The sequence below is a fragment of the Simochromis diagramma genome, unplaced genomic scaffold (assembly GCF_900408965.1).
Source record: "Simochromis diagramma unplaced genomic scaffold, fSimDia1.1 OVJJ01000355.1, whole genome shotgun sequence".
Lineage (NCBI taxonomy): Eukaryota > Metazoa > Chordata > Actinopteri > Cichliformes > Cichlidae > Simochromis > Simochromis diagramma.
The window spans coordinates 2458706-2525941 of record NW_024387174.1 but is presented as its reverse complement, the minus strand read 5'-3'; the positions used below and the strand labels follow the sequence as shown (position 1 = coordinate 2525941).

The following is a 67236-nucleotide window of genomic DNA, read 5'->3' as shown; positions in this document are numbered from 1 at the left end:
CGTCCACCCGGTCTGTTGTGGACCCCACCATCACAGTGGACAGAAGCTCATCGCCCTGTGCCCACCATACTGCATCCTGAAGCTTTGCCTGCTCCAGCTGGCAAGTACTATGTTCCTTATCCCTCAGGAAGTAACTATTCATCATCTTCCTCTGCTGAACACCATAATCCACAGGTTGCCACAACTCACCCAGCAGGAACGCCTCTACCAAACCTGATGGAGATGATGGTGGCATCTTCATACGGCATCCCAAAGCCTAAGCTGGTGATCTTCCGGTCGGGGAGAGAGAGTGACTTTGCCTTATTGAAGAAAGGGCTGGACAGCACCTTAGGGCCACATTCTCATCTGGGAGAAGATTACAAGTATCAGGTCCTACTAGATCATCTAGAGCATCCCAGCGCCTTACAGGTAGCCAAGCGCTACATTCACGACCGCACTCCCTACACTAGTGCAATGAGGGCGCTAGAGCAGAGGTATGGACAGCCAAGGCAGTTAGTCCAAAGTGAGCTTAGCACTATATTAAACTGCCCCCCTATTAGAGCCGGAGACTCTCAAGCTATTGAAGACCTCTCCCTGTCGGTGTCCAGCCTGGTCGGGCTTCTCAGTACCATGGATGAAGTAGCAGCCAGTGAGCTTCATTGTGGTTCACATGTGGACAGACTGCTTACCAAGCTCCCTCTGAACTACAGGGACAACTTCATCGAGTACTGTATCACCCGGGGGATCATCCGCAGTGGCAGCAGCCGAACATACAATATGTACGACTTCTCAGAATGGCTCGAACGGAAATCCCAAGTCCTTCAGCTATCCCGACAAGCCTCTCAAATGCCCCCGGACAAGCCACGTCCAGAGAAGAACCTACTCAAAGCCTCAGCAGGGCTCAAGCCACATAACAGATCTGCTTCCATCTACTACGGCCCAAATCCAGCCCAAGCCAAGCTAAACCAGGAGGGAGAATCTACAGCTCCAGATCCGACAGTCCAACCTAAGAAGAAACAGAAGTTCAAACCTTATTGTCCATAATGCGAAGGGACAGAGCATTATCTGAATGGCTGTGATGGATTCAAAAGGCTAGACCTCAAAGCTATGGCTACCTGGATTACCGAGAAGGCCAAATGCTGGCGCTGTGGCCGTAAACATTCTCCAGAGCAGTGTACTCTGAAGAAGCCGTGCAGCACCTGTGGTGACCAGCATTTGTCGGTGCTCCATGACCTGGTTGAGGCCAAGAAGCGGGACCCTAACATACTAACTGTGAGTACTAGTATGGTCTACCTAGACTATTCAAGTCACTCAGGTCGTGTTATGCTTAAGGTAGTACCAATCCAACTACATCATGGGAGCAAATCACTGGATACATTTGCTGTGCTCGATGATGGCTCAGAGAACACTGTTGTGCTTCCAGCGGCAGTTACAGCTCTAGGTTTGGAACAGGAGGAAGCAACACTCTCACTGAGAACTATCCGTCGAGATGTAATCCAGATAAAGGGAGGCTTTGTCTCATTTCAGGTGTCACCAAGGGCTAAGCCCAAAGTGAGGTACAAAGTAACACATGCCTTCACAGCCCAACAACTGAGCCTAGCTACTCAGTCATGTCCAGCTGAACAGCTAAAGAAGAAGTATCTTCACTTACAGAAAGTCCAGATTGAGGGATTTAACCAGATCCAACCTTTGGTGCTGATTGGCTCAGATAACGCTCATCTCATCACCCCTGTCCGCCCCGTCCTTCGGGGGTCGTCCAAAGGGCCAGTAGCTATCTGCACCAAGCTCGGATGGGCCATCCAGGGGCCGGCCAGTAGTATGCCTACATCTGAGGGGGACCTGCAGTGCCTGAACATGTGCCTTTCTCCTGCAGAGGCCCTGCATCAAGATGTGAAGCGTTTGTGGCAACTAGATGCTCCCCCCTACAGGACAGAGATGGAGGTCACACGGTCAAAGGAGGACAGAGAGGCGGTAGCTATGTTGGAGACAAAGACCATCAGAGTCCCAGTAGACGGTGTCGAGAGATACGCCACTCCGCTGCTGAGAAGAAGGGACTTTCCACGGATGTGTGTCTCTCCTGAAGCAGTAAAAGGCCTCCTCAGATCCACCGAACGTAAGCTGGCCAAGAATCCTGATCTGACCCTCACATACAGCCAGGAGATCCACAGGTTAGTAGATTCTGGTTATGTTGTTAAGCTGAGCCCAGATGAGACACATAGCCCTTCCGAGTCATGGTATGTACCCCACCACATGGTACATCACAATAATAAGGCTAGGGTGGTCTTCAACTGTTCGTTTGAGTTTCAGGGGGCCGTCCTGAACCACTACCTCTTACCAGGACCTCCCTTGGGGCCCACTCTGCTGGGGGTATTACTCCGCGTCCGCCAACACCCTGTAGCTGTGAGTGGAGATATCAGAGCCATGTTTCACCAGATTCGGCTGCTCCCAGAGGATTGTCCTCTGCTACGGTTTCTGTGGAGGGATTGTGAAACTGACCGGCCCCCAGACGTATATGAGTGGAGAGTTTTGCCCTTCGGAACGACATGTAGCCCCTGTTGTGCTATTTTCGCCTTACAGAGACATGCAAGGGAGCACGAAGACACCCACAAGGACATCTGTGACTCTGTCCACACAGCCTTCTATGTGGATAACTGTTTACAGTCCCTGTCCAACCCAGAAGAGGCAAAGCAGCTCATCGACCGAATGAGGGATTTACTCATTCAAGGAGGATTCGAGATACGTCAGTGGGCGAGCAACGTGCCCGAAGTAGTTGCTCACCTGCCCGCTTCAGCTAGATCAGAGAGCTGCGAGCTTTGGCTGAACTTCAAAAGTCTCGACCCACAAGAGTCAACATTAGGACTCAGCTGGCACTGCCCGACAGATGTCCTGGGATATAAGCACCGCCCTATAACCTACTCCACGGTCACGCTGCGCAACGTGTACAAGGTACTAGCTACCCAGTATGACCCCCTAGGTTATATTTGTCCCTACACTACAAGGGCCAAGCTGATTGTACAGGCCCTGTGGAGCACGGAGAGAGGATGGGATGAGCCCATCGAAGGGAATCTACTTCAGTCCTGGCTTGAGTGGGAAGGCGAACTGTCACACCTTCAGCATGTCACCATTCCCCGCTGCTACGCTCCTTCTCACAACTCCAACGATGTGACATACGAGGCTCACATATTCTGTGACGCATCAGAAAAGGCGTATGGGGCTGTGGCTTATCTCCGAGTAATCGAGCAACAACTGCCCATCACCACATCATTCCTGATGGCTCGCTCCAGAGTGGCCCCACGCAAACAGGTGTCAATGCCCCGGCTGGAGCTTTGCGCAGCACTCACAGGAGCCCAATTGGCCAAATTACTCCAGACAGAGCTCACCATTCTCCTGCAATCGATCTACCTGTGGACAGACTCTACAACGGTGCTGCAGTGGATCCAGTCTAGTTCCTGTCGCTATAAGGTATTCGTGGGGACTAGAATCTGTGAAATACAGGAGCTGACATCTCCTGAACAGTGGCGGTATGTGACCTCTGACCTCAGTCCCGCTGATGACATCACCAGAGGGAAACATCTCGCTGACCTAACTGTCCGCAATCGTTGGTCACATGGTCCACCCTTTCTGTCACAAACTGCTGACACTTGGCCTAAGTTTCCAACAGAGTTCCCGGCATGCAGTGAGGCAGAGCTCAGGAAGACTGCATTCTGTGGGCACGCTTCTGCATCCCCGACCTTACCGGATCCAGCACAGTATGCCACGCTAGATGAGCTGATTGCTGCTACATACCAGACCCAACACGGGGCGGCTGACGCTCCTATTACAGCAGTGGAGCAACTAGAAACCAAGACCATGCTGCTTCGCTTGGCTCAGACTGACAGCTTCCCAGAGGAGGCCCGAGCCCTCCAGATCGGGCACCCAGTCCGCTCAGACAGCCATCTTAGCGTGCTGTCCCCTGAATATGACAGTCTTACCGGTCTCCTCAGAGTCGGAGGCCGCCTCCGTCGAGCTGCCGACTTAGATCCAGACAGTATTCATCCCATCGTATTAGCAGCTGAACATCCCCTGACCAAGCTCATCATAAAAACTTATGATGACCAGCTCCTTCATCCAGGTGCAGAGAGGCTGTTTGCGGAAATACGGCGCACCTATTGGATTCTCAGAGGACGTCAAGCCATTAAGAAGCATCAGCACCAGTGTGTGGACTGTAGGAGATGGCGCGCCTCACCTTCTACACCCAAAATGGCTGACTTACCTTCATCACGGCTGAGACTCTATAAGCCGCCGTTCTGGTCAACGGGCGTAGACTGTTTTGGGCCATAAACGATAAAGATAGGTCGTAGAAGAGAGAAACGCTGGGGAATTATCTACAAGTGTCTTACAACCAGATGCGTGCACCTTGATCTCCTCCCTAGTCTTGACACCGATTCCTTCCTTATGTCATTACGCAGATTTATTGCACGCCGAGGAAAGCCATACGAGATGTGGTCTGATCGAGGGACCAATTTCAGAGGTGGGCACAGAGAACTCCAAACGGCGTTTGAAAACATGGAGCCGGACCTCAAGCAGCAACTGGCCAAGCAGACTATCAACTTCTGCTTCAATCCCCCACACTCTCCTCATTTCGGAGGAGCATGGGAAAGGGAAATCAGAGCAGTGAAGTCAGCTCTGCAAGTAGTCCTGAAGGACCAAGTTGTGGCGGAAGAAGTCCTACTCACTGCTCTCATAGAGGTTGAGGGCATTTTGAACTCAAAGCCGCTCGGCTATGCATCGGCTGACATAGCTGACCCAGATCCCATCACACCAAATCTTCTCTTGATGGGGCGGCATGATTCAGCACTACCCCAGGCAGTTTACGGCCCCTCAGGCACTCTTTCGAACAGAAGATGGAGGCACAGTCAGGTCATCAGCGACCACTTCTGGAAGCGGTTCATACAGAACTACCTCCCAGGACTGCAACTCCGACAGAAATGGAGGAAGTCCACTGACAACATGGCTGTGGGACGAGCTGTTATGATTGTGGACTGTAACTTGCCTAGAGGCCTTTGGCCTGTGGGCACCATTGTCAAAGTTTTCCCAGGGATTGATGGCGTTGTTCGAGCCGCCGCGGTCAAAGTTAAAGACAGTACCTATGTTCGCCCGGTAACTAAGCTGGTGGAACTTCCCAAAGTTCCTGAGGACTCACATGACACTGTTTCAAAATAGAAGGACGCTAGCGGGAGTGTATTTGCCTACAAATACAGGGGCGGCTGTTAAAAGTCCGCTTGTTCATTGTAACTGTTTATACTACGTTACCCATGATGCACCTCGGTATCTGTACTTCCGGTTGGGAACGTGTTCAGCGCAGTTCTGCACAGATGAGAGGTGTGTCGGAGGATAACGTATTTACTTGCATTCCTGTGTGAGTTAATACTGTGTGCGTGTTTACCATGTGAGTATTGTAAGATGAGAGTGATGCTTGTTTGACTTTATCTGTGTAATTTGCTACGTAAGAAGCTAGTCCCGTTGCTATCGCTAAGATACGTTTTTTGACCTACTACAGGCAGGCTTGTGTTCAGCCCATATTTCATTCCATATATGACTTACTGTCAAGCATTGTGGTTGTAGGTGGATGTAACTATTTACTATGTTTATTCTCTGAAGCGTTGTAATCTGCAGAGGTCTGGTTTGCCAATGTATATACGAGCCAGAAATTCATTTATGGTCTTAGGGTGCCATCTAGTGGCCATGAGGTTATGGCAGATTGTATAACGTTACGCTGGAAACCCACAGTACTGTAGAAGGGGTACACTGCTATCCATAGTGGTTAATACAAATGTTTGTTTTTCTGTTTACAGATGACCACACACACCCATATACACACTCACACCCCCTTTACCTGCATGTGAATACTGTAATGCCTCCCTACCAACGCTGTACATCCTGTTGATGTCATCTGCCACCTCCTTAGTAAAGTTATTTGAACTACCTCACTGTGGAGTACCATTCCTTCTGACCGAGGACGACTCAGTTGAAGCGTGATCGGCAATCAGTGCAAACATACATTACACTAATACTGAACCATTCATTAAAATCTTTTACATACAAAACATTTTTACGGAGCAGGTCGCTATGATCGGCCAGCAAGACGCTAAGCTGACCGTGGAGACGAAGGCTGTCGTGAGGTGACCAAGGATCCATCCCCAGAGCTGATTGGCCGCCCCACACTTTCCACAGAGGTGGAGGCCAACCCAACCTAATATCCAGAGCTGTGAATGCCCTATCCACCTCAAAAAGTATGAGCTGGTTTAGGTAGCAGCCTGCGGAGTAGAGGATGGACTCAGCCTCAAAGTCCTCCTGATAGCTGTCCTCCAGTAGCCCCTGGCTGGCGAGAGAGGGAGCTGACTACACAGCATATTGAGGACACTCTGCCGTTGCCTGTGAGGCATCCACCTTCCCTACATTAGCCTTAGGCATGTCGGAAAGTGGTTGGCTGGTACGCTTAGAGTAAAAAAAGCGAGCACGAGCCTCTCTGGTATGTGCTGGCAATATGAAACAGTCCATGCAGGACTGTGGAGCTTCCCTGGTCTGCATGGCATGTTCCCAGCAGCGAGCATGGAGAGGGCACCGAGCACGAACTCGTGAGACTGTGAGAAAAGCTCCATGTCCACCAGAGAACTCCCACACACTGGGCAGGTGATCCACAGCGGATCCACTGGATACGTGAACCTGCGAGGCCACGAGCAATATTCCAGGGGAACGCTGGCTGCAGGACCCTCGGCAAGCACCGAGTGTGCGACCTGCGAGACATGGCGCCAGCAGCTAGTGACCGCAGGAGCTTTTCCATTGTGGATCGGGGCAACAGAAACCTGGGAGGCTGCTGACAAATCACCAGTTTCACATCTGCACAGCTGATTATAGTTAAGCTGGTCTGTAGAGTTCACATGGAGCCGGTGTGGGTGAGGGGACTCGCCCAGCTCTAATGACCACAGTCCAGGTGTTGTCCCTCTGTCCACTGACAAGAAACAAAGAGCTGAGTAGCCTTGCAGGTCAAATCCTACCAGTCCCCTCAGTATGACAGCTCCCCCCTAGATCGTGGAACTTGTTAGTAACAGGGTTGATGTCAGAGGCCTGAACAGTCAGTCCCAAGGGAGAGTTATATTTAAAGGCCCGGAGTAACCTCTAAGAACTGTTTACAATAAAATGATTAATATTCTTATATTTACCTTTACTGTTTCACAAAGGTTTAAAAAGGGTATGTCCACAATTTAGACTGTAATTACAGGATATTTTACTTTATTTGGCAGGAGAGAAGCAGAGGCAGAATTAAATGATAATAACAGTCACAGAATAATAAGCAAATCACATCAATCATAATTATCTCATGAACCTGCTCTGAGCTAATGCTGATTTTAAAGGATGAGAGAGGTTGGAGGAGAGAATGAGCAGATCTTGTGCTGAATTTTGTTTCATCTCAGTGTTTTGTGCTAATGGAAACAATCCAACAGGAAAGCAGGAATCCTTGAATATTCAATACTTCAGGAAAACAGCGAGACCCCAGATCTTCTCAGTGTTGGGAGAAGCTGCAATCCTCCAGGAAAATGATGGGAGTCCAAACCTTTAGAATTATAATCCAACACAGCAAAGATGATGATGATGATGATGAGAAGAGATGGAGGCAAATCCATGTTAAATTTGTAAGTCCACTGTCTGGGCAGCTGGTTGATGTCTCTGGTGTCTCTGCCAGAATTTCCAAAGGTGAATTTCTGGTATCCGATCATCTGAACTGCTCACAGGACTGCTGGAAACAGAACCTGAACATCTCTGAGGCTCCAATTTATGCTCTGACAAGTGCTCACTCACCCCACCTCTCCTCCCTCTGGTAGGTCGTCACCAATCACTGTGTTTACAGAAGATCAGCAGTTATTTTACTTACTACATTTATTATTTAACATATTGATCAGGATCATACTTTGATTATAACTTTGAATAGAAATAAAGATGATTTACTACGAGCACATAGGGAACATAACTTTTTTACAACCAGAAATCTGGGTCTAACACATGAGGCTGGATGTTAAATCCTTTTACCCGCTCAAAGATGTGATTACAGGGGAAAGTGAAGGAGACTTCAGCCTCTCTGTCACACTTTTCTTCCATCAGAAACTTTTTGTTTTTTTATTGAGCTGAGATCAGATTTGTGACGGTCACTCTGATAACTTGATGTTGTTGCCCTTAAACCATTTTGCCACAGTTTCTGAAGTACAACTGTGTGTTTAACCCAAGTGTGTTTATAACCTCAAGTTCAGCTCTTGAAGGTCTTCAGCTGCTCATGTTGCAGATCCACTGTGAGCTGAACTTCCAATGACGCCGTTAGAAAAATCAAAGTGATGTTTCAGATTAGTCAATGAGCTCATTAGTTAATAACTGTGTAAGATGGTGTTATGGTCCCCTGATCCTCTGCTGCCTACCCACCATCTATCTTTCCTTTCTTGTCATTGTGGTGCTGCATGGCCCACTTTCTCCTGAGATTCAGTTCACAGACACATGTTCTGATAGTTTTCTTTACAATTTGCTGCTAGAATTCAAAATTGATTGTGTGATTAATGATGGTGAGCCAGATGGGCCAAGCCATGATACTATCAGCAGCATGTTTCATTGTAGTGGTGCATCATTGATGGGATAAATGGACTGGTGCTTATATAGTGATTTTCTATTTTCATGTGGACTAAAGTAGTGGACTGACCAACAGACTGACATTAAGATCAGAGCCGTGCTGCTAGTGTGGCTAAAAGAAAAGAGAAGAAGAGACAGTCATGTTGATATGAACATTAGAGAAACACATCATGGAGCTGAAATATGATCCTGCTTCCTCATTTGGACTCATTCACCTCAGCTGACACGTTCAACAGCAGGTTTTTGTAGCAGTCTGTCTCACTGTGGGAGGAACAGGCTACCTCTACCCCATCTTTGGCTCTGGAACTAAACTGTCTGTAACAGGTAAGAACAAACATTTATTTTCCTTCAGTTGTTTTATTGTAGAAGCTGAAAATGTGTTTAAAGTCAGTTTCTGCTGCTTCAGGCTTTACATGTTAGTTTTTCATCATTAGTAGAGAATTCATCTGCAGCCATTGTTACATAAGAAAAGCTCAATAATCTCTGAAAACATGTTGAAATCTCACTGAACAACTAAAGTTATTCTTTATTTCTGCAAATATTAGTGATGTTACAAATATTTAGGATTTGATCCTCTCAGTGATTCTGCTGGTTTTTAACACAAGATCATATTTGATGATAAAATAATACATTAGTACATTTGTAAATATGAATGAAAATGTAAACATGTTTTTAATATTCAAAGATAGATTCTATTGGTGATTTTTTATTTAAATATATTAATATATACATTGACATGGATACTGATTAGGGACACAAAAAATGTTTAAACAGTGAAGAAAAAATATAAATAATAAATAATATAGATCAAACAACAACATTTGAAATTGTTAAAGTCATGTTTGTGTTTCTTGCTTGTTTGATTTTTCAGTCTAAATTAGAAATGTAGAAAAAATTCTGCAATGATCATATTTCAGTAAATATTTCTTCAGAAAAATAATTTTCATGATGTTTCAGATTCTTTAGATTTTATATTATAAATAATAATGAATTAATTTATACTGTTGAAAAAAGGTTTTTAATTCTCATTCAAATTGCAGCTTAATTACATTTAATTTGTGCATTAATTCAAACATACACCGTATATAATCAAAACAAAATAAAAACAATAATCAAACTAAATAATAGATGTAGTGCCCTTCAAATTATTCCAGTAACATTTTTAAGGATTGTGAAGTCTGTGAAAGAAGTACAGTATTGATTAAAACATGAATAAAACAGCTGTTTAAAAACTGATACAAAAGTGGAAATTTCATTACTGGAATTAAATCATGTTGAATTATTAATATCTCTGGTAAAACTTGTGTCTAAGATGGAAAATATAATTTAAATAGTTTGAAGACAAATCTATATATGTGTACATTTGTGATAAATAATATATTAAAATATCAGCAAACAAATATTTTATTTCATGATGTAAAACCATGCTGAGTGTTCCTCATGTGAGCCATGATGACATGAGGTGATGACTGTGTTTGATATGAAGCTGAATCCAGTGTATGTAGTGAACTTTGTGCTGTATTGATGAGTAGTTTAGTGATCAGAGTCCATGTAGTTTCCAGGATCAGACTGAATGCAGTGCAGTGCTGGAAGCTGCTGCTGACTGTGTGAATGTGTGTCTGTGCTGCTTGTTGCTGCTGTCAAACTTCAGATGAGCAGGTAGTGAAGCCCGTGGTGAGCGTGTACCCAGCAGCATCCAGAGCCCACCTGGAGGGGAACAGCTCCCTGCTGTGTGTGGCCTCAGCCATGTTTCCTCCTCTGGTCCAGTTCTCCTGGAAAAGACAGAAGAAGAACGGCGGAGAAGCGGAGGAGCTGCCCCCTGCTGAGGGAGAGCAGCTGGAGCTCAGAGAGGCGGGACGCACCATTGCCATCAGGATGCTTGATGGGAGCCATTCTGACACATATAAATACAGCTGCTGGGTGAAGCACGAGGGGGGCACAGTGGAGGCCCAAACACAACAAGGTAATGAAGGCTTGGTGACTGTGTTCAGCAGTGATTCAGCTTCATGTGGAGATGCTGTCAAAGAGAGCAGAGCAGCAGAGGACTGACATTTCTCACTGCAGCTCCAAACATTTGACTCCTTTTCTGTTTCAGAGCTTCCAGCTCCAGCAGCCTCCTGTCCTCCAGAGAGAGAGCCAGCAGACCTGCCAGCTCTGCAGCCAGCTGACTGTAAGATCACCTGCTGCCTCTCTGCATGGACAGCTCCAATGTCCAATGAGGGAGCTGGAACAAGTTTAGGCTCTTAAAGTTGCACTAATTGATCAAATCTTCATCCAACAAGCTCTGATAAAGCCACTGTACACTAGCTGCTCAGCACCAAACAGCAGACAGACCATAATATGTCAGAGATCAGTTTGTTAGCTGCTTGTGGAGTTCTTCTGCCCCCAAGTGGACACAAACACTACATCAATTCATCCACTTGAAGAAGAAGCTGTGACTGTTTCTATTTGGACTTTTTCTCCTTGATCTGAGAGGAATAACCCGACTGTCTGTCTGTCTCTTTGTGTCTGTCTGTCCTTCAGTGTCCTTCCAGTCTCAGTGCAGGGTGAAGCTGCTCTGCCTGCTGTACACAGTGCTGATAGTGAAGAGTCTGGTGTACTGCTGTGGACTCTCTCTGCTGATGATGCTCACAAACAAGGGAGCGTCCACCAACTGCACACATGCTGACTGACTGTTTCCTGCTCGCCTTTTCTCACCATCACATCTCATCAATTCATCTCATTCATCACTTTGATCACAAATGTTAGTTATGATGTGTTGTGCTTATTTTGCCTTTTTCTTCAACAGTTAGAAGATCATCTGAAATAAATACATCTTTACATGTATTGTTGCTCTGAGTTAGAATTCTTTTTGTACTTATTGTGACTTTTATTGTAGTAACAAAAACCATCAGGAATATTTTTATCACAAGTTTTTGTTTGATTTTCAAATGTCAAACAGTGTAGTTGTGTTTGTGTGAATAATAAAGATCTGAAGATGAAGACTTTGATTCTACTTTCATTGTGTGATCAACAACAACCCGTGTGAGTGAAGCACAAACTGACTGTATCCAAACTTGCTCTCCTGCAGCAGACGGGCTGTGTGGGTTTCTGCTCTGCAGCCTCCACACCGTTAGCTGTGGCTTTTCACTTTAATAACACAATGACAGTTACAAGCATGAACTCTGCTTCAAGAATGATTCCAGGAAGGATCTGTGTTCTTCACCTGTGAGAGAAACAGCTCAAATCCTCAACTCAGAGCTGACAAATGAACTTTAATGGAATCAAAGGAGAGACCATGAAGCCCCTGCAGTCTGCTCAGCTCCCATTTTATTACAGTTGGAAATGAAACACAATATGAAGAAGAAATATGACATCATAGAGAATATGGAGCATTTAATTTTTATTAGTTTATTTAATATTTAAAATGTCTTGAACATGGTGAACACCATTCTTATCATTTTTAACAATCACATATTTAGAGAAAAAGACGTTCATGATGAATAATACCAAACCAAAATGTATATAACTGCTACCTACTGTATAAATAATTGTAATAGGTTATGATTGTTGTATATGTTAGAGCCAATAAAAGAACAATGTAGTGTGTTTATTGTTCTTAACACTGGCATTTAGTTGCAATTAACCATTAACTGAGTGGTGAATGATTTTTATAATGTCAATGACAATACTACAATACACACATTTTGTTATTTTAGATTTTCATTACTTATTACTTATAGTTAGTGGAATGCATTTGGATTGTTATTTTTTTCAGGTGAGAGAAAATATTAAAATATTATTAAATGGCCTGCATGGTAAATGACCTGTATTTGTATAGCACTTTACTTAGTCCCTAAGGACTCCAAAGCGCATTACACTACATCCACCCATTCGCACACACATTCACACACTGGTGATGGCAGCTACATTGTAGCCACAGCTGCCCTGGGGCGCACTGACACAGGCGAGGCTGCTGGACACTGGTGCCACTGGGCCTTCTGACCACCACCAGCAGGCAAACATGGAGTTAGTATCTTGCCATGCAGCCAGGAGGAAGCCTGGGATTGAACCACCTTCTGATTAGTGGCTGACCTGCTCTGCCACCTGAGCTACAGCCACCCTATTAGAAAAACATAAGACTGTCAGATATACTCATGAATAAAATTTCCTTTGAAAGAAATCTTATTGAGAAACTTTTTACTAAAACTAACCCTAACGCAAATAAGTTGTGACACCAAGAGAGCAACACAAAGTCACTGAATGTCTGGCCAAAAGAGCACAAAACACACAGCGACAGAAACACAAACAGAACAAACACCAGCACATCATTATTTTAGTAGTTCAGTCAAAAAGTTCTCAGACATGTCAGAGGAGTCTGTGCACACAAGTTTGATTCTTTCAAACTGTGGCCAATAAGTTCAAACACTAGTAAACTATGAACAATCAAATATCTTTGAGACATTTCCAAGCTGAAAAAAACAACAGAAGTAGACTGATTCTTACTTAGTACAGTTCTACTCTCCCAGAGCACTCAAAGTGCTCATACAACATGATACATTCACATAAGCACTTTCATCTGTGTTTTAAGTGCTTACTAGCTAACATTTGCATTCCAATGGATGTATTGGAGAGCAACGTAGGGTTAGTGTCTTCCCCAGAGATGTGAGAGATGTGCAAAATAAAGACATTTCAAAATAATAATACAATTAACCGGTCACAAGAAAAAAAGGAAATACAATAATAAAAACAGAAAAAATCTGAAGCTTTAACACTTTCAAGCCCAGCATATCATATTTCATACATCTGTCTTTGTGAGTTTCCGAGACTTCCACATCATCAGCGTGGCTTTTTTTTTACCCTCAAAAGATGATAAATAGCATGACACATTTTTAAGGACTAAATTGCCAAAATATGGTTAATGTAGCAAATTTGATACAAATTAAAACTCATATATATGCAGATTAAAATTTGTTATATTTTATATATATATATTGTCTAAAGGTTCAACAAACACTCCATTACAGATTTCAGGCAGTTATTTCATTGTTCAGGTTTTAAAGGGTTGAAAAAAAAGAAAAGTGACTCTCTTACTGAGTTTAAAACCACCGCATAGCAAAACGTGTCCATATTAGGGCAGACTGCATGTAGTTTAACTGTAGAAGCAGGCAAAGGCACAAAGGCGCAATAGCTTCCTTTAAACGTGTCTAATGTGCCCACTGCAGGGGCTGATGGGAGCTTTGAGGACCTGTTAGAAACCACGTGGCCCTCGTCTGATCTCACAGCTCGTCCTTGTTTGGCCTCAGCTGCATCAGAGCGCCACTTCTCCCCAGGTTCACCAGAGGAAACACCACTGCACAAAATGCTTTTCCTCCCAGCTGCTGCTCTGTGCTGTCTGTGTTCAGGTGAGTGTTTCCAGCCAATCAGGAGCCAACAAAGTCAACCTGTAACAAACACTGTCACACTAACCTTCATCTATCTGTCTGTGTCTCTACAGCACTGGTTACCATGGCAGCAGAACAGCTGATTCAGGAGGATTTAACATTGACCAGGAGAGTTGAAGAAAATGTTTTCTTCAGCTGTGGAGGGACTGAACAGTGTAGCAGCTATGTGTTCTGGTACCAGAAGAAAGAAAGTGAAACATTCAAAGCAATTCTGCGTATTAATAGGAGAGATGGTGCAGTTTCTTCAGATTTCGGTCATCCTCAGAAAGATGATTTCTCAGCAGTGAATAAACAGAATGGCTTTGTACGCTTGAAGATAGACAATGTTAAACTCGCTCATTCAGCCACCTACTACTGTTCCTGTTACAAAGCAGGTTCCCACAGTGAGAAATGATCCCTGCAGCCTGAACAAAAACCAACAGATGAACAGATGTCAGACAGTGTTTGTGACAGGAAGAGAGCAGTAAACCACAGCCCAGCTTCACATGTTTCACCTCCATCTCAGAGTCACTTTTTTCTTTTTTACATTTAAAAGTTTAAAAGAAATCACAGAGAAAATTCGAGATATCACAAAGGTTTAGAAATTAATGAATTTAGGTTTGTAAGTTTTTGGACAATGCAGGATTGATTCTTTCTGGCTTCTATCCCATCGAAATCCATGGCATGTTTTTATTGAAAGGGAACAAAGTAATTAAGCAATAAACAATTAACCAATGTCCCTGGTACCAGAGACAAAGGGGAGAACATCTGGTTTAACGGCATGTAATACCAGATCTCTTATTTAAATATAGACACGTGTGGTTCCACACAATGTCAGAATCTCAGCTAAGAGCTCACAAAACTATTTCAACAACAGCTGAAACAGCTGTTTGTTGTTGTAGCTGATTAAAGAGCAGGTAAACTGATTCCGTAAAAACATATAAAAACAAAGTGCGGATTCCCCCATTAACCAGGCAGAAAACACACAGACATGCCGACAGGTGCCTAAAGCCGACGTCGCACAGATCCCAAAACTTTAGGTTTCGTTATTCTCCCACCAAAATTCACTGAACCAGCAGCAGAACATTATAGAACTGTGCTTCACATTTGAAAAACATTGTAAAGACTTCCCACTTACTTTTGTTATCTTGCTTCCATCACAATAAAATTCCACTTCCTGCACAGCTCTATTTCTGTGTGCTTGTCTCGTGTTTTTTTTCCCTGGAACACTCTCTCACAGTCTGTTCTCTAAAACCTAAAAGAGGAAGTATGGATTTGATCAACTGGTCTCTGAATGCAATTGACACCCCTTCTCAACGAGAAGTCTTGGCTTGGGTGAGCCTGACTGCTGAAGATATCTACCTATTCGGAACCATGATAACAGGGTTCTTGCTGATCGGAGCTGGCTTGGCCCTGACTTATCGAAGAATTAAGGAAGCGGAACTGGCTGTTCAAACCCCCACAAGGCTGCCCGCTGGGATTGGAACGATGGGATGAGGCGTGAGTTTCTAAAAATGGGCTCATTGAGTGCAGCACGGAGAAGATCTTGGAGAACTCACGGCTGCCGTGAACACTCAGAACAAGACCTCTGAGTGAAAAACTGGATTACATCTGGAGGGGCTAGCTCGAACAACACCTTTGAGCGCAAATTCGATCACATCTTGGAGCAGCTCACTGCGGTCGTGAGTTCTCAGAATCGTCTCTTTGAGCAAAAAGAATGACATCAACATTACAGAACGTAAGTTTGGATAACATCATAGAAAGCTCACGGCTCTCCAACGGGAGATTGAGAGACCAGTGTTGGACTGTTAGAACAGCTTTGAAATTCATATGAGTTGTTCGCACTAAAGTAAAAACCATCATCACTTCATGCGGAGACCCCTTCGGCGCCAGCTGTGGTCTCAAGGCTGGAGCTGAACAAAACACCCTGATAACGACTGTGTTTAGTCTGTTCCTTCCCATACCATGCAAGGCCACCTGGGTTGGCTGGAAGACTGTTTACTTAGCCTGGCGGGGCGAAGGACACTGCCTCAGCTGAACTCTGGACACACACACACACACACACACACACACACACACACACACACACACACACACACTGATATGCACACACTGATCCCCCCTCCCTTTCCAAACGCCTTGTGCCCTACCGGGGAAGATGGCAGTCGACTGGACCAGCGCAGACATGCTGCAGGACCGGATGCGCTGTCTACACCGGCTCTCTCTCACCCTTTACCCACCCCTGTTGCTTGTCTTGTGTTTCTATGGTGTATTGATAGTCATGTGCTTTTGTGCTGAGGTGTTTTTTCTGTTATCAAACTGTTCTCCCAGTAGGAGCTCAGTCTGAGTGGAGTTTTTTTTCTCCTCCTCTCACCTCATGTTATGTATTTTCGTTGTTTTTTTCCTATCAGCCTACCTTTCTGACATGTCTCCCCAATGTGATGTTTGTGTAAAGTTGGTCAGAAGGTTCCTTTGTAAGTGCGCATGCGCCATTAGCGTGCTGCCTGCTGTAACCCTAATTTCCTTTGGGATTAATAAAGTATTCTGATCCTGATTCTGATTCTGATTTAGGCTGGGAGAGTAAATTGGCCAGGGGAAATCTGGTTGCAGCAGGAAGTAATCCAAGCAGAGTGTCATGGTCCTGAGTCTGACAACTCAGTGTTTTGTGTTTCCTTGTATTATTCTATGTTCTTGTTCATTCTGGTTATGTGTTTTGTTAAGTTCTTCTGTGTTCCCTCTGTCTGTCCATGGTGTCACACTGTCTGCTTGTGAATCTTAGTGAGTTTCCTGTTTTATTCTCAAGGTTTCTGTCTCATGTGAGTGTTCTCAGCTTTATGCCGGCGTCAGCCTTGATTTCCCCTCCTGTCTCCCGTCCCATGATTACTCCTGTGAGTATTTAAGACCGGTGTGTTCTCCTGCCTGTTGCTGGTTCGTCTGCGTTATCTCTGTTTTGGTAGTTCTTGGGTTTATAATAGCAGCAACATTTTTTGCACTCTTTTGCTACAGATCTCACACTCTGATAGCTTTCGGCTGCTGTACATGACTGGACGGTCAATCCCTCTTACCAGCTGAGAGAAAATTCTCCCCAGCCCTCTGCTCAAAGCACCAATCTACAGAACCAAAGGGAGGGGAAAGTTGGGAGCGTGGAGGAGGGTTTCCCCACAGAGAGCCTGTTTCACATGGTCAAATGCGACCCAACACTGAACTGGGGAACCCTTTCTGGTGAGGTTGGTTAAGGTACTGGTCAGATGAGAGATGATGAGATGAGATAGCCTTTATTTGTCAGTTGCAGGTCTTTTGCCCACAACTGAGATGACAGACCTTGCCGACCGTACATACAATACACAAACATCACATTGGGGAGACAGGTCAGGCTAGGTAGCGAGGAAAAAAAACATCGAAATGTGTAACACAGAAGGATAATACAGGAATGCACAGATATCAACACACCATAGCACAATAAACACAGACAGCAACATGGGAAAGAGTTCCAGTGTGGACATCTGGAACTGTGTGTAGTTTAACTGTCAGGTCCAGAACGTATTGAATGTGTGTGTGTGTCCAGAGTTCAGCTGAGACAGTGTCCTTCGCCCTGCCAGGCTAAGTAAACAGTCTTCCAGCCAACCCAGGTGGCCTTGCACGGAATGGGAAGGAACAGATTCAACACAGTCGTTATCAGGGAGTTTTTGTTCAGCTCCAGCCTTGCAGCTGGCGCCAAAGGGGTATCCGCATAAGTGATGGTATTTTTTACTTTAGTGCGAACAGCTCATATGAATTTCAAAGCAGTTCTAACAGTCCAACACTGGTCTCTCAAAGTTCAGAATGAACCTACAATAATAAGCATCCAGCCCCAAGAACCACCTCATCTCTTTTTTGCTCTTGGGACAATGGACAGGACGATGACCATTTCTGCAGCTGTCTTCTCCATTTGAGGGCCCACCTGCCCACCTCCCAATCGGTGCCCCAGATATTGCACCTTCCTCTGTCTGACCGCAAACTTCTTTGGGTTGGCCATGAGCACCGCCTGCCTCAGAGATTCCAGCACTGTAGGTTCTGCACACGGTCTGCCCAGGTGTCACTGTGGATCATCGTGGCTCAAGAGTTGGGAGTTCGCCTTGTAATCGGAAGGTTGACGGTTCGAGCCCCGGCTCGGACAGTCTTGAAGACACTTCACCTACCGCCTACTGGTGTTGGTCAGAAGGGCCAATGGCGCGATATGGCAGCCTCACTTCTGTCAGTCTGCCCCAGGGCAGCTGTGGCTACAACTGTAGCCTCCACCAGTGTGTGGATGACTGGGTGTGTAAAGTGCTTTGGGGTCCCTGGGGCTATACAAATACAGGCCATTTACCATGATGACATCAGGTAGGTGGCAGTATATGCATTGTGCGGATGCAGCACCGGTGCATGAGGTGCTGGATATAGGCAGCTGCTGTTGTACAGCTGCTGGTGATGTCACTGGACCTGGAGAAAATTCTTCTGTGATGCCCTATATAGTGTGTGTAGTTTAACTGTCAGGTCCAGAACGTATTGAATCTAATTTTTACTCAGGCTTAGACATTCCTTCCAGTTTTTCTTTAAGTAGGTCCAACACGTACCGCAGTTTCTTGCTAAACAGCAGCTCAAAGGGAGAGACCACAGGCACCTCTTTGGTTAGACCCAGCCCCGGCCTGGTTTATCCTTGTGAAAGAATTTAAAAATTATAGACTTATTCAGGAGCTCGACCAGCCTGTTACTCTGGGGGTGGTACACGCTAGTCCTACATACTTATTGCCCAGTAGTTTCTACAGTTCTTTTAGTGTGCAAGACATGAATTAGGTAACCTTGTCAGTCAATATCTCTCTCTCGGGATGCCAACCACACCTCTTGATGCATGCTAAGAAAACCAAAGAGGTCATTGTAGACTTCAGGAGGCACAGAACTGTCTTAGCCCCCCTAAACATCAGTGGGAAGTGTGTGGAGAGGGTCCACACCTTCTGGTTCCTTGGTGTCCTCATCTCCGCTGACATCTCCTGGACAGACAATGTCTCAGCGGTCATCAAGAAGGCCCAGAACAGTGACAACATTTTCTCATGATAAGTCTTTCTGATTTAGCAAAACCGGATAATTTCCTGCTCTATAAAATCAAAATTAACATGCTTAGTTCAGATGGCAATGAAAAATCAATGATTTGCTAAACTAATAAACGCATACTTTATTCATAACAGAACATCCAAAACATATCTAAGATGTTTTATTCAGTTGTGTTGTTGACCTTTTGCCAGTTAATTTCATTAATTGCAAAATATTCCTCTACATTTTTTAACCACTTTCTTTTCCCTCTTTTGTGCCTTTTCCCAGTTTTTTTTAACACATGTTGCTGCCATCAAATTCAAAGTAGGTCAGTATTTGTCATGAAATGGTACATTTTCTCAATGTAACTAGTGATGTGCGATACCACTGATTTCCTTTCCGATCCAATACCAAGTAATATTCAGGGTGGTATCGACGATACTGATCCGATACCAATTCTTTGTACAAAACCTTATTTTATTTATTGTATCTCAAATTATAGCATCATTATGATTACAGGACATCAGATTACTTGTTCTTATCACTTAATAATGCGAAGTTCATCATATAGAAATAAAAAAAAACTGAAGCTGTGCGCTATTTGAACACGTTGCCTGCCTGCAGCACTAAAGGACTCCGTGAGGGACGTCTGTCTCGCCCTAGCAGCACCTGTCCCTGTCCTTCTCTTCAGTTCGCCTCAACATACGCTCGTCATATTCTGTGATATGATTTACTCTGAGGTGTTTGACGAGGTTAATGATGTTGCCACAACCATACATGCCAACCCTGCTGATTTTTCCGGGAGAATCCCGAAAATCTCCCGGAGCCACCATTCTCCCGAATTTCTTCCGATTTTCCACCCGGGCAACAAAATTGAAAAACCATATCACAGAATTCATAGCGCGGCCCAGCCAATAGTTGGGTTGCGGTCACGTGGTTCTGATGACGTGCGGAGGCAGCGCGATTTTTGAGTGGAGGGCGGAAGTAAACATGGAGGACACTGTGGAGAGTCAGGAGAGCAGCTATTGTGCAACTTTAGACCCCGTTTCTCGGGAGAGATATAAACAGATAGTTAAAAAATATATCGGACGTGATCCGTATTCTTTGAAAATGTCCGAATACACCACAGAAGTAAAGGATTTGCCTACTATCGAGGCTGTGGATATCACCAACTACTTGGTCCTCCAGACTTCTTACTACACTAGGCAGCAAATGAAAGCTTTCAAGAGTCTGGAGGCGTACAATTTTTTTGTCAGCGGGTGGGTCCACAACCTTGGAACAAAACGTCTCCGTGATGGATACAGTTTGGTGTTTGCAAGGGTGAGTGTTTGTTCTTATATTGCTTTATCTTAAACACGCTAACAGTTAGCGGTAGCGGCTTTAACGTCAACAAACATGCCAAATCCTTAGGACTTCGTTAGAGTGACAGTTGTTTGTTTCAAGGTAAACCATTCTCAGAGGTCTAACGAGACACCTCTGAAGACTTGGGTAATTGCAAAGGAGGATGGAGAAGTGATTGCAGCTCATTGCAATTGTATGGCAGGGTTAGTAGCCTAATTAAGTAGGATGTTATTGCAATGAGAACACACACATACACACACACACACACACACACACACACACACACACATACGCATAGGGCACTGCTAGCATTTTGCAGGTGTACTTCAGTAGTAGTGGGTTCGGGGTTCTCCACTGTCACTAGGCTCAAATCCGGGCTCTCAGCCGTCTGTTGCATATCCAAAATCGCCTCTGCACATCGATGCTGTTCTGCCTTAAGCTTCATTCTTTTCTCTCGTTTGAGAACTGATTCCGATCTGGGTTTTCGTTCGTAGCCGAGATTGACCGTCGGAGCCCAGTCCTCCGACTCTTCGTCATCCAAAGCACTTGGGCAGCCTATAGTCCCAATCAAGTCAATATTAGACTACTAACTTAAAAGCACTAAGTAAACGAGAATTTAACGACAACCTAATGCTAATAAGTTCGTTTGCAAACATAACATTACCTCTGATGAAGTGGTCGCTGCAGACACGGGCATTGGCAGACTCTGCTCCTCCCGACTGTAAACGTAAATTTAAAATCCATTTTTTCCTACGTTTTTCGGTTAGAATTTTCCATTTTTCTCCTCTTCGTTGGGCTATTTTTGGTACCCTAAAATACCGTTTATCAGTTTCTCGGGTCGACCTACTGGAGCATCCGTAAACACAACAGGACATAGGCATTTTGCGTACTGTCTGTCTGTGATTTTGCGCTTATCTTTTTCACTTCCGACCGCCAGTCAAATTTCGCGCTTTACGTCGACGTCACGTCTACGTCAAATGAAACCTAGCTATTCCAGTTTCCAACAATGGCGGCAGCGACTTAGTTTTAATATTACTCTTATTTCTCTTTCTGGGTCACAAAAAAACCTTTAACATATTTTCAGGTGAGAACGTAGCTGTGTAAACTTCAAATATCTGAGCCGACCGACGCATCGTCTTCAAACCCCCGCGGTCTTTCACTACTCGGGTTAAACATGATGTATAAGTCACTTTGATAACTTAAAAATGTTATTGTTTGGCTTTTTTAGTGTTTTATTTGTTTGTGAGTAAATCGGTTTGGCTGAGATTAAAGTTATTAGATTAGATTAAATAAAATCTAACTTTATTAATCCCTCGGGAGGGTTCCTCCGGGGTTTCACACAGCTGAATGAACGTCAAACAGAGAACTAATTAAACAAAGTGTGAGACGGTCGAGAGTTTACGTCAGCGCCCGGTTATATTTTAGATAGCAAGGAGCAGACGGCAGAGTTTCACTCCACCGAGGGAGCTCGTGAGGTACTACCCGTCTTTCTTTAGACCGCAAAGGCCGGGTCCTCAGGTGGATGCAGCCTCTGAATTTGGACACCCCCGCTGTTTCCGGGTCGGCCAATAATAACGGTGACATTTAACGTATTGGATGACTGACAGCAAAAGTAAATTATGCCTCTGTGTTTATCAATCATAACCTACTTATTATGATTTCCCTTTTTCAAAAATTGTGCATGGTGATGGGCCGGAGACTTCCACACTCTTATTTTCCACATTCCTGCAGCCAGTCTCACACACAGAGACTAATCTCCTAAGGTCAAAGGTGAATCATACCAACACACACAAATCCAGACATTACAATCATTTTCATTACTCAAACTACCTTTATCATTGATATTATCGATTAGAATTATACTTTACTATATTTTGTCATTCTGACATATTTTGGCATTTGGACAAAACCAAACACAGCACATCAGCACAAACACCTCATACCAGTTTGAAAGGATGGTGGTGGATGGGTGATGATTTGAGGTTGTTTTGCAGGTATAGGACCTGAGCACCTTGCTGTCACTGAGTTAACAATGAACTCCTCAGTATAAAAGTATCCTAGAGACAGATGTGAGACCATCAGTCCAACAGCTAAAGCTTGGCCCAAACTGGGTCATGCAACGTTACAATCTTCCTTCAATCATCTACATTATGTTAGTTCAGTACATCACCCCTTGTTGATTGTTTGTCCTGTCTCTTCCTGTGGGTCAGTCCTCCTGCTCCTGTAGTACAAGTTGAGTTTGATATAAGACTTTTATTAGAATAGTCAATTTCAATCTAAGATTTTAAAGCATAAAGGCTCCAACAGCAATGCAGATGTTAGTATAACTGAAATTTTTATGTAGTTATTTGCTTTCATTATTATTTTGCCGCTAGCGTTGCTTAACAAAAGGAGTCGTGTTTTTAAATATATATATATTTCAGTCATGTTGATATGAATGTTAAGCAGCTGAAATCATGGAGCTGAAATATGATCCTGTTTAATCTTTTGAACACATTCACCTCAGATGACACTTTCAGCAGCAGACAGGTTTTTGTATTAGTCTGTCTCACTGTGGGAAGACATGGCTACTACATCTTTGGCTCTGGAACTAAACTGTCTGTAACAGGTAAGAACAAACATTTATTTTCCTTCAGTTGTTTTATTGTAGAAGCTGAAAATGTGTTTAAAGTCAGTTTCTGCTGCTTCAGGCTTTACATGTTAGTTTTTCATCATTAGTAGAGAATTCATCTGCAGCCATTGTTACATAAGAAAAGCTCAATAATCTCTGAAAACATGTTGAAATCTCACTGAACAACTAAAGTTATTCTTTATTTCTGCAAATATTAGTGATGTTACAAATATTTAGGATTTGATCCTCTCAGTGTATTTCTGCACCATAAAGATTTTTTAAGAATTTATTGAAGCAATTTTAATAAATATGAAAACTGAAAGTAAAATTATATTAAACACAACTTTTACATAATTGTTTTTAACTTAAGACATATCATTACAAATTCTAACACGCAAATCTTAATGCTCATTTTCATTTTAAACATATATGGCATAGGTGTTTGTTAGAATAACTGTTGCTTACAAGTTTATAAAACATGTAAAACAAAATCCAGACACAAAAAAGTTTATTTACACTGCTGAGTTTTGTTTTTTTGTTTTTGTTCTTTACAATCATCTGTTCTCCTAACAGCATGACTTCATAAAGTATATCGTAAATGGACTGATTCGTATATAGCACTTTTCTACTCCCTCGGAGTACTCAAAGCTCTCTATACAACATGCCACATTCACTTTATCTATACTTAGTGCTTTCTAACTACAATCACACACATTCACACTCCGATGGATGCATCGGAGAGCAACTCGGGGTTAGTATCTTGCCCAAGGATACTCTGCATGCAAACTGGAGGATCGAACCACCAACCTTCCAATCAGTAGGTGACCTGCTCTACCTCCTGAGCCACAGCCACCCCACCATATATTAAAAGGATGAATCTCCAGGCTGGTAATGGACAAGGAGAAGTGTGGTGTATGTTATGAAAAGGCTGTGAGCCCACACCTACAGCCAGTTGAGAAGTCAGTCTAACATACTTGTCTTTTGAATGTAGAAGGAAACCTGAGTGGACAGAAAAGAACGACACAAGCACCAAGTATACATGTGACCACACAGCGACCACCATCAGGTTTGAACCCAGAGCTTTCTTACTTCATGTGCTAACCACCACACCAAAATATCACCCTTCGTCTTTTCAGTTATTTTATTCAAATTTAATAACAGGAAAAAAAATGGTCCAAACTGACATTTTATTTAACATTTCAAAAGTATTTTGTTTTCCACATGTGAGCCATGATGACATGAGGTGATGACTGTGTTTGATATGAAGCTGAATCCAGTGTATGTAGTGAACTTTGTGCTGTATTGATGAGTAGTTTAGTGATCAGAGTCCATGTAGTTTCCAGGATCAGACTGAATGCAGTGCAGTGCTGGAAGCTGCTGCTGACTGTGTGAATGTGTGTCTGTGCTGCTTGTTGCTGCTTCAAACTTCTATTTCTACCCAACAGGACCCAGAGTCCACGTGGACGGGAACAGCTCCCTGCTGTGTGTGCCCCCAGGCATCTTTCCTTTTCTGGTCCAGCTGTCATGTAGAAACCAGACAAGGAACGGCCGACTGAAGCAGCTGCCCCCTGCTGACGGAGAGCAGTCAGAGCTCAGAGAGTCGAGGCCCTACTCTCCCATCTTAATGACCCATGAAAGCAGCACCTATGAATGTGACTGCTACATAAAGCACAAGGGGAAGCTCCAAACACAACAAGGTAATGAAGGCTTGGTGACTGTGTTCAGCAGTGATTCAGCTTCATGTGGAGATGCTGTCAAAGAGAGCAGAGCAGCAGAGGACTGACATTTCTCACTGCAGCTCCAAACATTCATGTTTTTGTTCTTTTCATTGCAGATTATGTGCCATCTATGTTCGAGGTGAAGTCGATCTACCTGCTGTACACAGTGCTGATAGTGAAGAGTCTGGTGTACTGCTGTGGACTCTCTCTGCTGATGATGCTCACAAACAAGGGAGCGTCCACCAACTGCACACATGCTGACTGACTGTTTCCTGCTCGCCTTTTCTCACCATCACATCTCATCAATTCATCTCATTCATCACTTTGATCAGTGTTGTGTTTATGATGTAGTTCATTCCGCTTCTATTCTGCTTTTATATTGCATTTTTATGCACACTCTATTCTAAAGTAATGTATATATGGACAGTTATGGATCAAATGGAAATTCCTATAATAAACTGATCACTGATCAAAATAAATGTGATTGTTATTGTCTAGTTTATTTTGATTTTTAATTTGGTCATGTATTCTAAAATAAAAAAATAAAGCTTCATATTTTATCATTGTTATAGTTACATTATTGTCCAGAGTGAGTTTTTTCATGCATTCAAAAAACTTCAAAGAGTCTGTGATTTATGAAACCATGTTAACACTTGTTTGTCACATTTACATCTTTAGTTTTAAATTATATCCATTTCCAAACAGAACTCCTGCATCAGAAGAAGACAAAAGTCAAATGAATGATCCAAATGTACTAAAACATGTAAAAGATTTAAACACAAATTTTAACCTCAATCATCTGAACTGTGACTGAATAGGTTTTTACATTCTGTGGATGAAAAGTTGGTCAACAGCGACACCTGGAGTTGTTTTGTATGTCAGAGAACACCAGACCTGTGCTTCATTAATACTTAGTGATACTTTCTTCAGTGATACTTTTTTCAAAATACAATTTTGAAAATATTTTAAAACAATGATTAAATAATTATGATCACAACACCTCACACTCAACATTTACTTTTGTTTTTTGTTTGGTATATATTAAAATGCTTGACATAACTGGCAGATGTGAAGTGTAAACATGAGGTCAGAGGTCAAATGTGACATGACATTTGGATGCAGGCCACATGTGAGGTCCAGAATCCTCGTATTACTTGCTAAATGTTGCCAATACACACAAAGGCAGCAGCATTTTAAGCATTAATTCTAGAGCTGAAAGACATTTTATGAAAGTTTGACATTATTTGACCTTGAAGAAGAGCTCAGAGGAATAAAATAATGTGAAATTCAGGATCTCCATATATATATATATATATGTATGTATATATTCTCTATATGCTGTCAGTGCAAAAAATGACGTTAAGAGACATAGTTTTAAATAACTTTACATACCATTATCATAACTTTGACCTTCAGATCAATCTATTGACTTTGAAGGTCAGAGGTCAAATATGACACGATATTTTAAACCTTTATACTTTACTTTCTCTAAGCTGACACGGCACTTGTGTTTCTTGTAGGTTATGAGGCTTTATGTAAATATTTTTATTTTTTTATTTATGTTTTTTATAAATCATTAAGCTGACCTTGAACATGACTTTACTCTACAAAGCTGAAAAATAAGTTTTAATTGTTAATTAATTGTTAAGCTTTTTTGTTTAGGGACAGAATGACACACACACACACACACACACACACACACACAAACACACACACACACTAGTGCTACCAAAAACACACTGTCCTTATTACATAATAACACTAATGATAATAATAATAACAATAATAATAATAATAACAATAATAATTATAATAATAACAATAATAATAACAATAATAATAATAACAATAATAAGTAACAATAATAAATAATATAATAATGATAATAATAATAACAAGAATTAATAATAATATAATATAATAATAATAATAACAATAATAATAATAATAATAATAATAATAATAATAATATGAAAGATTTCCTGTATCTGTCTGCATGTGTCATATTAACGACACTTCATGTTAGAAGAAGTAAATATGTTTCAGTAAATAAGGTGCAAAAGATGTTTTTAAATATTTATGAACGGAAACAAAGAGACTGTTGGTGAATGCGCACAAATGTTTTCTTCAGCTTTAAGAAGTCTTTGTTTTTCTAAGAATGAGGCAACAACGGGACTTTTGTGATTCTGTATCGGGGGTTTCATGTTCTGTTGATCTGATAACAGGAACAGATGTACAGGAGGCCTTTTTGTAAACCCTCCCATATGAAGATAATAACACAAAAATCTATTAATTAATTAAATTAAATAAACAAGAACACAAACGACTGCACTAGTTTAAAAAACAAAGGTTGGACAAATGTGATATCTTGCATAAATTGTGACATGTGTTGATTGTTATACGTAGCTGTATATGTGCACAATGGTTATTATTGTGTAAGGGTTTTTTTAATGTGTCACTTTTTTTCATTGTAAATGGTCACCAACGAACTCTTGAGGGGTTTTTTCACCTCTTCTTTTATTTCATCACAGTTGTTTTGAACTCATCTGTGAGTTGTTTCTCTCACAGATTAAAAACACTGATCATTGCAGACGCAGCTGAAATCAGACCGAGTTCCTGGAATCGTTCTTTAACCAGTGCGTGTAACTGTCAACATATCATTAAAGTGAAAAACCGCAGCTAACGGTGTGGCGGCTGCAGCGCCGAAACCCACGCAGCCCATCTGCTGCACGAGGAAGGAAGTGCTGATGCACTGAGAACAGATTCACATGCAAGAGCTCTTTTTTCCACTGAGCCCCCTCCACCCACTCAGTTACACTCAAACAAACAATATTAATGACCCACTTTCAGTTGTTTTTGACCAAGTGATACAAAACCAACAAACCCGCCGTACATACTAGATGGCTATGATCTGAATATAGTCGAATACTGAGAATATGAATTACCTAGAAGTTAAATTATCATGAAATAAATTAAGATATCTGTCATATTTATGGTTTGTTGACTCAGGATGTGTTGTGCTCGGTCATGACTTCTCCCTCCAGCAGCCTTTTGTCTCGAGACCACTGCTGTGAAACGGCGTTGCATAAATAAACTTGAATTATTTGAACAGTTCAGATTAAGTCTGTAAAATCTGTTTATAAATTCATGCTTGAAGATTTATTATTTGTTATTTGAACCAGATCACAGATTTGGACGGTTTATTTTCTGTATATTATTTTCACTACTTGAAAGTCTGTTTATTTCTTAACTTAAAATTGTAAATTTAAATTTTAGAGGAAAAATTAAAAATGTTTTTCTGGTTAGTCTAAATAAGTCCAATTCTGGCCCCCGGGCCTCATGTTTGACACCCTTGGTCTAAAGGTTAATCTAATTGAAAAGACTCGGTAACTTTCTTAAAAAAAATTAAGTGAGTTCTCAATTTGCTTTTGTTTTACAGTAAATAAAATATTTTTGTACTTAAAGAACTGTTTTTGTTAGATGTGGGTTAATAATTTTCTGTTCACTGTTACTGATGTTTTAAATGTTGTAATGTTTCTGCCACATTAAAGCGAACTCAGAGAAACTGCATAGGAATCAAAAATAAACCATATATGAAAAACTTTATTAACAAGTATTACAGACTCAATTTTTTTGAGCTTCCTGTTTATTTTTGGCCATTTTATTTCTCTATGAATCAGTTATTATATTCGGTTAAGTCAAAAATATCAAAATCTGATTCTAAAGAAATATTTTACTGGTGTTTACAACAAACTATAAAGCTTTTCATAGATTTTTCATAGGGAATTACTCCACAATAATTATTTTTGTAAGCTTACTTTGCTACAGAAGACATAAAAAATGAAAAACGATATTTCAAATAATTTTTTCTTGAAGAAAGTCTCGTGCAGAAATAGATTTATTAAAATTTGACACTATAAAAGAATAATTCAAACAGACAGAAGTGAATCTGTAACAGCTGAAAGCTGAAAAGAATAAAAAAGAATATGTTTTTTCTTACAGTAACAAAAAAGTATTATTAATAAAACAATATTTAAAATGTGAACGACATAAAATTACTAAAAGCTGCTTTTGTACCAATGTGTTTTCCTTGGCGCAGTTTGTTGCTGTCTATAAAACACAGCAAGCTGTTGAACTGCAAACACAAGCAAAGTTTTTTTGTTTTTACAAATTAATAACAGCTTCTGTTTCATGTGTGCGATAGATGACAGGAAGTTTTCTCATGAGGACAACTGTGTACAAAACTCTAATTATCTACAATAAATCACATTCATTTTGAAGGAATATGTCACTCAAATGCAAAGTATTGCTGACAGTGAACATTTCAAGTTTGTCAGTAGCATAAATTCATCATGTTTAATTTAGCGGAAGTTTAATTTTAATGTGATTGAGACATAAAAGCTGTTTAAAGACAGTCAGTTAGCAGGTGTGCTGTTGGTTGAACGTCCCTTCTTTCTCGTGATCCCGAGCAGAGAGAGTCCACAGAAGTACGCCAGACTCTTCGCTATCAGCACTGTGTACATCAGACACAGCAGCCTCTCTTTAAACCAGCGTGGGGGAGGCGGTGGGGGAGGAGAAGGTCCTCTAATCTCTGTAAAAGAAAAGGAAAGAATTAACAAAGTCATGTCAATGACCTTCTCCTCTGCTCTCTGAATATTCTCTGAATGTTGAATCACTCAGTCATGAAGTGTCAGTTACCTATTTTGTTTTGACCTGTCACTTTGCCTTTCTCATGGTTGACTTCACAGAGGTATTTATATGAGTAGATATCACCCTGATCGAGCACCGTGACGGAAGTGATGCGTCCTGGCTCTTTGATTTCCAGCTGCTCCACCTCAGCAGGGGGCAGATCCTCCAGCCGGCCGTTCTTCTCTCTTTTCCAGGAGAACTGGACCAGAGGAGGAATCATTCCTGAGGCCTGACACACCAGGGCGCTCCTCCCCCCGAGGCTGGTACTGTTTGCTGCTTTGTAAGCGGTCACCTCCGGCTTCACTGTCGGCTTATCTAAAGTTTAACAGCAACAAGCAGCACAGACACACATTCACACCGTCAGCATGGACCATAATCATTAACCACTCATATACACATACACAGTATGTTCACCCACTTATGTACTGCACATATGTACCACGATTTATCACAAATCTTCTGCAGTTTTATACGTGCATCTTAATAACAGAATTTATTGTTTATCTATATACAGAAAATTTAAATTATGTCATTCATAATCATTATTATCCAAACTTCCCTGTGAATAAATGGAAATATACAGATTATGTTGGTATAATAGCTACAGTGAAATATTCCTATGAATTATGGCTAAAGAATCCACAATACTAAGTATATGATAAATGCATTACGAGTCTACAATGACATAAAGATACATATTAGTTTATATGTGTATCCTGGGAAATCACTGGCCTGTTTTTTCCAGATTAGACTAGTTTGTGGTTTTATCTGAATCCCCTGCAGGTGAGGTCATGAAGTCTTGTCGTCAAAGATAAAGGAAACGTCTCTTAAATCCACAAGACAATGTTTGACTTGCTCTGCTGCACCTTTAGAAGTGCAAAGTAATTTCTGCTCACGTGTATGTTTTCCTGCTCACCGGCTCACTATTAATTCTTTTTATTTCTTTATCTACTTTTTTAAAACAACCGTTCAGCAAACCAGCTGTCTCTGCTATCTTTGAATATATTTGCTTCATGTTTGTCATAGTTGCACAATCACTTATCAAATATATTCAAAGATAACTTCCTCTCATTCTAAATAGCAAATTTCACATTTGTGCTGTTTTGATGAAAGATCATTGAAACAATACACAACAACTACCAAGAGATATTTTCTAGCACTTAACTCACTTTAACTGTTAAGTCTAATATTTAGTAATAAATCATTTAAACCTTCTCTAATGAAGGCTGAGGTACGGCACCGGCAGCAGGCTCTTCCTAATTGTCGCATCCTTCATACAGTTGTTTTATTTGGTCATGTTAAACATATAAAATTGAAGAAATATATTAACACCATGAACCAAAATGTAATTATATGTATGTGTGGAATATTTTTGCGCCACATCATTTTACAGATGTTACTACACCACCTTCTAATCACAGGATTCTTCACAGTTTGATTTTTTTAAACAAGCTGCTTAAATATGGCTCATCGTTCCATCAGCAAAACCTTTAAATGCAAAGTGATAAAAAATAGAAACATTTTTAAAAGCCCATTTGTATTTTGCGGTGCATAACCTTCAAGTTAGATGTAACAATTCAACTGCTCAATAATATATAGATAAATATATAGCAGAGTCTTACGTCTCATTAGAGCGGAGCTGTTTGAGACCAGAGAACAAGTTACTAAATTATTTCTTACACTTCTTTAAATGTCTGCAGGGTTTTAAGATGGAAAGCACACTACATAAAAAAGCTTAAATACATTTCTGACAGCTTTTAGATTGTAGTTTTAAAGTTAGACTAAGTGCACTGCTTTTTTAAAACTATTTTACAAACATTTAAAACATTTAAAGGCACAGAATATAAACTTTTAAGTAAAAAAAACAAACAAAAACAGTAAAATCAAGTAGGTGAAATACATTTTAAGCCTTACCTGTTACATAGAGCTTTGTTCCAGAGCCAAAGATGAGATAGCTGTTGGACTGCTCATCGGATCCTCCCACACTGAAACACACTGATACAAAAACCTTTCTGCCGTTGAGTTTGTCAGCTGAGGTGAATGAGCGTAAAGTATCATATTTCACTTCCAGGAAAAGTCACATGGAGTTTATCATTTTGGCTGCTAACTGCCTTGAAACTGTGCTTCTCTTGGATAAACTACAAGTAACTTTTTATATTTTGTTTTTATTTACCTTTTTCTGAACCATAAAAGTTTTCTTTTAAAAAAAATTACAGATTAGTGGGTTATTATTATTTATCATCACCAATTTCCTCAAATCCAGAAAAATAATAATATGGATGATCTCTGGGATTTCATATATAGGAGAATCACTAAGTGTGTGTGTGTGTGTGTGTGTGTGTGTGTGTGTGTGTGTGTGTGTGTGTGTGTGTGTGTGTGTGTGTGTGTTCCTGTCTACCGATCTTTGTGAGGACAAACAGTCACTTGTGAGGACACACATACCGGTCCTCACAAATTTGAAGGCATTTTTGAGGCTCAGAATGTGGTTTCATTGTCAGGGTTGCAAATAAGTTATTGGTAGGTTTAGGGTTAGGGTTAGGCCTTCATTTTTAAGGGGCACAGGTGTCAAACTCCAGGTCTCGAGGGCCTGTATCCTGCAGGTTTTACATATGTCCTTGATGAACTTGAGCATCAGAACAGGAAAGATTCAGTGTGTCAGCATGTTCACTGGAACCTGAACATCTGGACGAATGTTATGTTCAGTTCAGTGATGAGTCCAGATTTTACCTATGGCAGTTGGATTGGAAGGTTAAAGTGTGGAGATGATGAGGGGAACACTATTCTGATTGCACCGATAGCTTAGCAGCTTTAAGTGGAAGCACTAATAATAATAATAATAATAATAATAATAATGGATTGCATTTATATAGCGCTTTTTGTGACCCTTAAAGCGCTTTACAATGCCACTATTCATTCACTCTCACATTCATACACTGGTGGAGGCAGCTACGGTTGTAGCCACAGCTGCCCTGGGGCAGACTGACAGAAGCGAGGCTGCCATATTGCGCCATCGGCCCCTCTGGCCAACACCAGTAGGCTGTGGAGTGGAGAAGATGAAATGGCCTGTCTGCAGTTCTGATTTTAAACACCTTGTCATCAGCATGCTGTGAGTGACCAACACAAACACACTGTCTAACTTGTGACAAATGCAGGTGTGAACAAGTTGTTTGTCATCTGCCTGGTGCACCACTTCTCTGAGTTCCCTCTGTCTGTCTATGGTGTCTGCTCGTGAATCTGTCTGTTAAGTTCAGTGTCTCGCCTGGTTCTCTGTGTCTGTGAGTTTCCTGTTTTATTCTGAAGGTCTCTGTCTCATGTGAGTGTGTTTAATTTACGTTTCCCGTGTCTCGTCAGATCTGATTTCTCCCAGGTGTGTTGCCCCTCCGTCTCCCATCCCTTGATTACTGCTGTGAGTATTTAAGCCCTGTGTGTTCTCCTGCCTGTTGCTGGTTTGTCTGTGTTATCGCCCTCTGTCATCCTGTGTGGTTCCCCTGCATCTGTCTACGTTTCCCTGCATCTTCGTTTGTGTCTCTAGGTTTCAGGTTTGTTTTATTCTTAGTTTGTCCAGTTAGGTTTTTGTCAGCTCTGTTCTTGCCATCCTTTGCCTTTTGTTGTACATCGTCCTCCTCAATAAAAGCCCACTCACATCAGTAGTCCCTGCATCTTGGGTCCTTCAATACATGGCTCGCCCCGCCGGCCGTGACAAATAGATTATGATGTTTAACTGTATCGAACGCTGCACTGAGGTCTAGCAGGACAAGCACAGAGATGAGTCCACTGTCAGAGGCCATAAGAAGATCATTTGTAACCTTCACTAAAGCTGTTTCTGTGCTGTGATGAGCTCTGAAACCTGACTGAAACTCTTCAGATAAACCATTCCTCTGCAGATGATCTGTTAGCTGTTTGACAACTACTCTTTCAAGGATGTTTGATATGAAAGGAAGGTTGGAGATTGGCCTATAATTAGCTAAGACTGCTGGGTCTAGAGATGGCTTTTTGAGTAAAGGTTTAACTACAGCCAGCTTGAAGGCCTGTGGTAGATTATTAGAGATAGACTGGCGATATTTAAGATTGAAGCAGTAAGTAATGGTGGGACCTTGAGCAGCCTTTTAGCAACGGGATCTAAAAGACACATTGATAGACTGGAGGAGGAGAAAAGAAGATCAGACACCAGCAAGAGAGGATAAGAAGGACAGACGCAACAACGTTGTCATCCCCTATGTAGCCGGTGTATCAGAAAAACTCAGAAGAGTTTTCTCCAAGCATGACATCCCAGTGTACTTCAGACCCAGCAACACACTCAGACAGAAACTGGTTCACTCGAAAGACAAAACTCCAAAACACAAACTTAACAATGTGGTGTTTGCTGTACAGTGCAGCGAGGAATGCCCAGACCTCTACATTGGAGAGACCAAACAGCCACTTCATAAATGCATGGCACAACATAGAAGAGCCACCTCCACAGGACAAGACTCAGCAGTCCATCTGCATCTAAAGGTCAAAGGTCACTCTTTCGAGGATGCCAATGTTCACATTTTGGACAGAGAGGACAGATGGTTTGAAAGAGGAGTGAAAGAAGCATCTATGTCCACTGTGAGCGACCATCTTTGAACAGAGGCGGGGTTTACAACACCAACTGTCTGCCATCTATAATCCAGTTTTGAGTTCCCTCCCCAGACGCCTTAACGCCCACTCACATCCTGGGCCATCTGACCTCAGGAAATCACATGATAGGGTGGGGCCAGGTTTCACAATGAGCTCACCCGAAACCCTGGCTGATTGTGACCCACACCTGTTTTCACACTTTGACTCATGTGATTAGGTAGAGGATCATTAGGGGGTCCATGACCCTCTTGGGACGACACTCCCACAGGGCTTAAATCTGGGACTCTCCACCATTTGACCTTAGAACTGAAGAAGCTTCTCAGATGAGAGGATGAAACATCTTCAAGCAACTTAAAGAAGTCCAGACGCTTTTCTTTCCAAGCTCCTTAGATTACTACTTAATGTTAAAGGAATGGTTGGCTCAACAGTGCTCTGACTTTTTGCATTTACACTTAAATACATTTAAACAAAATTTTTAATAATAAGATAGGATTACTAATAAATGTTTTTTGTTGGAAAAGGGTGCTTATATAAAGTTTAGTTTTATTTTGCAATATCAACAAAAATGCAAAAATATTTATATTATTCAGTTAAATTATATCTGTACACTTCTGAAGCACTACAACATTCACCTCAAGGCACTTCATGCGGTAAGGGAAAGACCACGGTAATAAAAAGACAAATGTATATACAGCAAATATACATGTATACAATATTTATTAATGACATAATAAAAAAGATGTGTTTAAATAAAAAATAAGGATAATTAAGGAAAATAAGGATTAAGCTGGCACAAACTTGTATTTGTTTACAGTGAAAAGATGAAAGATCATTTTCTAAAACCTTAAAGGAAAAAGAAATGAGGAAAGTGCTCAGGTGTCTGATTTCTGCTAGTCTGTTGGTTTTTGTTCAGGCTGCAGAGATGATTATTCACTGTGGGTACCCGACTTCAAACAGGAGCAATAATAGGTGGCTGAATGAGCAGAGCTAATTCTTGCAACTACCAACTCACAGCCATTCTGTTTCCTTACAGCTGAGAAATCATTTTTCTGTGGATGGTTGAAATCTGAATAAACATAACCATTATTCCTGTTAACAGTCAGAATCACTGTGAGCTTTTCTCTCTCTTTCTTCTGGTACCAGTACACAGTATTTTTGCTACACAACTCAGTTCCTGCACAGCTGATGGAGACTGATTCACCAGCTCTCCTGGTCTGCGATAACTGCTCCTGAATCAGCTGTTCTGCTGCCATGGTAACCAGTGCTGTAGAGACACAGACAGATAGATGAAGGTTAGTGTGACAGTGTTTGTTACAGGTTGACTTTGTTGGCTCCTGATTGGCTGGAAACACTCACCTGAACACAGACAGCACAGAGCAGCAGCTGGGAGGAAAAGCATTTTGTGCAGTGGTGTTTCCTCTGGTGAACCTGGGGAGAAGTGGCGCTCTGATGCAGCTGAGGCCAAACAAGGACGAGCTGTGAGATCAGACGAGGGCCACGTGGTTTCTAACAGGTCCTCAAAGCTCCCATCAGCCCCTGCAGTGCGTAGATTAGTAATATTAGATTTTAAATAAATCTGCATTTTAAATCCTCCATAAAACATTGAGAATCTTCTCTTTTCCTTCTTTGAACTTTTCAAAGGTTAAAAGCTTTGTGCAAGACTCATATTTCAAAAGAGCTCAGAGAAACTTGACATGATTAGGAGAAGATTTTTAGTGTTGCATAAATTAATATATAAATAAGTATAGTTTCACATACAGTGTAAGAGATCTCAAACAAGTAGTAAAAATCCAATCAGGCTTTTTTGAGATGACAGGCAACAATGTCTGGCTTACATATTATTTGTAATTTTTACACTGATATCAGGCTCATCAGGGTATGATTGCAAAAGATAATACCTTAAATATCTTTGATTAGAAAAACAAGCGTTTGTTACAGACTGTATTTTGCAATAATGTAGAAGACAATGACGAAATAAACGTATAACAGAGATAAAATTTGCAGCACGTATGAATGGATTAGGATGTTCCTGTGGTTTGCTGCTCTCTTCCTGTCACAGACTCATCTGTTGGTTTTTGTTCAGGCTGCAGGGATCGTTTCTCACTGTGGGGAACTTCTTTGTGACAGACACAGTAGTAGGTGGCTGAATGTTCCACACTGCATTTGTTGATCAACAGTACAATATCATCCTTGTCACTCATAACTGAAAATGACTCTTTTAGATGATGAGTGAACTTTGAAGTTTTTTTTTCAATGCGGTCAAAACGCACAATCACTGTGAATGATCCTCGATCTTTTTTCATGTACCAGTACATGTAATTATTGTCACATTGGTCTAACCCTGTGCACTTTAGGGATGCTGCTTCACCAGCTTTCTTTGTAGATGTCAAATCGTTCTGAATAAGCTGTGCTGCCATGGTAACCAGTGCTGTAGAGACACAGACAGATAGATGAAGGTTAGTGTGACAATGTTTGTTACAGGTTGACTTTGTTGGCTCCTGATTGGCTGGAAACACTCACCTGAACACAGACAGCACAGAGCAGCAGCTGGGAGGAAAAGCATTTTGTGCAGTGGTGTTTCCTCTGGTGAACCTGGGGAGAAGTGGCGCTCTGATGCAGCTGAGGCCAAACAAGGACGAGCTGTGAGATCAGACGAGGGCCACGTGGTTTCTAACAGGTCCTCAAAGCTCCCATCAGCCCCTGCAGTGGGCACATTAGACACGTTTAAAAAGCCTTTATGTCTTTGCCTGCTTCTACAGTTGAACTTCATACAGTCTGCACTAATATGGACACTTTTTGTTATAACGTGGTTTTAAACTCAGTAAAAGAGTCACTTTTTTTAAAGCTATAGATTTGTTGTTGTTATTATTGTATTTCCTTTTTGTCCTTTGAGCAGTTATTTTCATTTCTATTCTTAAATGACCTTATTTTGCAGTTTCTGTGGATGTACAGAAACCGAGTCCGTGGCTGATAACTGGAAAATGCAAAATTGCGAAAAGATACCAAAATTATTATCAGCCCTGAACCCGTTTTGTTCCAAACCTTCACCTGCCAACGCAGGAGATACTTTTAAAAGTATAACATACGACATGTCCAGTTAACAAATCTAAAAACAGCTTATTTATTGTCATATATCTATTGGCGTGTGTACTCACACGGTTCCCAGTGTTTAATGCTCAGTGTAACAGTCACGTTTAGCTTATTGAACTTGTAATGGCATCGTTCGATGTTTGCTCCAGCCAAACAAAACTTACACGTATCATTCAAACTTTACAACAATCTTCAATCGTTCATGATCAGTTTTTGGTTAGATTCCAAGTAACAGCTGAGCTTCCATGTGATTCAATTTGCCACATAGCTAAGTGAATAAATGTAAGTATGCAGCCAATATTCTGTTTTTCAGTACAATAAAATGAAATAATGTGAATGCAAAAATGTAAAAATAAAATTAATGAAACCTTATCACAGCATCTCGTCTGTAAACAGGATTTCAAACTGCTTTTTTTCCTGTAATTTGCTGTAGGTTTTCGAGTGACATGCCCTGCTGGTTTTTATATGTATATAAAAAATTGTAACCAGCGTAGAATATCACATTTATGCAGCAGCAGTCTTACACCGTGGTTCAGGGGTTTAGGAAGCTCGTCTTGTAACCAGAAGGTTGCTGGTTCAGACTCTGACTCCTGATCATTGTGTCCTTGGGCAAGACGCTTCACCTACCGCCTGCTGGTGATGACCAGAGGGGCGCGATATGGCAGCCTGGCTTCTGTCAGTCTGTCCCAGGGCAGCTGTGGCTACACCTGTAGCCTCCACCAGTGTGTGGATGTGAGAGTGACTGAATAGTGGCATTGTAAAGCGCTTCGAGTGTCTAGAAAAGCGCTATATAAATGCAATCCATTATTATTACAAATGATTAATATTATAAGTTATGTGATAATATTAGTCTGACTTGCTCTGTGAGTAAACCTCGACTTTCTTATTTCTTCATCTTTATTACTCCGTCTGTGATGGAGGTGAAGCCTGGGCTGTGGTTTACTGTTTGACATCTGCTCGTCTGTTGGTTTTTGTTCAGGCTGCACGGATCATTTCTCACTGTGGGCACCTCCTTTATAACAGGCACAGTAGTAAGTGGCTGAATGATCAAACGTACATCTGCTGATCACCAGCTCACCACTATTTTCTTTCCTCATAGCTGAAAATGTGTCTTTTAGAGGATGACTGAACGCTGTGGGCTTTTTTTCACCACTACGATCAAAACGTAGAATCGCTATTAATGTTCCCTCATCTTTTCTCATGTACCAGTACACAAAATTGGTGTCACACTGGTCAATGCCTGTACACGCTAAGGACACTGTTTCATCAGCTCTCCTGGTCTTTGATTTCTGGTCCTGAATCAGCATTTCTGCTGCCATGGTAACCAGTGCTGTAGAGACACAGACAGATAGATGAAGGTTAGTGTGACAGTGTTTGTTACAGGTTGACTTTGTTGGCTCCTGATTGGCTGGAAACACTCACCTGAACACAGACAGCACAGAGCAGCAGCTGGGAGGAAAAGCATTTTGTGCAGTGGTGTTTCCTCTGGTGAACCTGGGGAGAAGTGGCGCTCTGATGCAGCTGAGGCCAAACAAGGACGAGCTGTGAGATCAGACGAGGGCCACGTGGTTTCTAACAGGTCCTCAAAGCTCCCATCAGCCCCTGCAGTGGACACATTTGACACATTTAAAGAAACCTACTGCGCCTTTGTGCCTTTGCCTGCTTCTGCAGTTGAACTACATGCAGTCTGCCCTAATACTGGCACTTTTTATACAGTACGAGAGTTGCTTTTAATTTTTTTATGTTTCTTTCTTTTTGGTCTTTTGAGCTGTTCTTTCTGTTTTTATTGATTTATGGCTTTTAACATCCATATCCTCTATGTTTTGTATGTCATTGCATGTGTCTAGAAAACAACATCGTCAACTAAGACTTGTACAGTGCTCAGCTGTAAATCTGCTATAAAATGGAAACTAAAGCTTTGCCACAGCTACATCAGCTATTTGAGTGGTTGAGTCAACTAATGGTCATTTTGCAGCCAACACTGTGATATCCATTATCCATCCATTTGCGTCCGCTTATCCTTTTCAGGGTCGCGGGGGGCGCTGGAGCCTATCCCAGCTGTCATAGGGCAAGAGGCGGGGTACACCCTGGACAGGTCACCAGTCCGTCGCAGGGCCAATATCCATCATTTTCTCTGCAATTTAAATAAAATAAAATGAAATAATAAAGGTAATATTTGTAAATGTAACATGTAGAAAATTAATTTGCATTTCTTTGTCTGTTAATATGATCTCCTCCCAACTCACTTCAAGCAAGTTCTCATCAGTACTTAGTTTTAGGTTTTCAAGTGCGCCGTCCTGCTGTCTTTCCATCTATATATAAAACGGTCATCAGCAGAGATCAGCACATGGATTCAGGAGCAATGTTGCAGAATATTTTTAGTATTATAAACTTTTAGATAAGATCACTTTAACGTCCTCCATCAATAAAAAAAAAAGTTTATATTACATTTTCAACCAAACAGCACGTTCTCACATGAACATATAAACTCTTTAGTTTAGTTTAAAATGTAGCAACAACTCAGCGTCCTTTCTAGTCCATCTTTAGATTTATTTACAAGCTAGTGATACAGATACTGAGACCAAACTATCTTATTGTCTTTGTATATATAGTATGTTGGTTTGTGTTTTGCTCTTCATTTAACTTGATTTTCGAAGAAAAAAATTTAACAAAAAAATATCACATTAGGAGGGAAAGAAAATCTATTTCACGACAACTTTGTGCTGTTTGTAAGAGAAGGAGAACAGAGTACCTGAAAACAATTTTCTTTGAAACTTTTGAAAATTTCTTCTTTTTTATTGATCACATAGAGGCTGGCTGTGGTTTACTGCTCTCTTCCTGTCACACTGTCTGACATCTGTTCATCTGTTGGTTTTTGTTCAGGCTGCAGGGATCATTTCTCACTGTGGGAACCTTTCCAACAAACACAGTAGTAAGTGGCTGTAAGTTGGGGTTTAATATCTTTGATGACCAATTCACAGCCACCTGGTTTTCTTAAAGCATTGAAATCTTGTTTCTGGGGATGATTGTAGCGTGAATTAACTGCCCCATCAGCCAGATCAATGCGCAGAATCACTTTAAGAGGATCTTTTTCTGTGTTCTGGTACCAGTAAATCTGTTTTTTGTCACACTGGTCAGTGCTTTTACAGCTTATGGCAACTGTTTCACCAGCTCTCCCAGTCTGTGATAACTGCTCCTGAATCAGCTGTTCTGCTGCCACAGTAACCAGTGCTGTAGAGACACAGACAGATAGATGAAGGTTAGTGTGACAGTGTTTGTTACAGGTTGACTTTGTTGGCTCCTGATTGGCTGGAAACACTCACCTGAACACAGACAGCACAGAGCAGCAGCTGGGAGGAAAAGCATTTTGTGCAGTGGTGTTTCCTCTGGTGAACCTGGGGAGAAGTGGCGCTCTGATGCAGCTGAGGCCAAACAAGGACGAGCTGTGAGATCAGACGAGGGCCACGTGGTTTCTAACAGGTCCTCAAAGCTCCCATCAGCCCCTGCAGTGGGCACATTAGACATGTTTAAAAAGCCTTTCGTACAATTTCATTTATTAAAATTCAAATTCAAATTTTATTTGTCACGTACACAGTCATACACAGTACGATATGTAGTGAAATGCTTGGACAACTGCTCGTGACCTAAAGAAAACAAAAAAGGGAAAGGCTATGAATAAGATAGGAAATAAATATGAAAAATTAAAAAGGGTAAATTTAACTAGGAAGGAATAAAATATAAATTAAGGTTAAAAATGAAATAACTGTACAACACAAATTAGAATGAAGGGTAAATTTAACTGGGAAGAATAAGATAAAATATATAAATTAAAGTTGAAAAGAAAATAACTGTACAACAAAATACACAATATAGAACTATATAAGAATGTATGAAGAAATATAAATAAATATATACACAATAACAGCAGCATATACACAATAACAGCAGCGTGATTTAAGTAATGAAGTGAAAACAATGTCCAGAATGTCCAGTGTGTGTAAGAACTGTATGTGTGGGTCAGTACTGTGTGGTGGTGTGATTGAGAGACCGTATCGCCTGCGGGAAGAAGCTCCTCCTCAGTCTCTCTGTGTTGATCTTCAGGGAGTGGAATCGCTTTCCTGACCTCAACAGAGAGAACAGTCTGTTGTTGGGATGGCTGAGGTCCCTCACGATCTTCCTGGCCTTGGTCCAGCACCGCCTGCTGTAGATTGAGTGCAGGTCAGGGAGCTCGGAGCGAATGGTGCGCTCAGCTGACCGCACAACCCTCTGTAGAGCTCGTCTGTCCTGCATGGTGCTGTTCCCGAACCAGGTTAAGATGTTTCCCGTCAGGATGCTCTCTATGGTGCAGGAGTAAAAGTTCCTGAGCACCTTGGAGGGCAGTTGGAAGTCTCTCAAGCGTCTGAGGTGGTAGAGACGCTGTCGGGCCTTTTTCACCACGGTGTTGATGTGACAGGACCATGACAGGTCCTGCGTGATGTGAACTCCGAGGTATTTGAAGCTGTCCACTCTCTCCACTGGGCACTCGTTGATGACAGGGGTCTGGTAGTTCCTCTCCTGCTTAGTGCTGAAGTCCACTATCAGCTCCTTTGTCTTACTGACGTTTAGAAGGAGGTTGTTCCTCTGGCACCAGTTCTCCAGATTCCTAATCTCCTTCAGGTAGGCCGTCTCGTTGTTATCAGAGATCAGGCCCATTTTATGTTATATTATGTTGTTTTATTATTTTTGCTGCAATATTTTGATCAGTTGTCTGTTTTTTGTTCTTTCAAACCCAGCTAGAGGATGAAGTATTTTGAAACACTTCAGTCTTTCTGTTAAATGTTTGACCTGAAAGTTCTTCTGTTAACACGTTTAAAGGTGCTAAGCTGTAAACCCATGAAAATCCTAAAAACGACTGGACAGTGTTATATATTTTGAGGGCCACATGATTTCTAACATACCCTTAAAGTTCTCAACAGCCCCTACAGTCCACGTACAATTTGATTTATTACTTTTATTTTGAAGCCAAAGCAGCCGATCTTTTGGAGATCCACACTGTGCTTCCAAAATAAAATAAAAGTTATAAAGAGATCAGTGATCTTGTTGCAAAGCCAGAGAGGTAATTGTGCACTTGAGCACACTTTAGTGTATTTGCTAATTATAAGCACCATTTCAAATGGGCTTTCACAGAAGAGGCTTCTGTGTGACTACAGGTGAGTAGACGGGCTGTTGTTAAACTCGTAACACTCACACAGTGTGTACTTCTGGGAAAAAATAGTCAGTCTGCATACAAATATTTACCTGTGAGTGGAAATACTGTGTATGCATCTTGTATTAATCCTGACTGTTGGTACTAATAAAATTAACAAAGGCTCTATTCTGTGCTTTCAAGTAAACAGTGAAAACAGTGTTTTTATAAGGCCTTTAATAATCGTGTATTACCAGTTTTTCATTATAATTCAGTGTATCTTATGTTTATACGTAGATTTACTCTTAAACAGATCAGACTACTTTATTTTTAATTAAAAAAATCTTAAAATCTTGTTGTGCAGTCTGAATGTTTGAGCTGAAGTTTATTCATTTCCTTTGGTAAAAAGCTTTCATCATCTAAAACAATATTTTTATTGGCCCCTTTTAGTTTTGTTAATTCAAAACATAAACACAGCAGGTTATGGGCTCATTTAAAGCTTACTGATAACTTTGTTCATATTTTAATGTTTTAATTAATAGTTTGGTCAATTTCACAATTATGTTACATTTGCAAAGTGTCTTCGTGACTCTTTACCTTGTGAAAATATTAACAACTAAAGATTTTAAAACCTCAGTGTCTCCTTTTTTGCTTTAAACTTAAGTAACGTCTCTGAAGGTGATGCTGGATTTCCACATTTGTCTGGCAGTTTGTTTCCCTTCTTTCTTACCACAGTAAATAAAAGTTTCAATAAGGTCTCTGTGGTTCGTTTGAAACAAACATATGATGACAAGTTTTGTGGATTTGAGTTTGCAGCTCGTGCTGAGATTAAAAACGAAAAGGATAAGACCGCCATCATGTGGTTATTCAAAAGAACTAAGTAGTTCAAAATCAAAGGGCATTCCTATGAAGAACAAAGGTGAATTATATAATCATATAATGGTGCTCTGTGTTGGTCTTTCTTTGGGGGGGAGTAGTTTACAGTAATTAGTAAGGTGACATTTCTTTGCTAAAGCTGGATTTATAGCATTTTAAAAAGATCCAGTCGTCTGTGGTCAGAACTGTTGAAACCAAAGAAAAAAGATTTAGTCTTGTTCTGTGTCTTTGTACATAGAGAACTTATTTATCTTTACTCATATATGACATTTATTATCATGTACAAATGTTTTACATAAACATGAACACTTCTCATTTGACAAAGTTATTTGGCATGTAGAGGATCTCACAGAATTTCAAACATATCTGTGTGTTTTTGTTTGTTTGTTACTGAATGAGATAAATAAATAAACCCTGACACTTGTCAATATTCTGTTCCTCAGAAAAATGCATTTAGCAGTCTTAAATCCAGATCCAAAGCCAGGCCGGACAGCAGCAGCACAGAAAATGGTGTCAGGTTTCTGTTACGTCTGACAGTAAAAGCAGAAAAACAAAACCGTATCCAACCATGCAATAAAAAAAGAAGCTACTCTCAGCTCTTGCCACAAGGGGTCACCACAGAACTGGCCGCTCATGCTGATACAGTCCCAGGGGCAGTGCCTCTGCGAATTCACAAAAATAAAACTGTTTCTGCAGCATTTTTAAAGCAAAGAATAATTTACTGCCAGAAGATGGTGTGAAAATTGTATTTCAGAGGTCTTTGGTGTGCAGATGATCACAAAGAGACGCCTTCTCTTTAGCACCAAAATCACACTTTATAAAATTAGTATAAGTCAAAATGACCTTTCTCTCACGTTTTTCTGCAGAAGCTACTCAAGCTCTTACATGGCCCACAATCTACTGTGAACTGAAAACAGATGAACCTGTTCAAGGCAAGTTTCACACTGGATATTTTCTCCTGATGTCACACAAAAGCATTCAGACTGGCCCACTGCTCTGAATGTGTACACGGCGCCCACTCAGGTAAGAGATCTTTCATCATACTCTGTGCTAAAGAGGAGTGAAAAAATTAGACTGTGGGAGAGAGTAGTAATACGAATATAGTACAATGTAATACTACAAATAGTATCGCAGGTACTACACCAAATTGCAAAGCTTCTGTTTTATTTGCTTTACAAAGGGTGGACGAGTGTTTGCACTGGTTCTGGTTGTTTATTTAACAAGAACGGTACCTACTGGACCTCAATATAAAAAATTTAAGTAAACTGCTATTTACATTAGACGCCCCTGGGCAGGTCACATTGATAGATACAGCACAATTCAATTCAGTTTTATTGATATAGCACCAACTGACACCAACAGTCGCCTCAAGGTGCTTTGTGTTGTAAGGAGAAGCACAACAAAACGCACACAGGAAAGACTAATAAAAATATGTCACACTGGCTTAAACGGGATCACAGGTCTGGTTTTTCATAAGCCACCTTGAGATGTGCCTTCAAATTGGACATATAGAATTTTTCTTTATTAGTACGCTATATTAGTATTTGCTTCCCTTCAGTGACAGCAATTTGTCCAACTGTGGTTCACCTGCAAAGCCGTTCCCAGCCCCTTCTAGCCATGTCCCTGGGTCCAATCTCACAGGCACTCGTTGGTTTAATAGATTCATTTAGAGGAGTGCAGGAGTTCATGCAACCTTATTTAGAAAACAGGCATCTCAGAGCTCCAAAGCTCAACATTGTTTTTTATTTAGGGGGTTGAGCTAGACTCTGATATACTTGAGTTAAACATACTTTACAACTCACTTACAATGCAAAGCTCCTTACCTTGCAGGGCTACACTGTAATGCATCATCTCTACTGGTGATTTTGTAAACATCTACGATCATTTTAATCATTTGTGCTTAACGTGACACTGAGACAATCTTATTTAAGTCTTATTAAACATTACAGTTAGCATTCAGAAGATGAACTGTGTTTCTGTCCTTTCAGTGTTCAGAGGGTCCTGTTTTGCTTGGTCACTGCTCCAAAACCATTATGTCATTGTTCCCCGAGTCACCTGCCAGGGAGTTGCACCAGGCGGCAGCATCAAGCCTGCGTTGGTTCGCCCTGAAATAAAGTGCATTCTGATGCATTGCATTTAAGACGCATTGATCACAACTAGCTTAAAATGTGTACAAAGCTTTTAATATAGCTCTGTGAATTCAGTGTATTGACCGGCGCACAAGGAAACTTAAATCCACATATTTCTAAATGGAGTTCGGCGACGGTTGGTTTCTCTAAACGTCCCAGATCCAGTTACCGCTGGTTACAGCAACGACATTTAAATGGAATGATAAATATTCAATGCGAGCCCTGCTCGGCACCCTGCTAATTTTCCCAGATGGCTAACGGCTAAGCTAACCGGTAAACTCGTGTTGTCAGTGTCTTTAATCCAAACTCTGTTGGTTTTGTACCCCAGATCGTGCAAACCACAGGGCACAATAAAAGTCTATAAACAACGTAAGTGAAAACTGTATTTCACTGGATTTTGTGGGGACCAAAACTATACGTTAGAAGAAGAAAAGCAAACCCAGTCAGTCCAAATTGACATGATTCTGCCGAATTGACTTCCTTACACAACACACGTCACTGTGACGCGTTGCATTCTGGTAAATGCAGTTAACCTGGGTTTAAGGTTGTAAATGTACACGACTTAACCTGACATACGCGTTTTACTGTTTGAGTTTCTCGCGTTTCCAGCTAATGTTCGAACAGGGAAAAGATAAAAATGCAGTCATTTTGATGCTGGTGCGTAGTTGTTTAAACATAGATAAAGAGAAAAAAAACTACAAATCCCAGTAACTGACGTCATTACGTATGTACGTCTAGCAACGGCGAACAGCTAAAGGAAAAAACAGCCGCTTCCGTGTTGTTCTTGTGTTATTTTGTAAAATAACTGTCGTTAGCGGAATCAAAGCTCGCCTGACAGCCTCGCCGGAGTGTGAATATCATGGTTTTGTGAAGCTGACACACAGCGTCAGCCTTTTTTCAGCCAAAATGTCGCTGCTGCAGAGCTCAAAGAAAAAAGACAAGCGTATTTTGTCTGGTACCTGCCCAGACCCGAAATGTCAGGCGAGGCTTTTCTTTCCTGCTTACGGCTCCGTTAGCATCGAGTGTACCGAGTGTGGTCAGCGCCACGAGCAGAAGAACCTGCAGAACGTTGAGGAAGTCACCGACCCCGATGTCGTGCTTCACAATCTGCTCAGAAACGCCCTGCTCGGCGTCACCGGGGCCCCGAAGAAGGGGACCGAGCTGGTGAAAGTGATGGGGCTTTCTAACTACCACTGCAAGCTGTTGTCGCCCGTGCTCACCAGGTATGGCATGGACAAACAAACCGGAAAAGCCAAGCTTCTGAGGGAGATGAACCAAGGGGAGATGTTTGACTGTTCCATCCTGGGAGACAGAGCTTTTCTCATTGAGCCGGACCATGTTTCCACCATAGGTTATGGCAAAGATAGGTCAGGGAGCCTCATATACCTCCACGACACTCTGGAGGAGGTGAAGAAAGCCAACGGCAACAGAGAGTGTCTCATCCCGGTGCATGTGGACGGAGACGGGCACTGCCTGGTCCACGCTGTGTCCAGAGCCCTGGTGGGGAGAGAACTGTTCTGGCATGCCCTCCGTGAAAACCTCAAACAGAACTTCAAGCAGAATCTGGAACGCTACAAGGCACTTTTTCAGGACTTTATAGATGCTGCAGAGTGGGAGGACATCATCAACGAGTGCGACCCTCTTTTCATCCCACCAGAAGGCGTACCCCTTGGACTACGCAACATCCACATATTTGGCTTAGCCAACGTCCTCCACCGACCCATAATTCTCCTGGACTCCCTGAGTGGGATGAGGAGCTCCGGGGACTATTCTGCCACCTTCCTGCCTGGACTGGTGCCGGAGGAGCAGTGCAAGGGGAAAGATGGGAAGCTGAACAAACCCATCTGTATCGCTTGGAGCAGCTCCAGCAGGAACCACTACATCCCTCTGGTGGGAATCAAGAACACGGTGCTGCCAAAGCTGCCACCCCGTCTGCTGCCAAAGGCCTGGGGCGTCCCTCAGGACCTCATCAAGAAGTACATCAAGTTAGAAGCGGATGGGAGCTGCGTGATTGGCGGAGATCGCAGCCTGCAGGATAAATATCTGATGAGGCTAGTTAACGCCATGGAGGAGGTATTTATGGAGAAGCACAGCATCCACCCGTCGCTGGTGGCTGACGTGCACCAGTACGTCTACAGGAGGACTGGCGTGATTGGCATCCATCCAGAGGAGGTCACAGAGGCGGCAAAGAAGTCAGTGATGGAAAATCGGCTGCATCGCTGCCTGATCTGTGGCGCCCTTTCTGAGCTCCACATCCCACCGGAGTGGCTGATTCCCGGCGGTAAGCTCTACAACTTAGCCAAATCCACACACGGCCAGCTGCGGCCGGACAAGAACTACAGTTTCCCCCTCAACAACGTGGTCTGCTCTTACGACCCCCAAAGGGATGTTCTCCTCCCAGACTACAAACTGAGCTCCCTCAACACCTGCAACTGGTGTCACGGCACGTCAGTCCGCCATATCCGTGGAAACGGCTCGGTGGTTTATCTGGATGGGGACAGAACCAACACCCGCTCCCAGGGAGGGAAGTGTGGGTGTGGCTTCAAACACTACTGGGAGGGGAAGGAGTATGACAACCTCCCCGAAGCCTTCCCCATCACGTTGGAGTGGGGGGGTCGGGTGGTGCGAGAGACAGTGTACTGGTTCCAGTATGAGACTGACCCTTCATTGAACAGCAACGTGTACGACGTGGCCATGAAGCTCGTCACAAAGCACTTCCCGGGCGAGTTTGGCAGCGAGATCCTGGTGCAGAAAGTGGTCAACACTATCCTCCATCACACGGCCAAGAAGAACCCGGACGAATACAACCCCGTGTCCATCGACGGGGCTCATGTCCAGCGCCTCACTGATGCCTCCGAGTCTCAGCAGCCGGCGGACCCCCAGCCGCCCACAAAGATCATCCTGACGGGACAGAAAGCGAAGACGTTGCACAAGGAGGAGCTAACGATGAGCCGAGCAGAGCGCAGCATCCAGCAGAGCATCAGCGAGCAGGCCTTCGTCACCCAGAAGCGTCGGACTGACAAACTGAAGCAGGAGCAGAAAGGCCAGGGCCGGACTTCTTCACCCGGAGGCTCTCCAGAAACCTCCTCCTCTTCAGCTCCAGCCACACCCACCAAGTCCTCCTCCCCGTCTTCGTCCAGTAAGGAGAAAAAGATTCGCGTGACTACGAGCGACGGCAGACAGGCCATGCTGACTCTGCAGGCCCACACGACCTTCTCTGAGCTGCAGAGGAGCATCAGCAACCAGTTCAGCGTGCCGCCGGCGCAGCAATGCATCCGCTACGGTTTCCCACCTAAGGAGTTGGTCCCACCAAAAGATGGTGAGGAAAACGAGCCAGTGGCGCTGCAGCATGGTGACAGGGTGACTGTGGAGATCCTAAAAGGCCCAGAGGACAAGAGCCCTGCGGCCTCCATTCCCCGAGCCTCCAGCTCGCACTCCGCCCTGCATTCAGTGAAGAGCGAGGACGCCGTGACGCCCGGAAGAATGAGCAGCCGGGAACTCCAGGACAGCATCGACCTTGAGATGTCCTCCCTCTGTCTCCTAGCAACGTTGATGGGTAAGGTTACATGTAGGGTACCAAGTAAGTTAGTGAGTGAAGCAAAGTGATGTATTATCACAGCAACCTGTGCCACAAGACTGAATGTGACAGGAAGTGTAAGTTTAGGATATTTCAGAGAATAAGATCCATCCTGATATAAAGCAGAGCAAAAGATCTTTGGTCGCACAGCTTACCTGTACCGTACGGCCTTCTGAAGCGAAACTGGCTGCACATAAAAACAAGCTGTGTCACTTTGAGATGTCACTAGAGGAAAGTTATTGTGCTGGAGCTGCAGCTTCTTTTCACTTTAAAGATGCTGTGAATCCTCAATTCTTTGCTGACGTGTGGATTCGAATATCACAGCCGAGACACTGATTGCGTTCTTTGAAATCGGTGATCGTCTCCGTTTTCAGCAGATAGTGGGCCTGTCTTGAAATCGTCTGCCTTATTAAATGAAATCCATGCTGGATTCAATTTTGTAAAGGGCCAGATTTGATCCTCAGGCTTTGATTTTGTCACATTTGATCTAAGATATAAAAGCTTGTTGGTCTGATTGAAGGCTGCCAGGAGGAAACTATTTTTCTCCTGTGTTGTTCTGCACTTCAGGAGCTAAAACCCGCTCGTCAGGTTTAACAGAGCCAAGTGGCTGCTGCTACTTTCTTATTTTAATAATTAACTTCTTAGTTTGATTTTAGAAACATTCCTATCTACAATAAAGCTAAAGGAAAACAGTCCTCTTTTTCCTATGCTTGCATAAGGAAACGTGTATTTCAGTTATAATAACTTGAATCAGTCATTCAGTCCGGCTCTTGGCTGTTGCTTGTTACTGTACAGAGTTAATCTGTGACTTAGCAGTGAGTTATTTACAGGTAAATATACAAAGAAGCACAAAGGTTCAATTAGACTTAATAAAAGCAGGATAAAATATGATAAAATGTGTCCTGGCTTCTGGGGGTGAACATGCAGTTATCCATGACTGTAGTTGAGGCAAACAATGTGTCGACTGACTTTAAGTCTTTTTGGCCATTTTATTAGCAAAGATGTCTTCAACCTTGAGTAAAACTAAACCCGACGTATGTTCTAATATCTTCTGTCGCAGTGATTTTCCTTTGGTTGAAAGCCAGCTTCGATTGGCGTCAAATGTGTTTTTAGTACATGCAGAGAAAACCCTGGTATGGAAAAAATAACATTTCCTCAAACATGTCAGTGCTGGTGCTTCAGTTTGCTTTAAAGTTCAACTTTTGATCATTAATCATTCAAAGATAGCGATTGAACTCACTCTGCTGTCTGCCCTTTCATTAATTTGACCTCTTGTTTATATTTTTATTATAATTAGCATCTCTATAGTCAGTGTTTGTTCACAGGTTGAGCTCCTGACGATACAAAACTACTGTGCTGGGGCTGACGGTGTGTTTATAGAGAGTACTGTCAGGTTAATATCATACAGCACTTTATTTTATTGATTAATAATCAGTCAGAATGATAACGATTTGTACAGTAAACATCTCCTGTTCCAGTTTCTCCAGCATGGAGATGTCTTTGTTTTCTGTGTTCACTCATATTATTGAATGTGGTGATGATGATGATGATGGATCATCGTCGTGTTTAATTTATTGTCTTCTTGCAATGATGCTGCTGCTTGCTTAAGACTGCAGAGTAAGCTGAAGTGTGTTTGTGTGTGTCTGTGTGTGAATAAAGAGAACAGCTCCAGGTGTGCAGCGCACATGCCTGCTGGTTTCTGATTGGCTGGTGCAGGCAGGTGATCAAAAAACTGCCGTTTGCTCTCAGCAGCTGATTGAGCTCCCAGGTTTCTGATCAGCTGCCATGAGCAAACAAGAGACTTGTTTTGTGTGTGTGAGTGTGAGAATCTGCTGACTCGGGCAACTCGCTCCCTCCCCGTCTCACCTGCCAATCAGGTCAAAGGTCACAACTGCGTTAGGATAAACAGATCGGGCCGTGTGACACACACAGAGCGTCTGTCGATATTCAGGAAGGTTTCGGCTGCGCTCCGAGCGCTCCGCAGGCCTGACGCTGCACTTCCTGTCAGCTCCGAGCTCGTGTTCAATAATCCCCCCGCCCGGCCCCGGCCAGGATGAAACAAAGCATCCGCTCACCAGACAGTGCCTCCAACCCAGAGCTCAGAGTTCACACAGCTGAATGGAGCAGACCTGTAGCTGAATATGTGCGACGTGCATTACATATAAACACACAAACAAAAGGAAATGCACCGTCACGCACTTTCAAACGGACTCAGTGCATCAGTGCAGTGTTGAAGTCCCTGTTTTACTGACAGGATATTTGAAGCTAAATAAACAGCTGAATATGGTTTTATCGTCTTTATTTATTGACAGTGGTTTTGTACACCAAATAAAATTTAACCTTAAACCAGATTTTATTTCATTTTAAGCTTAAGTTGTTGTTTTTGCTCATTTCACTTTCAATTTTCATTGTCTGGAAATGATGAGTTTCAGTTTAGTTTTCATGAGTTTTGGTGGTAGTTTTAGTTTTGTTCTTATATATTTGGAGGTTTTGTCAGGTGCAAAATTTTAAAGGTTAACACACTTCATACACATTCAAGTCCCAGACTCATTAAACAGATGCACCAGATGTTCCTCAGGCTGGTTGTGTTGAAAAATAAAGTGAAAAAATATTGTTTACAGTAGCTTTATTGCAAAGTCTAGTTTTTATTTTTACTGTAGCCAATTTATTCTTGGTTCACTATAATAACTTTGCCTGAAACTGAGTCATTAATGAACCGTTTTAGGTTTTCTCAGCAGAAAAACCCACATCGACACATTCCACTTTAAGTTTTACATTTGGGAATTAATGGAGACAATGATCAGTGACAGACTGGACATTTATTTATTGGCTTAGATGACTGTTATTGCAATAAAAAAGGGTTTATGTCTCAGATGAGATGGATCATTTTCATCACAGCAGGAGAGTACAAGTGGATTGATATTTTCTGTCGAGGTTGTTGAGACTAAATATGAAGCAGCTGAAGGACAATGGTATTTATTAGAGGACCTCTAAAACAAGAGATGGTAAATGTAGATGAAATGTAGAATATAAAAATGTGAATGTTCCTACAGAGTAGCAGCAGCATGAGCAGCAGTGCGAGGTTAAAACGAGGGGGAATCGCTAGCCTGGCTTTACCATCAGCATCACAGCTGTAGATGTTGTATGTGGTGTGAGCTTCACTGAGTGTGAAAGCAAACATACTGGAACCACAGAGGTTTCTATAAATGACTGACGATAGCTGCTGCTTGCAGCTTCATATTCATCATGTAGAAATAAATGTGATGTCACACCTTTATCAAGAAACATTTCGTAGGTTTGTCCACCACTGCTTTCAGGTTTAAATATATCTTTACATATAGCGGCTTCACTGTAAGCCAAACAATGGCGAGGTCAGAGTATCAACTGTATTTCCACTCTTGTGTCTTACATTCAGATGTTTCGGTCTCTGTTTATTTTTGTGCTGCTCTGACCGCTCACGTTCCTGCCAAAGCTGTGGCCTCTGACACCGAGGCCTTCTGTGGTCCTACATTGTGCTGTCCTGTGTAGCGTCCTGCTCACACAGACACATTTTAACCTTGTGTTGTGTTTAGGACCTCGTCTCATTCGTTGGATCCTTTTAAAATGTTTGTCTTTGTTTCAGGTGAGGATGTTTGGTCGTACGCAAAGAAGCTGCCACACTTATTCCAGCAGGGCGGCGTCTTCTACAACATCGTTAAGAAAGACATGGGTAAGCAGGCTCTGTGTTACAGAGCAGGTACATTTATACATGTGCGTTTGTGTGTCTGCATCACTGTGAACCAGAGCTTATCATACGTGAGCTACTTTTTTTAAAGGCTTCTTTGCTAACTAATTATTAGACAGATTTTAAACATGTGCAGAAATGTAGCAGAAACACACGCGACTGATCAGGTGACGCCTGAGAGCAGAAAAGTTGAGTGAATAAAATCCACGAGGCTGCAGGAAATGAAATGTTTCTTCCCAGACCTGATGATCAATGCGCTCTCCCAGTGGTCCACATTTGTGCCATATTCCGGGTTCCCAGCACGCACCTTACTGGAACTCCTTCCCAGAGAAGAAAACGGGGTCTGTTGTAACCATGTGGAGAGGATTTCGATTAGATGATAGTGCCCAGATTTCTGGTAAATAAGGGAACGTGGAGTGGCTCACTGATGCGTGCTGAGCTCTGGTCCTCTGCAGCACAGAGGAATATATGTCAGAGTTTACAGTCAGATGAAGTTTGATTGAAATATATCGATTCTTGTCACATGCGCGTGACTCCTCAGACATGTCTGAAAGCAGATTGGTGTGATTAAAGGATCAGTTTGTTTTTATCTGTCATATTCTTTATTGTAAGTTATTGCAAACCAAAAACTAATAACACAGGATCCTTTATGGCGACTTCTTATTTCCTGTTATCAGATTGTCAGACTGTTGCTGTGTTTCTGTCTGATGCTCTGGAGCTAACCGCAGCATAAATGAAAGCAAACCCTTGAACCTTTGTCAATATATTTGGTACATCCCACCCGAGGGAGGGAGAACAGCTGTGTTATTAAAGTTGACCTATTGTGCTTTTGTTTACCTGTCATAGATATATTGTTACAATGGTGGATGGTCAAGTCAGCCGCGAACTCGCTGTGAGCCAAACGCTCCGACTGCAGTTCTCCAAACACTGTTTTCCTACTCTTGGATCTGTGTGACGGCGCTAAGAGGGGATATCGCTAATTTGGTCATTTGAATCTTTGCAGGTGTTTCAGAGTAACTAAAAGCATGAGCTTAGTTTGATAATAAGAGAGCTTAAAGAAAAACAAAATTACAAGTTAAATCTAAAACAATAAAGTTTGACAGCCCTCACATGCTCTGCTCCCACTGCACTGCACACAGTTTCACAACAGCTGCTGAAATGTTTGTGAGCTTATACACAGGCATCAATGCAATAACACGAATATGTTTCCTGTTTCAACTTGATTGGCTCTTTGGGGGAAGGCGGAGGACACTGGCCATCTGTAGTATTTGAGAAGTCTCCCATAAATTGCTGTTCAGATTTTTTTTTTTTTTATATATAAATTGTGTCTGAATGTGAGAATAAAAGTTTCTTGCCTACTGATTTAAACCTTTTCTTGTGAGCGGCAGCCAATCAGAGTTGGCAGAGCTGAAGGCTTGTTTCAGACCAAGGCCCAGGATGAGATTAATAAGGATTATTTTAGACTGTGAATCATGTCAAGCTGGGAATGACCTCTCTCTCTCTCTCTCTCTCGTTCAGGCCTGATGGACGGGAAGCACTGCACGCTGCCTCACCTCACAGGGAAAACCTTTGTTTATAATGCAGCAGAGGAGCGTTTAGAGCTCTGCGTGGACGCTGCCGGTCACTTCCCTGTTGGGCCTGATGTAGAGGAACTGGTGAAGGAGGCCCTGGTGCAGTTACGCTCTGAGGCATCCGGTAGGGGCAGTAGAGAGGGTAGTCCCTCTCATGGCGTGCTGCGGCTGGGCAGCGGTGGCGTTGTTCGTAAAAAGGAGCAGCTGCAGAGCGTCACAGCCTTTCAGGGAAAAGGCCACTCTCTGGGCAGCGCCGGAGGCTCCTCACCACCGGAACACCGCCCTATCACACGACAGCACAGCAGTGGCGTGGACCTGAGTGCCAGCGTGTCCCGAGGACCCCCGGACCTGTCGGACATCCCCGAGGACACCACCAGGGAGCTGGTCCGCATGGCTCCGGGCTTCGTCACCATGAAGGACGGCCGTGGACTCGACCCCAGCCTGATGGAGCAGCAGCGAAGGAAGCTGCAGGAAATGGTGTCCTCCATCCAGGCCTCCATGGAGCGGCACCTGAAAGAGCAGCAGAGCACCGCCTCCGGGGGTAGGGCTGCCCAGGAGCCGACGGCCGGAAGCCAGGCGGGTGAGGACCAGTCGGTGTCCACGGCCGACCACAAACCGCCAGCTGCAGTGTCGACAACGGCAGCCATCAAACCTGAGCAGAAGGTGGAGGAACCGGAGGAGATGGACAGCCAGGACGCCGGGCAGAGTAACGCCACCGAACCCATGGATCACTCCTGATCACGCCTGAGCCCCAGCACCGCCCCACCCCCGCACCCGCCTGACCGGCATCTGTGGGTCATAACACCTCAGGTCGGATCCTCAAGCTTTGGTCTTCATCGTGTTGCGTTGTCTTTACTGCATGACTAAGAGCGGGCCGACTGTCCTCGCCGCTGCGAACTCCAGGTGGGACAGCCGTCGATGAAGCGATATATTGTGACGCGCTGTCTGCGATATGTCATCGATTCACCCGTTTCACAGATCTGTTGCAGAAGCCGTTGCCATGTGTGTTTACACTGTATCCACTGTAGCTCGCCTGTCAGCACCGCTCTATGAAAATTTAACACAGTAATGAATAAATACAACGATGTGATCCCCACATTGATTCAAAATAAGTTTTTCTCTTAAGTTGATGATGTATCGTGAACAACTGTCTCACAGTATATCGCAGAGTCGTCCATAAGGTGACGGGATTCTGTCGTTAGGCCTGCAGTTCCCACCTGCAGACGTCTAATCCTCTCGCTGTGAACACTTACGGATCTCCGAGGAGGAAAATCTGGTGAGACGCATTCCTGTAGATAGAAGAAGTCTTAATCTGCCACCAGGAAGGAGAGTTGCTGGCCAGTGTCGCGTCCTGCAAACATGCTTCCGTCAAAGTGCACGCTCTGAAAAGTGCACCGGCCTCCGTACGCATCAACGCCTTCAGAATCTGCTTTCCACCATCCGTTTGTCTGAGCTCTGCAGGGAGAACTCTGATCTGTGTTTGCTTGATTGTCTGAATCCTCCTTGATGACTTTATATTTTTACTTTACCTTTTTGCCCCTCTAACCATCACCAGTTTAATGGTTTATATTCTAGAAAAATCAGAATGAAGCTCCTCACAACCTCCAGGCAAAGAACTAACTGCAGTTTCTATTTGTTGTATCTAAAATTTAACCGCACGCTCTCATCTCCACGTGTGACATATTGCAGTTTTGTGTGATGCCACCTGCGCCTCAACATCAGTAATAAGGCGTCTGTCGATATCTGTGCCTGTAGCAGTATTGAACATGTGCTGTGCGAGACCTACAAAGTCCACATGAGCTGGTTTGTTAGTACAAGTTGTTTGGTGGTCCGCGTCCCATTTGGACCGTTGTGTTTTGCACTTTTAATTTTTTCTTCTGTTTTGTTTGTTGTTTACTTGACGTTTGATTTGCTTTTTAGGTTGATTGTATGGAAAAGACGGCCTTGTTGTATTTGTGCTCTTTTTATGGCTTTTTGAGCATCAGATGACTGTAACCATATTTAAATGAGAAGTTTTATTGCTCAGTTACCACCTAACAGTAGCTGGTTTGAGCAGAAAGCTGCATCCATAAGCTGCACACAGGCACAGATGTCTGGTGATTAATGCTAATCAACAGACGAATAAAATACTGGAACGGTCTCTTAGCTGATGGGTCGCTCGTCACAATTTTAAACGTCATTGAAAAATTCTCCAGAATGCTCCAACAGCACAAACACAGTCGAGAGGTCCAGTTCAGTGACTCTGATTAGCTGAAGCCTAACAGCTACACCTGCCTGTGTCACCACCCACCTGTCAGGGCCACGCCCCCATTAATGCAAACTTTAAGCCTTATCAGTGTCCAAATGAATAAGTTAAATACGATTAATATTGTTCACAGTTCATCAAATTTTTAATATTTTTACTTGCGGGTCTGCAAAGGCGAAGCTCGAGTGGCCATTAGCTTCATTAATGGATGTTTCTGGTTGGTCGGGCTTCTTAAAAGATCTTAGTTTGGGTTCCTGTGTACCCCACTTCACTGCCAGTGTGTAAATGTGGGTTTGACAAAAAGTGTTACGTGTTAAAAACAAGAACTAATTTATCTCTCACATATTTGTTCCAGCTGTATTTTTATTCACCTTATGTATCCCAGGTTAAATATTTTAAATTTTTAACACCTAAATTTAAGTTTCATCTGATCTCCAAACACTGCAGATTCATGAGAATCTGTGTAAATGTAGCAATAAAATGCCAAAGATGTGTTAGAGATGCACATTTAGTCAACAAGAGTCACTTATGATTTTTTTTACTATAAAATTCCCAAGACGACCTCGACACGACGTGTTTGAACATAAATGTTACGATCCACTCTGCTCTGGACTATTTTGTGTTTGTTATTAAAACTCTTAAAATCAGTACCTGAAAAGACTTTTGTGTGAGGTTTAGAGGGACATAAACATGAAGCAAATATCTGGTGCTTTAGAAGCTAAAGATGAAATGCCTTGAGATGTGAGCATGAATATGAACTTGAGTGCAGTGCAACGAAGAGAAATTGTATTTATTGCCTGCAGGTGGCGCCGTGTTGAATGTGCAGCAGTTATGAACTTCCTGGAGATCGAAGCTTCTCCTCGGTTTACCTGAAAACACTGTAAAATAACTCTGCACTGGACTGTTATCTTATGCTCAACAACTACCTTTCCCATGAGTCTTAGCCACAGGAGCACAGTTAAAGTATTACGGGAGTCGATGTCAGCGAAATCAAAAAGCGTTTAGCTTGTAGAATTTATAGAAAATCCAAAATGAGCTGCGAAGGTTTGTGCAGGTTAAAGCGAACGGCTCCTCCTTGTGGAGATACTCTGAAAATACTTTGTGAACAAGTTGATCTTCACATCCCAAAAGTTCAACATGTGCTCATCAGCTGATCAGGTTACTTCATAAAAGGCCCAAATATCAAAGTAAGAATCCTAAAGCTTCATTCAGGTGGGATTCATGTCTCAGTGGTGCTTTGGTGTGGCCTCAGGAGGCTTTCTTCTTCTTCTTTGCTCTGAAGATGAACCTTCTGCTCCTTCCTAACATTTAAGGTTTGGTTCTCGCTTCATTTTTTCTCTTTTCAAAAGCAGAACACAGCCAAAGAAAAACCAGGTTCAACTTTTCACTGGAGTTTAAATTCTCGTGATTGATCTAAGTTTTGGTTGGAGGAAGTCCTCGCTGGGCCTCTGTGCTTCTGTCCTATGCAAACATCTTAACTGAACTTCCAGGTCTAAACACCACCTACACATTTCAGCTGAACCTCCCAGACTCACCACCAGGTGGCCCTGCTGTCAGTGAAGGCGTCTCGTAGAGATGCACCGATTGTGGAAATCAAGTAAACTATTGTTTTTAAAACATAACAGCTTTTGGGAATCATATATTACAGTTTTTCACTCTGAATGAGAAAGAATTCACTTGTACAAATTGAGGATCGACGGGACACAAAGTCGATCATCAGGTAGTTTTGATGTTCGTGCAGTAAATCAGAGCATCTCTCGTCTGTAAAAACCAAACCACAAACAGGAACTGAGAGATTTAATTAAATCTTCCCTCAGTGTGGCGACACCAGATTAGAGAACAAGAGTTTATTATTTTTATTTCCCCGAGGCTTTAGGCGCTCCTTTATTCCTGTAACGCTGCAGGAAGAAAAAGCATCTTTAGATGTGTCAAATCAGCTTTTGTGGAGTGTGTTTCCACGTCTGGAACATCAGGCAGGTTAGAGTCGCAGCATGTGACTCTTCTCATTGTTCATGTGTCTTTCACACTGTTGTCCACATGTCTGCTCGTTCTATATGAATCATAAAGAAGCTGCTGTTTTTGTCAGAATTACCTGAAAGTAAATGTGTATTTGAAGACAAATCCTCAGAGACGTTCAGCCCATCACTAGATGTCCAAAAGTATCGTCCTCGCTGACCTGTTCCTTGTTTTCTGGCCACGTCTATTCTATTAAAGCATAATCTCATTGAGCCTATTTTCATCCTCCACGCTCCACCTGCAGTGACGCCACTAATGAGGCCCAGCGCTCGTCACAGTTTGAAAACCACTGAATGAAAGCATTATCACGTAAAGCTCTTTATGCAGCTGCTGAATAAGCTCACAGAAGCAGGGTCACAGGTTTCTGATGAAGATGATTTTGGACATTTTTAAATGTTTTCATTGTTCACACAGAGTGTTTGGTTTCACTGAAGATGGACGTCTTAGTTGTGAATTACTAGCAGCTATTGTCACCTATACATGCAGATCTTAGTTTTAGTTCATGAGGAGCTCGTTCAGAGCTGTTCACCACACACTGCAGAAAGGGTTTTACAACTCTAAGTTGGCCTCCAGGCTTGTGGTTTCTACGTTCAGTCAGTGTCTGCTCTTCCTGCTGCAGAGGAAACTTTTCCCTCTTTCAGCATGAAACAGTGAAACAGATCCAGATGTTAGAGCTCACTCTTCAGCATCTGGCAGGCAGACTGAAGCCAGAGGAGCACGTTAATGCAAATGCTGCCACTGTCACATATGGACAGGCTCTATAAGGGAGGCTTCACGTGTATATGTTTCTTCAGTGCTTGATGTTCAGGGGTGGGTTTTGCTTTGTTGTTGTTGTTTTTTGCTGGCGTCGTTATAGTAACAAACCTAGTCATGCAGCTAGCTAACAGAGCTAACTAACAAGGTTAGCTGTGGCAAAGTTTGTGCAGCTCGGCCCCAAAACAAGAAGTTCAAGATCATTTCTGGGCCACACACTCGAGCTGTTTTCATAACCTTTGTACAGCTTTGAGCTTACAGAGGTTCAGTCTTTTCTTGGGTAGTAGTACTGAATTATTTGTAAAAACGTGATTGGCTGAAGATTTGTTTAAAAATTAGGACTTTTATTCAGAGGCGCTGCTGCCTGAAATCCTCTCTGATGTCACAGTTTTCAGCGGGTTCGTCTTCACTGTTTGACGGGACGTCCACGTTCAGTGTGAACTCTAAACTGTTGCATCAGCAGCAGTTTAGAGTTTCCTGTGTTTTCTAACAGGAGATGTACACTGGTGTGTACAGTGTTTTGGTGTGTGTGTTTGTGTACTTTTATTTTGCATGTTGATTTTTCAGGGACTTCTTGAGAAAAACAGCAGTTTCTATTCATGATTCATCAAACCAGAGGTCTCAAACATCCATCTGATTTTTACAGGAACAAACTGGGTCATTTCTGCTCACAGTCCTCTGATTCGACGCTTTTGTAGAAATGTGCAGATGTTTTTCATTGTGCTCTGGAGCAGCGGGTTAGTTTAGCATTAACAAAGGAAATGACTCTGAACTCTAAATCTCGCTGACGCTGTATCGCGTTTGTTAAATCCGTGTGAAATGTAAAACAGGACACCTGCGAGTGGCACCGATCGCTGCTCCATCACAAACATGGAAGGCAGTTTCCGCCAACACAGATGTTTCTCCACCTCTCCATGTTACTGAATCATCAGGCCTTAAACTGTGCATAAAATGTTTTACACTTAGGTTCTGCTTCAACTCTTTTATCTCGACTGTGTTTAATTTGAACTGGAGTCTTTGTATTTTCACTTTTTTGGCCTTTTTGTTTTCTGGTTTAGCAAAAAAAAGTCTGTTTCAGAATCACGGTCCTTCTGTTTTTGCCGTTCAGATGAATCTTTAGCACTTTGAGGAAAACAGGGAATGTTAGCATAGCATGCCCATAGCCGAATCATCATCATCATCATCAGTCAGAGAGGAAGCAGGTCGGCAGCACGAATCAGGAGGAGAGTTTGCTCAGATCAGACGACACTGCTGTAACAGACTTGAAGTTTTTCTTTGTGACTGCTGTACTAATGACATGAATTGTAATCCACCTGTATAATAGTATATATTGTAGTATATTTGGATCTGTACAGAAACACAGATGTTCAGTTCCTGCAGTAATGATTTCTTTTGTTAACTTCTCTCTGGTTTGCTAATAAAATATTGATGATACACGGCTTCGACATCGCTGTTTGCATGTGTGATAAATTTCCAACCCCGACAATAAAATCACTTCCTTCACATGTTTCCGTATTTTGTCGTCACTCACACACTTTCCTGTTTGTCTGTTTAAAAGAAAAGGTGTTTGTTTATGGTGCAGAAATCATTTTTCTCTGTTGTCCAGTCAACATAAAACAGTTTGTAGAGAAAAGCAAGAGTAGAGCTGGCAAGAGCCTCAAAGATGCTAAAGATCGTGTTATCTCTTTTATGTCTTTTTCAATTAAACGTTGGTGATTTTGATGAGAACACCTTTAACATTTCTTTCAGTCACTCAAAGACTGCTCACTGTCTGGGGTGTCAGACACATGGCCAGATTCAGCCAATGAAACGGTCCAATCACACCTCTGGATAAATTTGGAAAGTGTTGAAAAATCACACTGACATCATTGATATCTCCAGTCCAATGCTGAGGAGAGACTAACAGGAGGGAACACGAAGAGTGGAAGTATTTCTAGATCTGAATAAATTAAAGTTGTTTAGTTCCAAAAGCTCCACATTTGAAGGCTTTTATAGAACATCTGTAACCTATAATGTGCTTGTAATAATGCAACTGTACATGGTGGAAATGAAAGAGGGATAAGGAAGGCGCCCTCCTCAGTGCATCAGTGTACATGCAGTGAAAGCTGCTGATTTAATTATAGAGGGGAAACATAAACTCCCCTCATGTAGTTCTCAGTGGTTTGGTCCACAGGACAAACACAACTTCACAAACGTCTTGATGCATGATCAATCATCCAGGTAAGTAAATCTCTAAAAGTTGATTCTGCTCATCTGGACGTAGCGTTTGCAGCGGGAGTCAAGGAGGCCGTTTGTGTGAAAAGGAAAGACCATCTCTGAATCGAGGAGGGGCCTAAGGGAACATCTTTCACCATCATACAATCCTGTGATTGCAGCCATTCCCCAGCTCTCTGTGAATGGTAGTCATGACCATTGATCAACAACCACTGATCAATGGTCATGAGAATTTGCATAATCATGATGAACTGACCTCCCAGCCCATTGTTCCTTCAGTGGGCTGGTTTCAGTCATTGTGCAAATGTCTGTTTATAAGATTTGGGGAAACCTGCAGTCAGAGACTGAAGACGTCACTTGGATGAGCGACGAAACGTTTCTCCCACTGAAAACGTCCAGATGAACAGAATCAACTTTTGGAGACTTCACAAACCGTCCACAGGATGCGTGACTGCTGCTTTCTTCTACTTTTAAGCGTCAGTGCCTCCACCACATACTGTAGGCCTGTGCTTATTAAAGTCACTATAGAGGAAACATTTTCAAGCACTTTTTTTGTTGTTTTATTTTATTTTTTAGAAAGTTTCCTGATTTCACAAGACAGAAGTGATCCGTTCGCTTGATTTTAAAAAAGAACTTGTGTCCCTTTTTTCCAAATTAATAACATATCTTAAAATCCCAAAGAGCATCTGGGGATTTTAGTAAGCAATAATGAGCCCTCACTAAGGTGAATACAACTTTATTTTGATTTAGGACTGAAATATTGGCAGATGTTGGTGTCCTTGTCTCTTGAGTGATTGGTTCATATCCTGATCCTTGAGAAACCTTGTGTTATTTTAAAGATCCGAGGAGCAGAGGCATTGAAGGTGGATGGGTTTAAATACCTGTGGTCAGAAATGAGTATATGAGAGGAGGAGCTCAGGTGGAGCAGTTTGAAGATGAAGTTAGAGGCAAGACTGAGCTGGTTTGGAAGGACCAACGGATCCCGGAGATGGAGCTGACAGGCAGGAGGAAAGGAGGAGCTCAGAGGAGGATGCCAAGGATAGGGCGAGAAAGAGCGAGGATTTACTGCTGTGTAATCCCGATGAGGAAGCAGCCAGAAGAAGACAAAAGCACTTTCATAAAAACTCTGTTATAAATGTTTATAAATTTAATTTGTATTTCTTGGCCAGTGGATGCATTAAGCTTCCGTAGAGCGCGTTTTATTTTTAAAGGAAAAGCAGCTTCCGGCGGAAGTGGACTGAAACTTCACGGCTGTGTGGACGTCGGAAGCTGGCAGCTGGAGGTTGACGGTGTTTTGTATCGCTGAGGCTCGGTGGAGCTGCTGGAGGAACCATGTCCGCGCTTCAGCATCTGAGGCTGTTCGTGAAGGAGCGTCTGAGCGCCGCAGCGGAGGAAATCTTCAAGGAGTTTGAGAAAACCGTCCTGCAGTACGAGGAGCAGCTGCACCAGCAGCACGGGGCCCTGAGCTGGACTGCAGACTCTGCAGGTACGTGGGGCAGCAGGCCCGGGAGGAGAAGGACCAGCGCTGCGCTCTCAGGCCGGGCGGACGCTGTTAGCTTAGCCGTCACAGGGTGAGTCCAGCCCGGGGCGGAGAGCGCGGAGGAGCCGCTGAAGCGGGAATGTGGTGACTTTGACTAGTTTCTCCAATTTAAAATGAAAATATATTTTAAATCTGACATTTGTGGTTCGGTGCACACGTAAAAGCCAGCCAGCAGCCGCAGGAAAATGCCAGAGACCGTGCTGTATCATTCCAGTATGAATTCACTCTGGTTTTATTGGAAAACACCAGAAACCAGTGACAGTTACTGCTCATGTGTAACTTTTTTCTTTCAAACACATGAAACAGAAATATTGCCCTAACATTTTTTTATGTGCAGTTATGGATGATTCCTTTATTTTATGTTACAAATAACACAACTTTCATTTTATTATTTTAGACGAAGTTAAGTACCAAAACAATAAAAGCACTGCTGAGTAACAGTATCTGTTCTAATAGAAAGGCACCGAGCCCTTAATGGCAGAGAGGCAAGCGGCTGATGCTGTCACTGCGCTCGGGTAATCCTGGGTAACACTGGACATGTCGTGACCCTGCGCTCTGTCTCAGTGCACTGAGAGAGAAATACAGCCAGAAACGGCACAAGTGCAAAAGGTTTCTTCCCCTGGATGGTGGACAGAGCCAGAGACGTCTCATCTCTGCTCGTTTCCTTTTGTTCGGGCTTTAAAGACTTTTGCAGATGAATGAGGTTTAGCTTGATCTTACTCTGACGATGATGTTTAACTCTGTCATTACCAAACACTGTCACTTCAGTTTACTTCTAGTTGTAGAAGTATTTCAGTAGAATATGCAGTAGTAATAATATGTAGAGGGGGCACAGAGACCTTTCTGGATGGTCTGAACTGCCCATAGAAGATCTGCCCATGACCTTGATGCTGTGGATAAAACTGGACTAGGAACCAACAATGATCAGGCTCACAGCCCTGCACACTCTTGGGTTGCATGAACAGTGGCTGCGCACAAGTTTAAGAGTTTAGTGTTTCAAACAAATGACTTAACTGAAAGTATGAAAGCACTGCTTGGAGCAGAGGACCTGAAAGTGCTGATGTGTGAGTACCAGTTTAAGGAGCCAGCAATCGTTGATGGTCACACTCTGTGAGGATACTCATTTATGTCGGTAACTCTTTAACCTTCACTGAGGTGGCAACATCTGGGATAAAATAAATGAAGAAAACACTCGGTTGGTTTTATATGCCTGTTTTTCATCACTGTGCAAACTCATCTGTGGAGAATTAACCTTACGGTGCATCAGCTGCACATGTGCTGCAGGCAGGGACATCCAGAGGAAGTTCTTCTTCAAAGACGTGTAACAGGAATGAGCGCTCGGCCGTTGACTCTGCAGATGCCTCTCTCTGTTTCTGCAACTTTAGAACTCAGTGGGATCAAAGACAAGAGCCCCGATGTGAGCGGTCACAATCAGACAGGTAGATTTTCAGATTTTAGGTTTTTCAGAGTTAAAGAGTAAATGTGGTCACAAGATGTTCGGGAAAAACAACAATAAAAAAAGGTCCAGCTGTCAAAAATATCTTCCTGTTATCTCTCAATTGATGATGATGGATCGTCACCTGCCACGCCACACACGACTTAACTTGAGCAGAGGTCTGGGCGTGAACTTGTGCCCAAACATGCTCAGAAACATTTGTGTTGCAGGTGTTGGTTACGTGTGGAGGAGCGACATGAAGCCAAGATTTCATTTATTATGAATATCAGAATAAACATGATATTTTCATAATGAGCAACTGGGGAAATTGCATAAAAATCGTGCTAATTGTTGAGGTATCATCAGTCACTTTGACCCTCATCAATCCGAGACGTCATCGTCCATCAGAACAAACCTTGTCGTATCACAGTATGAACTAATTCTTTCTCCCTTTTATCTCTGCAGACCTTCCACAGGAAGATGACTGCAAAGAGGAGGAGAAGGTTTCCATCGAGCTCTGTAAGCAGAAAGAGGCCTCTGCTGTGGACCAGGAGAAACCAGAACCGGTACAGATTAAAGAGGAACAGGAGGAGCTCTACACCGGTCAGGAGGGAGAGCAGCTTATCCTGAAGGAGGAGAGCGAGACAATTATGGTGACTCTTACTTATGATGAAAGTGACCTCAGTGAACCTCAGCACAAGTATGTGGACTCTGGATCTACGACAAATGCGGAGCCACAGCCAGCGGAGCTACATCAGCGTACCAGAAGCACCGCGAAAGCTGTCACATCACAGAGTCAGCGTAAACCTGACGTGGGGAAAAAGTCTGTAAAATGTGACGTTTGTGGAAAAACCTTCAAGTATAATTTCCAGATGAAGAAACATTACAGAATCCACACAGGCGAGAAGCCGTACGCCTGCAGCACTTGTGGAAAAAGATTCTATCAGATTTATTTCATGAAATATCACGAAAGAAATCATACAGGTGAGAAGTCACACCTGTGCATCACCTGTGGGAAAAGATTCACTGACCTATCGGCACTTAAAAGGCATACATCGATCCACACAGGCGAGAAGCCGTATTCCTGCGAAACGTGCGGGAAATGTTTCAGGCACAGTGCGACTCTGTTGGTTCACATGAGAACCCACACAGGTGAGAAGCCGTACGCTTGCAACACCTGTGGGAAAAGATTCACCAACTTATCCGCGTTTAAAAAACACGCTGCAATCCACACAGGTGAGAAACCGTATTCCTGTAAAATCTGCGGGAAAAGTTTCACTCAGAGCGGGAATCTGACAGTTCACATGAGAACGCACACGGGTGAAAAGTGGTACTCCTGCGAAACGTGTGGCAAAAGTTTCAGTCGAAGTAGCAATTTAACTGTTCACATGAGAACGCACACAGGTGAGAAGCCTTACCACTGCAACACCTGTGGGGAACGATTTAAATACGCCGCAACGCTAAAGAACCACATGGGAACGCACGCAGCGGAGACGTCGCACGCTTGCAAAAAATGTGGGAAAGGCACCAAGGGGGAGTGATAACAATCTGGTCGCTACGGGAACCCATACAGGTGAGATGTCAGGGCCCTGAAACACCTGTCGGGAAAAATATTATGAATATGCTTGTGGTAATTTAAAGTCACAAAAACTGCTGTGACTTTATGTTCACAACATCTGTGTGTTGTGCTGAAGAGATATCAACTAGAGCGCAATAAGGCTGGGCTGTGCTTTCATGCAATACCACTTTGTACCACAAGATGGTGCAACAAGTCAGCATAACCTTTATTTAAATACCTTATAAATACTTTATTTACGTCATGGTATCAGTTCCATCTATTTTACTGCAGAAAGTCAAAGACTAGCTCAGTTTCTATATTTTTGACTTTCAGGAAGTTGAATTAACAACTTTAAAATGCCGGAGCATGTTTTTAACATTTTAACACCAGATAATTAATCTGATTAAGCCAGAAAGATGTAAAATATAAAGTATTTCAATATCCTCATAGAAGAGAAAACACAAAGACAAAACACTTGGAATAAGTTGTTCTTATGCTCTGCTATCATGTGTTCGGCACAGGGATGCAGAATCAGTCCTAAACATGCTTGTTATGTTGTGGTTAGCTGTGATGTCATGTTTTCATGCTGCTGTTCTGAATCAGTCAACATCTGGCTCATTTGTGTTAATGAAGTGCAGCTGTGAGACAAACTCCTCTCAGACTTCTACTTTCAAACTCTGTGGTACAATGTTTTGTGTCTCCAGGTAAAAACACCTGTTAGCCTTAAATAATCAATGCTATCGTGTGTGGGCGGAGCTTCAGATGGCCCTCAGTGAAGGTCCAACAGCTGCTCTCTAGGTGCACAATCTGCACTTTCTTCATTATCCTCCTTCTTCTGCGTTTGCTGCTCCTGAAGGCGGCACGTTATGCCGCATGTGATGTGACTTTATGTCACATTTGCGGTGTTGAAGTCAGTCCGTTGTGGCTTATTGATTGTATCCTGTTGGCATCATGCCGACTGAATGGTTAATATCAGCCCCTCCTCAGCACACTGTTCAGTGTTTTATAGTGGACAGTAGGGCTGCCACGATTAGTCGACTAGTCGACGCGTCGTTTGAAGCTTTGTAAGATCACAAAAGATGCAGGAATAAGTAGCAGGATTTAAGAGTGTAATAACGGACTGAAACAGAAGATGGCGGCACTGCATGTACAAGGATGCCAGCTGCCGTTAAACCCCGAAGAAGAAGAAGCTGTGTCCCAGAATTCATAGCGCGGCCCAGCTTAGTTTCCAACAATGGCGGCAGCTAGTTAGTTTTAATATTACTCTTATTATTCTTTCTGGGTCACAAAATAAACTTTTA

General features: G+C 42.5%; 5 protein-coding genes and 1 long non-coding RNA gene across 8 annotated transcripts; 4 read left to right on the top strand and 2 right to left on the bottom strand.

The window, feature by feature from the left end:
* Window positions 1–4305: 4305 nt before the first annotated feature.
* Window positions 4306–5944, top strand: LOC120744840. 3 transcript variants are annotated; one of them, XM_040049438.1, is made up of 2 exons: window positions 4306–5340; window positions 5814–5944. In XM_040049438.1, exon 1 carries the CDS (start codon window positions 4414–4416, stop codon window positions 5179–5181), a length of 768 nt encoding a protein of 255 aa, XP_039905372.1. In that variant the 5' UTR covers window positions 4306–4413; the 3' UTR covers window positions 5182–5340; window positions 5814–5944. The 3 variants fall into 3 exon arrangements, with proteins under 3 accessions (XP_039905372.1, XP_039905371.1, XP_039905370.1); XM_040049437.1 differs by having other exon boundaries at window positions 4306–5377; XM_040049436.1 differs by having other exon boundaries at window positions 4306–5407.
* A 143-nt stretch (window positions 5945–6087) lies between these two features.
* Window positions 6088–11462, top strand: LOC120744883. Its single transcript, XM_040049473.1, has 6 exons — window positions 6088–6140; window positions 6630–6735; window positions 8871–8955; window positions 10283–10594; window positions 10727–10801; window positions 11155–11462. Exons 1-6 carry the CDS (start codon window positions 6088–6090, stop codon window positions 11301–11303), a joined length of 780 nt encoding a protein of 259 aa, XP_039905407.1. The 3' UTR covers window positions 11304–11462.
* Window positions 11463–28632: 17170 nt separating this feature from the next.
* LOC120744851 lies at window positions 28633–31518 on the bottom strand (the record flags this gene model as incomplete). The annotated part of the gene is made up of 3 exons (XM_040049455.1): window positions 28633–29343; window positions 29451–29756; window positions 31356–31518. Coding segments are annotated over 3 exons (645 nt in total), but the record flags the coding sequence as incomplete, so codon positions are not given.
* Window positions 31519–37881: 6363 nt separating this feature from the next.
* On the bottom strand, window positions 37882–40649 carry LOC120744856. The gene is made up of 3 exons (XR_005698467.1): window positions 40457–40649; window positions 38556–40364; window positions 37882–38463 (listed from the first exon to the last, which is right to left on the bottom strand). It is a non-coding gene; the product is annotated as an uncharacterized LOC120744856 (long non-coding RNA).
* Window positions 40650–45271: 4622 nt separating this feature from the next.
* On the top strand, window positions 45272–60691 carry vcpip1 (valosin containing protein (p97)/p47 complex interacting protein 1). The gene is made up of 3 exons (XM_040049310.1): window positions 45272–48858; window positions 52502–52588; window positions 54122–60691. Exons 1-3 carry the CDS (start codon window positions 46209–46211, stop codon window positions 54910–54912), a joined length of 3528 nt encoding a protein of 1175 aa, XP_039905244.1. The 5' UTR covers window positions 45272–46208; the 3' UTR covers window positions 54913–60691.
* Window positions 60692–62616: 1925 nt separating this feature from the next.
* On the top strand, window positions 62617–67028 carry LOC120744822 (zinc finger protein 333-like). Its single transcript, XM_040049405.1, has 2 exons — window positions 62617–62888; window positions 64843–67028. Exons 1-2 carry the CDS (start codon window positions 62735–62737, stop codon window positions 65916–65918), a joined length of 1230 nt encoding a protein of 409 aa, XP_039905339.1. The 5' UTR covers window positions 62617–62734; the 3' UTR covers window positions 65919–67028.
* Window positions 67029–67236: the final 208 nt, after the last annotated feature.

Bases quoted from the DNA above. Each gene is read 5' to 3' on its own strand.
- LOC120744822 (XM_040049405.1), top strand. From the start codon at position 62,735: ATGTCCGCGCTTCAGCATCTGAGGCTGTTCGTGAAGGAGCGTCTGAGC. The intron at 62,889-64,842 runs GTACGTGGGGCA...TTATCTCTGCAG, and splicing joins CTGGACTGCAGACTCTGCAG to ACCTTCCACAGGAAGATGAC.
- vcpip1 (XM_040049310.1), top strand. From the start codon at position 46,209: ATGTCGCTGCTGCAGAGCTCAAAGAAAAAAGACAAGCGTATTTTGTCT. The intron at 48,859-52,501 runs GTAAGGTTACAT...TCTTTGTTTCAG, and splicing joins TCTCCTAGCAACGTTGATGG to GTGAGGATGTTTGGTCGTAC. The intron at 52,589-54,121 runs GTAAGCAGGCTC...TCTCTCGTTCAG, and splicing joins CATCGTTAAGAAAGACATGG to GCCTGATGGACGGGAAGCAC.
- LOC120744840 (XM_040049438.1), top strand. From the start codon at position 4,414: ATGTCATTACGCAGATTTATTGCACGCCGAGGAAAGCCATACGAGATG.
- LOC120744883 (XM_040049473.1), top strand. From the start codon at position 6,088: ATGATCGGCCAGCAAGACGCTAAGCTGACCGTGGAGACGAAGGCTGTC. The intron at 6,736-8,870 runs GCAAGCACCGAG...GTTCAACAGCAG, and splicing joins CGCTGGCTGCAGGACCCTCG to GTTTTTGTAGCAGTCTGTCT. The intron at 10,802-11,154 runs GTAAGATCACCT...TCTGTCCTTCAG, and splicing joins AGCTCTGCAGCCAGCTGACT to TGTCCTTCCAGTCTCAGTGC.